We start from the raw sequence: 50,686 nt of genomic DNA on the forward strand, positions 1-50,686 counted from the left end.
AAAATGATCTTTAAAATTAACTCTTGCAGAAGGTGAGATCTCAAGCAAAGTCTACATTTTCATTGTCCCTTACTTACTATAACTTCTTTACCACACCTCTCGGGATCATACATTTTTAACACACATATTTCATACAGCTAGTGCTGTGTCTGGTCGATAAGGGATCTACAGATCATTTTATTCTTTACACTTAACAAATATACCAGAAATACTAAATGTCTTTCCCATGAATGAGAGACCACTATATGTAGTTTTGATCCTGTGGCTATCTATATACAAGAATAGATCAGTTTTCCATCACCAAGAAAAGTCCTCCAGGCCACATGCTGATAGATGGTCCTACTGCTTGTCACTCAATCCATGCAGACAACACAACAGGGTAAGGAGAAGAAATGCTGACAGTGAAAAGATGTCCAGGAGACGTGAATGGGACCAAGAAGAGATCATCATCTTGTCCAGACTAGGAACCATTAGGCCTTCATAGTTGCCATGGTTAATAGACTTAGTTATTTAATAAATAATGTTGTCATGACATGGGATCAGGAATTGCAGCGCAGGAATATAAAATGTCTATTACATTTTATTATAGTGCCAAATCACACGTCTCAAAACAGTTTACATAATAGAGCACCTAACGTTTCCCCCTTGAGAAAGCATTCACGACAGTGGCAAGGGAAAAAACGGAAGCAACTTTGAGCAGAACCAGACATTAGGGTGAGTGGCCATCTGCCTTGACTGTGTTGGCAACTTGGCATGGACAACAATAAATAACAGAATGGTATTCTATAATTACTTACAACAACAATAACAACAACAACATCAGCAGCTATAACAACAGTTTGCAGCCATGGAAATCCTCGATCCACAGCTGGGACATGAATGCATACAATGCAAACACAGATGGAGAGGGGGAGGAGAAGAGAGGATGGTGAAGGAGAGGAGGGGGAAATGGAGATGGAGAGGGAGAAGGGAGGGGGGAGGAGGAGAGGAGAAAGGAGGAGGAGAGACGATGGACAGGAAGAGGAGGAGAGAGAGGATGGAAATGGAGGGGGGGTGCTTGGTGATCCATGTGAAGTCCCACAGCAGTCTAAGCTAGCAGCTTGTTATATGCTTAATCAAAAAGGACTTTTTAGCCTAATCTTAAACGTAGAGAAGGAGTCTGCCTCACAGACCAAAACTGGGAGAAATGTCCACACTTGAGGAGCCTGATAGTTAAAGGCTCTGCCTCTCCATTCTATACAGATATTCTACAAAAAAACAAGTAAACCTACATACTGTGAGCACACTGGTGTTCTAGCAGGCTTATGAGCGCTTTAAGAGGGTGACCATGTTTATATAAGGCCTCTCACGTGCGTTTCATATAGAACTATGAGTCACAGCCTGTGACCTCATTTATTGCAAAGTTTCACTCCAATGCGCCTTAAGGCACAGATATTCACAGACAGGATAAATGTCATATTAAGAATAGAGAATAAATTGAATGAATAAATATAACTAAAATGTTACTGAAAAAAGGAAAAAGAATGACATATTATTGGAAAGGGAAGAAGAGAGAGGGTCAAGATACAAGGTTTGCAGGCATAAAAAATCTAAAGATTCAATCACAGAGAATCTTATCTTTTCTAACTTAAGAGAGAGAAAGAACAAAACCTAATATCTCTATAAGCCACATATAGATGGAGCCTTGATAGTGGGAGATTTCCATGAAAAATTAAATAAGGTTGGGCTGGGTTGTGTAAAAGCTAAATATGACTGATTGCGTAAAATGAATTAACCTGGGACAAATCACCTGAAACCCTAAATATATATATATACAGGGGCTCATCTGTAGGCCTATATCAAATCCCAGAACCTTTGACAATATAGCAAAAAAAAATCAGTCCATAAAAAAACATATGACTCTTACATTTGTAAGCATGATATCTTTCACATTTGTCTGCAGTTTTCAGATAGTTGAGATTTAGAAAAGTTAACTCTGTAATACCTTAAATGATATAAGGTCTAGCCTTGCACATATGGTGTACCTGATCGTAATCTGCACAGCTTCATCCACCAATGATGTATATATTCTAACCCAGTGGTTCTCAATCTTTTCAGGCCGTGACCCCCTAAAATATTCATATTTGAACTGATAGATCGGCTATTTTCAAAACAAAATCCTCTTTCTTATATTATTTGACAATTTGGCCAATGTTTGACCAGGTTTTTTTTTGTATTAAAAAGTCCTTAAATTGTCACTTCACTGTCATCTGAGAACCACTGTTCTACCCCTAGCTATACCGCTCCAAAGCAACCATAGTCAGAACTTTTATTTGCCAAGACTGACATCTAGTGGTTGAAACAAGTAAAGGTAAGTCACAGTCAATTTTAAGGTATATACACATTTGATACATTATACATTATAGCCTACATTTAATTTCCAATGTATACCAAATTGTAAAAGATAGGCTACTTTGTTACAAGTAAAGGTCCTGCATTTAAATCTATTAGCATCAAAATGTACTAATTCAAATAAATGCGTATTGCTTATTATGCAGAATTGCAATTTCAGAATCATATCATGAACCACTTAAGCCCTATTGTCATACTTAGTTTATTTGAAAATAGCCGATCTACAAGCTCTACAAGCTGGAGCACTCATCCAGTGTCATTTTGACTATATGCAATACACACGGTATTCTACTTCTCAAGTGTCACTAAAATCAAAACTACAGACCTCTCAAAACAAACCAATTAGACAACTACTATAGCTCAGTCCCAGGTCTCACCTAACCCCAGCTCCCTTTACTAGCCTGGGATGGCTCAAGGTAGAGGACAGAGTACAGCAACTTGCAAATCTGTCAAACTACTTCACTAGAGTGAGAGACACCCACGGACACCAGAGGGAGCTCCACTGATCTTGTACCAGCCACATTCGGCACAAACATGAGGATGAATGCGTTCTATATTCTGCCACCAAAATGTTTAACTCCCCACCACCAGTCATCAAACGGTGCAACTCCCAGGGACGTGCTGAGCCCCTAATTCAGCCTGGGAATCTCAGATAGAGAGGCCCTGATTTTTTGCAGTTTAACATGTAACCTGTGTAGCATGCAGTTTAACCTGTAACCTGTGTAGCATACAGTTTAACCTGTAACCTGTGTAGCATACAGTTTAACCTGTAACCTGTGTAGCATGCAGTTTAACATGTAACCTGTGTAGCATGCAGTTTAACCTGTAACCTGTGTAGCATACAGTTTAACCTGTAACCCGTTGTTTAACGTGACCTGTGTAGCATGCAGTTTAACATGTAACCTGTGTAGCATGCAGTTTAACCTGTAACCTGTGTAGCATACAGTTTAACGTGACCTGTGTAGCAGGCAGTTTAACATGTAACCTGTGTAGCATACAGTTTAACCTGTATAGCATGCAGTTTAACCTGTTACCTGCCTGTTTGCTTTCACAGGAGCAATTGCCCCTCTCTTATTTAAATATCGGTCTTGCTGAACCACAGTTGCTCTCCACCCTGCTCTCATTCAATACAATGTAGGTTAGGTCGCTTCGTTTGAAAACGCTGAAAACGTTTTAGTTGAGCATGGCAGTCTCCAAGTATAAAGGCACGAAAATAGCAAATAAAGTCGTCAGCACTTTTAAAAACACGCAGCAGAAGAAGGAAATGTAAACGTTTCTCAGACATAATATGTCTGAGAAACGTTTACATTTCCTGCTGCGTGTTGTGTGGGTGTTAAGTGTGGTTTACATTTAGACTATGCAAGGTTCTGTTGACGGGCTTTTTATTAGGGCTTATCTACAGTATGAATCATTATCGTTCATATTTGTAATTATACGAAGTATGTACACTTTTGCTAGACTGGTTTAACTTATGTTGCCTAAATTGCTACTGTCTTTCACACCAACACGGTCTCACAGGGTTGGGGGTATAGTTGGGTAGGTTTGTGAGCCTGGATGACGTATTTCCGCTTTTATGTAGATGGGTCTTCAACGTTAATCAGGTCAAGGACCCCCTAGCTGATAGAGAGATGAAGAAGGACCCCATACTGTGTATTCCTATTTTTTAGAATGCTTTCCATTCTGTCATACAGAAACGTGAATGGCGTGTGCATTGTGGCCATGCATAGAACTTTAAAATTCTGTTCAGCTCACAACCCAGACATCGTCATTGAAATGGTCAGCCAGCTCTGTGCAGTTTTGGAGAAGTAAAAACTCCTGACTAGACACATAGTACTTCAACATGCGTGAGAACACTGTTCCGTGTGAACCTCAAAATGGTGAAGTAGAGCAGGGGGTGTTCTTCACAGCTTCTTCACAGCTTTCATGACATCTGACAATTCAGCACTAATGTCTTTGGCAACGTTACGAGTGACTCCATACATGGGCAACTGGCGGCCCGGGGGCCACATGCAGCCCTCACCTTCACTTAATGTGGCCCGCAGGTTAATATCGGAATACTGATATATTATTGATTTCAGCTGTTACAATTCATGACCCGCTTTAATTACTTTAGTCTATTAGTAGCTTAATGACTAGTTTTACAATTCTAATTATCTTTTTTATGTCCAATGTATTTGTATTTAAGTTCATAAAACTACATGCATTTGAAATTAAATAAAATGTTACTTTTCAGGATTCCAGTTCAAAAATAGCAGATCTACAAGCTCAAAACGTGTCGCACTGCGACACGTTTTGAGCTTGTAGATCTGCTATTTTTGCTACTTTTGTGTGACATAGAAGGCCCGACAGTATATGCAATGTGACCGTCTGGAGTGAGTGTGGAAATATAGTGGCCCTCTCCATGATCAAAGTTGTTAACCTGTAACCTGTGTAGCATGCAGTTTAATATGGTAAACTGTGTAGCAGGCAGTTTAACATGTAACCTGTGTAGCATACAGTTTAACATGTAACCTGTGTAGCATGCAGTTTAACATGTAACCTGTGTGGCATGCAGTTTAACATGTAACCTGTATAGCAAGCAGTTTAACATGTAACCTGTGTAGCATACAGTTTAACATGTAACCTGTGTAGCAGGCAGTTTAACATGTAACCTGTGTAGCATACAATTTAACATAACCTGTGTAGCATACAGTTTAACATGTAACCTGTGTAGCATGCAGTTTAACATGTAACCTGTGTAGCATGCAGTTTAACATGTAACCTGTGTAGCATGCAGTTTAACATGTAACCTGTGTACAGGGCCCCTAATTCAGCCTGGGAATCTCAGATAGAGGCCCGGATTCTTTTTTAAACGGCCGGCCGGCCGGTTCTTAATTTCGGCCGTTTCTTTTTTAGCGGCCGGCCTGGTCGGCCTGGAATGGAGAGGCCTTTCTGGAATTGTCCCAAATTTCCCAGTGGCCAGCACGTCCCTGGCAACTCCCTATCTTCATTCAAAGCCACCATAAAAGAGCACCTGTCCACAATTCACAACAGCACCTATAGATATCTCTTCTAGCTTTCCATCAGAGAGTACTGTATTGTATTGTATGTTTCTTGTATGTCTTGATTATGAATTACATGAAATACATAGGACCACAATGGAAAAAGCCATCAATGTTTTTTTTGTGATTTTTAGCATTGCTTGCTTAATTGTACTTATGTACTTTATGTTAATATAAAGAGTTAATAAGTATTAATAAAGTATTCAATCAATCAATCAATCAATCAATCAATCAATCAATCAAACAAACGTGTGAAAAAAATATGTTTTTTTATTAATAATTATTACTAATCTAAATTTGCAAAGTAACTAAGAATCAAGGCTGTCAAATAAATGTAGTGGTGTAAAACATACAATCTTTGATTCTAAGATGTAGTGGAGTAGCGGTATAAAGTATCAATACTCAAGTAAAGTAAAAGTACCTTGAAATTGTACTTAAGCACAGAGTAAATGTACTTACTTGTCGTGACCAGTCTCAATTTCATTGTACGGCACTTTGGTCAACTTTTGTTGTTTTTAAATGCACTTTACAAACAAACAACAAACTTGAATTATTTCAACTATCACATTATGTGACATATCAAACCCCAATGTTGATGCTTATGTAATTGTATTTGCTATTACAGGAAATTGTGGAATAAGGTAGGATAATTGAAAGCGGAGACAACTTTTATTTCTCCTAGGGAGCAATATCGTCTTCAGTCTGACTGGACATGATAAACCATGTGTTTATGAACAGAGAGATCAATAGGTCACTTACTTGAGTTTACTGTAAATGAAGTAATGGAGTATTCCAGAAAATCAACCTAAATTGTTTTTCTAAACTCATAAATGTGATAAACGATTTAGAAATGATAACAAGCCTTTGTTATCCTTTCTATTCATTTATGCCAAAAGCATCAGGAAATAAGATAACAATTTTGATAACCTGTGAAAGCTACAAAGTTGTTGACATGGTGACACCCACATTAATGCTTCCTGCCATGATCTGCATGAGGTTGACTACCTTCTGATCAAAATGATAAAAATAACAAGGCAGATGAAACTGGTTAGGTTATAATTTCCTGTGGTCGTATGTGAAAGCAAGCGAGTATTCTTACAGGTTATGCAAAAAAGCGAACAAACAAAACAAAATACAGCTAGTGTGCCCAGGGCCATAGTGCAACACATAAAACAGTAGACTTAAAAAAAAAGAAGCAATAAAAACACATCATACAACAGTAAAAGCAGCAGGACTATTACTACTGCTATATAAGTCTAAAACTGTCAGGTGGGACGGTTCAGGAGTCCAACAGCCTGTGGAAAAGGCTGTTTTTGAACCTGGTGGATCTGGTTTTAATACTCCTCAGCCTTCTTAGAAGGCAGTGGGTCGAACAGTCCTAGAAAAGGGTGAGAGGAATCCTTCATGATGCCACAGGCTTTCCTTTTACACTTTTCTGTGTAGATGTCCTTGATGGCGGGGAAACTGGTCCAGTGATGTAGGCTACTGGGACATTTTCACAACCCGCTGCAGGGCCGTCCTATCTGCAGCAGGAACAATTGTAGCATTGTTTATTGCTGTATTTATTGTTCATTGTTGCCTTGTTGTTACTCTATTTTTTTTTACCTTTTACTCTTTGCTGCTGTAACAGCCTGAATCCCCCCTGGGGGATTAATAAAGTGTTTGATCTGTTGTTGATTTAATCTACAGTATGTGAAGTACTCTGAAATAATTTTGAAACTATATTACTAGTTCATTAGTTTATTAGCAGTAGTTATAGTTAAATTAGCTCTTATTCAGTATAAAGAATTGCCATGATGAATTTATCATTCAAGGCCATTGTAATAAAAAGCCTCGGAATATGGCATGTGTCAAGTTAAAATACAGAGAGCAGACATAGAGCTTTCTGTGGAATAATTACGTTCTCAGTGTGTGTCGAAAAAAGTAATATGAGAAACAGTTGTTCTTCAGGAACTAATGTCTTGCACAGACAAAATGTACTGAGACTACAGGAAATGTGCTTATCTGGCCTTGTGTGGTACAGGCACGCATGTGAGATGGTGAGTGAGGGAGAAGAAGAGAAATGGGAGAGAGGGAGGGGGAGAGGAAGGGAGAAATAGAGACAGAGAAGTAGATTGGATAGAGAAAAAAGACAGAGACAGAGGTCACTGATGGAGATCCGGAGTGGATATCTGTCATGGAGAGTAGGTGGGGTCACTGTGTATACATCACGGTAGCCCCCAGAGGTCAAACAGACACATTTCCTGTTATGTGAAGTCACACTGGATGCTTGTGTTCTGATATGAGTAACAGCAGGGCTGAAATACCAACTCTCTCTCTCTCTCTCTCTCTCTCTCTCTCTCTCTCTCTCTCTCTCTCTCTCTCTCTCTCTCTCTCTCACCCACCCACCCACCCCCACACACCCACCCCCACCCACACACACACACACACACACACACACACACACACACACACACACACACACACACACACACACACACACACACACACACTCTCTCTCTCTCTCTCTCTCTCTCTCTCTCTCTCTCTCTCTCTCTCTCTCTCTCTCTCTCTCTCTCTCTCTCTCTCTCTCTCTCTCTCTCTCTCTCTCTCTCTCACACACACACACACACACACACACACACACACCCACGTACACACATACACAACCACATCTGGGGTTCCATTTGCAGAGAAAAGAACCAACTGAGTTCTGAGCTGATTCAGTCTGTTGAAGTCGACTTGCTGAGCACATCGAGGAGACGAGGGAGAAGGAGCAAGCGTTGTCAACTGAACGTGGAGAGGATCTGAGTGAAGGCATCAGACTGAATCAAACTTTCACTCCTCCCTCACAGCTGACAGTGGTTAAAGGGGAACAGAGAGAGGATTCGTCCCGTGGCTGTAAACTGTAATCTGAGGTGAACTGCAGTTTACTTTCAGTTTGCAGTGTCTGTGTGGGAACAGCACTATGAGATTCCCCAGCAGCACCATGCGTCTGACTGGGCCTGTCTGGACCCTGTTCTTACTCGCCTTCCTGTCGGTTCTCTTCACTGGATGTTCATCCAACTCTACCGACGAGTGCTCAGGGATGGGTATCCGTGAGTTCAAATCCCTTGCTTTCTTGTCCTCACTGCTGATTTTATTTTGATGTACGGAAGCTATATATACATGTTTTCTGAATATATCTAAGAAAGCTTAAGAAAGAAAGAAAGAAAGAAAGAAAGAAAGAAAGAAAGAAAGAAAAAGCATACATTATTATGATTTTGTTTAGTCTACATGAGACAGGCCCTCTACTAGTCATGCCATTCATGTCAGAGAAATGTTCTCACAGTGTACATGAAAAGGCCTGCTATCTTCAAACTATTTCCCTCAATTATGTTGTTAGCACTAATGACTCTGATAATGTCCACTTAGCTGGAGGCAGAGTTCAGATGTATATAGCTAAAGCGTTAAGCATTGCCAGTTGCATCATTGGTTGAGTGTGTGTGTGTGTGTGTGTGTGTGTGTGTGCGTGTGTGTGTGTGTGTGCGTGCGTGCGTGCGTGCGTGTGTGTCAGTGTTTATGGGAGAACAGAACATAGACCCATGCTTATGCCACTAAATCATAGTAACTCAACAAAATTCTTGCTCCTACCGATGGTATTACAACAATATTTTGCCCATATTGATAATCTCACAAGTCACTGACCACTAAAGTACTGTGGAAATGCCTCATCAAGACTGACGAAATGCAGGTGACATATGGTCTGATGTAATGAGTTACATGCTGATGTAACATGTTTTCCTGTTTAGATTATTACCTCCATCAAGGAGGTAATGTTTTTGCGCCTGTCTATTGGTCTGTCTGTTAGCAAAATATGTTAGCCGTTATAAATGGATTTGCACACTTGGTGGAAAGGTTGCACTGATTACCTTTTCACACTGATTGACAAAAAGGGGATCGTGGAGTGGGCAATAGACACACTGCAACCTTGGCAGAGGTCTGTGCTCTGCTGAGCATAATAGTAATCTAGTGTCAAGTCGGATAATAAGGCATTTAGTAGTAGTACACACAATGGGATTGCTGTTTATGAGTACCGACAGTAGGTAGCACTGAGCACATGTTTCCATTCTTAAGGCTAAGTCCCACAACAATGTTGAGACATGGATGGGCGAGGTGATCTTCAGGAGAGACTACGGCTGTATTCTATGTTATAACATGGTTATAACACCTGGGTTCAAATAGTTCTATTCAAAAATGAGACTTCCAGTATTTGAGGGACGACAACTGCTATGATGAACAAAGCAAAACTCAATATGGAAATGTTATTAGCCATCATTGTAACTTTACAAATAAAATAGGTGCATTTTACACCCCCAAAAATAAATAAAACCCTTGCTTCGGGTTATAGATACTTATAAAAGTACTTATTGAAATTATTGCCAATTTATCATGATCTTCACACAGTAAAGATGTAAAGAGCTTTCAAGTGGTGTCTTTAACCCCATAGTGATGACAGCTGATGACCTTTTGAGAGAGCAAAGGTCATCCTAAAGGCCATTTTAAAGGCTCCTTTGGGGTCTAACCCGGGAGCAACAATTGATTTATTGTTGTTTTTTAACCAGATTTAAGCCACAATTCCCTTTTAAAGAGCAGAGCAAAAAAAGTTAAACATTATTGGACAACCAGCTTTTAGTGAGAATTGAAAAATGTCAAAGGAACTGGTCAACTTAATTGGATTAAGTTGCATTATCCACTACACAACATTGTTGATAGATTTTAGTTCAGCTTTTAATTGTATGCAGAAATAAGCTATACTTTGATTATACAGATACTCTGATTAAAAGACAGTGGATTATAGAGTTCCTCATAGATCGACCACAGAGAGTGAGGTGCAGTGGAACTACCTCTGATACAGTAAACAGGAACACCTCAGGGCTGTGTGCTTTAACCTGTTTTGTTTTCTGCGTATGTATATATATATATACTAACAAAACGCTAATTATGAATTAAACCTGCCAATTGTATAAATATGCTGATTACATGGTGCTGGTAGGTCAGAGGTGAAGAAAGTGTGCTTTCACCACAATGCCTGTCATCACTTTCCACCTGCATTGATTAATAATCAAGCAGCGAGATTATCCCTGGACAGACAGACAGACAGACAGACAGACAGACAGACAGACAGACAGACAGACAGACAGACAGACAGACAGACAGACAGACAGACAGACAGACAGACAGACAGACAGACAGACAGACAGACAGACAGACAGACAGGCAGACAGACAGACCCCACCTACTACAGAGCCACGGCGTAAACATTTTGTTTACATTCACCACGATACATAGATAAGAATATCGACCGATATATCAGTTTTGGAATTTCTTCCCGAATATCAATATCGGCATCGGGCCCCAAAATCCAGTAGCCTAGCTTTTGAGTCCCGAATTCTTGGCTCAACTAAACCATTCATTCCATCTTATCTATTCAACAGGTTTAAGGGCTTTCAAGCATATAACAAAGTGCAACTTCACCACCCTGAAAGAGAAGTCGCTGAAAGAGATCCAGGCACCCTCCACCAACCTCTACATCCCCATCCTCTACCTGATCGCCTTCACCATCGGCCTGCCGGCCAACCTGCTGGCTCTGTGGATTCTACTGTTCAGGACAAAGAAACTGCCGTCCACCACGCTGCTCATAAACCTCACGGCCACCGACCTCATGCTACTGCTTGTGCTCCCCTTTCGGATCGTGTACCACTTCAAGGGAAACAACTGGGAATTTGGTGAGCCTTTCTGTCGCATCGTCATGGCGCTGTTCTATGGGAACATGTATGGCTGCGTGCTGTGCCTCATGCTGGTGGCATTAGACCGCTACATAGCACTAGTGCACCCATTTGGTGCAAAGACTCTACGCAGCAAACGTACGTCTCTCTACATGAGCGTGGGGGTGTGGGTAGTGGTGATAGCCGCCATGCTGCCGCTGCTGATGTCTCAGCAATCGTACGTGTTGGACGAGCTGCAAATAACCACCTGCCATGATGCGCTGCCCGAGGAAGAGCAGGAGAACTACTTCCTGCCCTATTTTGTGACCATCTTTACTGTGTGCTTTCTGCTACCCTTCCTTGTCATCCTATTCTGCTACGGTTCCGTATTGCGCGCCCTGGCGGCCGGAGGCAAGCGCTACACCCATGCGGTGAGAGTGACAGTGTTGGTCTTGGTGGTGTTTATTGTGTGCTTGCTGCCATGCAATATCCTTCTTCTCCTCACCTACAACGACAGCTCCATGGAAGGTGATGGAGAGGATATCTACCTACCCTACATGGTTAGCTTAGCGGTTAGCACGTTCAACAGCTGCATCGATCCGTTTATCTTCTACTATGTGTCAGACGACTTCAGGGGAAAAGTGAGGAACGACTTGTGTTGCCGTGGTGACTCTAAGACTCTGTCGTCGTCGTCGTCATCAGGGAACCAGATGTATTCATCCTCTTCAGGGATGAGATCAAAGGTGACCTTGCTGTCCAAATCCAGCCGACAAGGGACTTTTGATAGTGATGCTGCTTAACCACTTAAACCCTAATGTCCCGAATTCTGGGGTGAACATTCTGCCAAAACAGCCAATCTACAAGCGTTGTGAGCTTGTAGATCGGCTATTTTCGGCTAAGATATTTTCCGTAGGGGAGGGGGGGGGCTATAGACCCCTGGGGGACTCCGGTCAACGAAGTATAAGGGTTTAGGAGGTTAAAGTCAATTCTCTGTAACTGGGGTCCACGGAGGGAAGATGATAAATGTGGACAGAGTGGACTTTGTTTCAAGCTAGAGTCTTATGTTAGGCTGGTTGTGGTTGGTAAAGCTTATGTGTGGGACTGTCTCATGTATACGTTTGCAAGACAGCTTACATTTATATGTTTGGACCTGTTTCAAGCCACCTCTCCAAATTCCTCCCCTTGTTTACATCCTATGTACACATCCAGTGTGTTCTGCATAATGTCCCTCTGGTGAAGCTGTTTGTCTCAGGACTGGAATGTCACACAGCAACATGCTGTTATGTGGATCTTGGAGGTTTCCATAAATAGCAATCATCATAGTCACTCCCAGTGATGTAGTGTGTTTTTGTGTGTAGTGAATGTTAATTGAAGATTTCAGTGTTACAGTAAATATTATGGCAACTTAGGTTGCTTAATTTGTAGCCTATACATTTGTATATGCAACCAGTTGACCACAAATGTCCTATTTAAGGTAAACAGTGATAATCCATTTGGACATGTTTGCGTCTCTTCAGTGTAATGGCTATCCACTTGGTTATGAAACAGATTGTGGAGACACAGTCTCAAAAGTTTTTGATGGATGACAAAAATTATAAACTAAAATAAACCTGTACACTTCCTTGCTGTTTATGCATGTTTCAACCACAGTTGAATGATAAACATTGCGAAAGTAACTTGAATGTTAGGTGAAGCTAGCTTTCCCCGTTAAGACAAAATATATATCTTGATTCAGTATTTTGTCAGGATTCTTTGTCTGCAAGATACAATGTATATTATATACTGTATGCTAGGATGTGTACTGAATGTCAAGACAAGGATCAAATGTACCCTTTTCTATTAAAACAAAAAGGTCAATAACTCAGTTTACTGTGTAGACTTGTTTTTGGAAAGACTTGATCGTCTAACATAATGTGAAAATGGTCAAATAAAGAAAGCAGAGGCTCATGTCCTCGAAATTTCATCTGACACTTTTTTTTCATCACACAGGAAAGTTACTCTAAAGGAGAGGGCCCGCACGCACGCACGCACGCACGCACGCACACACACACACACACACACACACACACACACACACACACACACACACACACACACACACACACACACACACACACACACACACACACACACACACACACACACACACACACACACACACACACACACACACACACACACACACAGACCACTCCCTGAATCAACACAAGCCATTACTATTAGAAAGCTTACATGCACAGTGATTCAATTACAGTAATTAATTAAATGACATTTCTCAAAACAACATTTCACCCAGGAAGGGCATATTCAACCTGTGTGAAACGTTGCTTGTTTGAACAGGGACTAATAAAGCAAGGGACCGCAATATACTGTGTGCTGTCATCACCTTTATTTGCTTTGAGTGTTTTTAGTCTTAACACAGGATCTGATCAAGAATTGAAGGAACGTCCATACCACCTCCTTACATCTTCCAAGCTGCAGTCCCAAGCCTTTTCTAGAGGGGGGGGGGGGGGTTCCCAACATTTTCTGGATCAGATTCAAGGCCCACTTGAAAAAGTGTTCGAGGCCCACCCATCTGACCACTTTTCAGAGCATGTTTAATAAACATTGTTTATTTTAATGATCAATCAATCGATCGACCGTGTTCCAGCTTGGATCAATAGAACTAATCTAGCACACTTAAGTTCCTATTTATCAGTGTCACAGGTTTTTAGGAAGAAATACCATGAGATATGTTTTACATTAATCTTTTAATATTAATGTTATATTATCATTAAAATGTTAGTGTTTTACCATTAATTTGGGGCCCCACTTGCAATATCCTCACGGCCCCCAGGCTGGGAATCGCTGTTCTAGACCTACTGAATGTAGCACTTTGATAAGAGCTATCATGGCACCACAGTACCATGGGGTCGAGAGATGAGTGACACCCATGACAACCCTTACTGTCTGCCTGTGTACGCCACAACAAGAACACATACGCTCCCGCTCAGTTACGAATAGTAGATTTCTTAAGGTAGGCTCTGTCTCATTTTCAGTAATACACTATACTATATCACACACATTCAGCAATGTCAAGTACATTGTGTAATTTATTTAATGTCATAATGTGACTGTGAGTAATACAACTGGTTTTGTGACATTTGCTGTGCCAAAAGTTGACTCATTAGATTTGTATGAAGTATTGTGTTACATTTTATGAAGCAATAACGACAAAACATCTCCTATGATTTCTGCTCAGAACAGACTGGCTTGAACATTAATACGTTGCATTTATCATAAAACAAACTACTGCTGTACACATTGATTTTAGCATAATTCTAATTGTGTTTAATACACAGAATGCACTTATTGACAAACCCCAAAGAGCATGCTTATACAATAGGCCTACAGCATAAGCACCTGTGACAACGTGCTTAATGACCTGTACATTTTCAATGCACGCACGCACGTACGCACGCATTAAACCCAGTGATCATGCTTTTCTTTTCTTTTTTCTTTAGTAGTGATATTTTCCAGTGAGTTTCTGGAAACTACCAGTGACATTACAAATTTGGAACCATGTTCAATCCATCCATTCATATACAGCATTAATATTTGAAAAGGCAGTTGGGCAACATATATCATGATAGCTGTGCGTACTATGTGACAGGCTAGGTATCTATGAGAAACTGGCTTTTGTCTGCCATCTAGTGGACATTAATTGTTACTACACAGCACTTAACACAGCTGGTACAGTGCCTGAGCTTCAGGGTTATTTTAGGTCAACAAGGAAGTAAGAACAACCTGTCAAGTGTCACTTTGAAAAATCTAAATGTTCATGACATAGCTTTATTGTCTCCACCGGAGGCGGAGAGTATGTTTTCGCTTCGTCCCGCTGTGTGTTCCCCCCCCCCCCCCTAGCCAAGCTAACATTGGTCAAGCTCCACGTGACACGTGACAATATGTTGACACTAATGCTTTTGATTGGCTAGAGGGACGCATGACGAAATAAAATCCTATAAATAGGTGTGTCACTTGTTTTTGAAGTGAGGTAAGACAGGATCAATCAGTCTTGATTGGAACAGTACCTTCCAGTACAAATCACCCGTCCGTGCGTGTGTGTGTCCCTCTGAGAACACCTAACATTGGTCAGTTTCACGTGACATCACAATATGTAATATAAATATATAAATAGCTTAGACAGGAGAGGCTGAGATCACACAATGAAACTCCCATTACGCAAACCGAAGAAGCAGCAAATCATCATCTGAAACCTGATGAAGAAGCAAAGGCGCAGAAGGCCAAAGCTAAGAAACAGAGAGAAAGAACACTAAACAGAGACAAAGAATCCCTAAATGACAAAAAACGAAGACGAGCCACAAATGCTGACAACATAACACAGTGCAAGACAAAATATGGTTTTTAGAACATTGTTTTGACAATAAATATTTCTTTAACATTCACCTTTTAACAAAGAACTTTTTTTGTTTAAGTAAAAGATATATCTTTTACCCTACAGTATCTCATTAGATACAGTAGATACATGTTCTATTTTAAGTAAGAATTAGAACATTCCTAGAGAACTATGGTTAAAGATAGGGTAAGTGATTTCATTTGATTAAAATAGCACGGGTCTGCTGGCGGAGACTTGTGCTCCGAGGGGCACATTTTCTAGTTTATTTTCTTGTCATTGCTTCAAAACATACGGCTCTACTCGTATGTGAAGCAAGATTTAATATTACTAATAGTAATAATTAATAATGAGTTAATTATAATTATAGTTTTACATTTATTCAGGTGCTTAACTCTCTTCTGTGGTGCAGGGATCCAAAGCCCGATAAGTAGGCTGCATCCAAATAGAAAAAAAAATTCCGCACACATTGGATCACCTTTGCATTGAATTGACGTTTCGATCACACAGGACCTTCCTCAAGATCATCCTGCTTGGGAGGTGTGGAGGAATAGTCTCAAGCAGAGTAACACAATGACAGACGTTTTGAATTAAACAGATGTTCTTAAAGAGCTGGTGCCATGTTTTTGCACTTTTTCTGTTTTTCATGTGTCTATGAGGTTGATAGAACTTCATAAAGCCCCCCGGTGGTGTTTTTATGGTGTTTTATGTCTTCTCTGACTATTTGGAGTTTCTTCCTGGAGGCTGAAACCTTGAGGGTCAAACGTGCCAATAGAGAAACAGCGCTTTAGTGACATCACAAAGCCATACCCTCCCCCTCATTATCATAACACAACAGGTGTGGGCATGAGGAGGAGGAGGGACTAGGACAGGTGGGTGGTGCTAAGGTGAAGGTGAGAACCAGGTATACTTAATGAACTGGAGGCGTGTCCACATAAAAACATAATTTTAACCATTTCTGTACACTTTTTTTTGTTGAAAAAAATCCTTACATAATAATAATACCTTATGATCAGGTTTTAGGGTTGAAAAATATCATGGCACCCCATCTTTAAAAATATTAAAATCTGCAGGTGATACTACAGCCACTGCATCTCCTATCTCGTCATCTTTGATGGAGCAATGGATCCACAGATATTGTCTCAGGGATCTGGTAAGAAAAATATATGAGCCAAAGTCAGAGTTCATCAAATGTTTGTGTGCTCTCTGAAAGCAGAGCTTCTAAAACTTTAGAAAATGTGGCTGAAATCATCGTTCACCTTTAGACTGAAAAAGTGTTTTAATTTAACATTACTTGAAATATTAACTTGTTCTTCATTAAATGAACATTGTAAAAGGAAACTTCCTCCCCTTTGTCTTGAAGTGACTTTTCTTTGTGCACATATCCAATAGTTCAAAGAGCATCATTTTCCCAGCTAAGCCCTAAGCAAAGTTGAACAGCTGTTCTTGATGCAGCGACAGGGTACCTGAATGTAAGCATAGTGAAATGACCTCCCTACTGATCTCATTCAGACTTCAACACCATGGCAGCTCTGCTCACCCTGCTGGCTGTGGTCAGCGCTACAGTGTGGTTCTACTCACGCCACGGCAGAGGTCGCAGAGAGACTTCAGAGACACAGGACTATGACAGAGAGCAGCCAGTGTTCAAAGTGCCCCAGAGCCCTGCTCCCAGGACGCTAAGACGTGTGGTAAAAGTGGTTCATAAAAGTATTTGTCAAGGATTTTTAAGTCAAATAGTAATGGTAGAAATATGTTTTAATGTAATCTCTTTCGAGGCAGATGGCTGGGGTTATGACACATAGGATGATTGGTGCCAGAAAGTTTAGACACGCATAGGGAATTATTTGAAAGTCAATTCCGTTTTCTATGATTGACAGATAACCTGACATTGAATGGATTGTGCTGAGCTGGCAAACCCAGGCCGTCTGGCACTCGAAAATCAAGCACGATTAGGAACGATCTACTGCAGAATATACCCCAAGATGAGGACAGGCTCTGTTGATTCAGTGATGTCAAGTCTTTTTTACTGATTCTCACACTGTGTTTCACCCTCTGTTTCCGCAGGAGAAAGAAGAGGAGGAGGAAGAGGAGGAAGGGGGGGAGCAAGAAGAGCAAGGGGGGAAGCAAGAGGCGCAAGAGGAGGAGCAAGAAGAGCATAGGGAGGAGCAAGGGGAAGGAGAAAACTAGATATATTATGCAATCTTTGATTTGTTCTATTATTTCATGCTAGGACTTGCAATGTCATGCTATTATTTTTATTTTGCAGTGCATTTATCTTTGAAAAAGTCTAATACCTTTGTAAATATATTTACCTTTTAGATAAGAAATGCAGCAAATGAAAAGAGTAATTTTATATTTTGCTGTTCTTTTCCACAATAGCTTTGTCAATTGGGAACAGACAACAAACAACAAACCAAACAAATTAGGGTGGATTCAGACTGGGTCCGATTGATTCGAACCGTTCCCGAGTACGATTGGCCTCTCCCAGCTGGCCAGCATTCACATTGGCCAATATTCTTCCATACCCGAGAACAGATCATTCAACAGTAATGGTAAATATGTGCCTCATGGGGGCGCTGTTGACTAGGGGGCTTTGGGAGATAGAGAATGTCATTCACAGAAGAAGAGTCACTTGTCAGAATTTAGAGTGAATATTAAAGTTTGACTGTGTTCCTGACGTTGTCTTGAGTTATAATAATAACTGAACAACAATACACAACCAAAGCAGTGTGTGCGTTGGTCTTCGAAACCTCAAAATGTAACGTCGTCTCTGTTATTATCAATATGATAGTGACGTCACTGACGCACCCTTGGTATTTTAGCAGTGACGTCACGGACTAATCCTTGGTATATTCATCCTAGAGGCAGCGTTACGCTACACATGTGTTTTTGTCTCCGCCAGTATGGTGGAGAGTATGTTTTCGTCTCCGTCCTTCCGTGTGTGTGTCCGTCTCAGCCAAGCTAACATTGGTCAAGCTTCACGTGACACGTGACAATATGTTGTCACCAATGCTTTCATTGGCTAGCGAGACGCATGATGAAATAAAAACCTATAAATAGGTGACGCACTTCAAAAAATCAAAATATTTTTTTAAGTGAGCTTCCATCAGCCAAGCTAAGGTCAAGTGACACAAGACAATATGTAATATAAATAGGTAAGACAGGATTAATCAGGAACAGTACTGGCGGAGACCTGTGCTCCGAGGAGCACATTTTCTAGTTTGTTTATGTTTTTTCACGGCTCGCGCTACTCAAACACTAGCGGGATTATTATTTCTTGTCAACATTCAAGTAGAACTATGAGAAGGTATAACCCAGCTAAAATAATGTGTCATTTTACAAATATATAAAGCATATATGATTAGAAGTCCACTTCCTTCTGTTGGTACGGATGGCTTCACATTGCATCGTTCCGTACCCGAGTACGCATGATACGGATCCGAGACTATCTCCGGAGGCGGTCTCGGGTGACCGGTGATCCGTTCCGGGGAACGATACGCAACGTTCACACCAACCCAAGTGGTCCGGGGTGCGCACTCGGGACCATAGTCTGAATCCGCCCTTAGTTACTTACAAATAACTATTTTCTTTGTCTTGAAGTGGAGAATTGTTTCTGTAATCATGTTTTTCAGCACTGACATCCATACAATGTGTGGGCCAATGTATAATGTATTCATTACCCTACTAACTACAGTACAAACATTTGAAAAACACACTGACTGCTGAAATAAATCGTCTCTAGAAAGGTCACAATTATATCTCTGAAATATGGTTGGAAACCATAAAAATTCCCCAAAAGGAGTTTTAAATACTGTAGCAGCAAGATATGAAAGAAGCAGGATTTTCTTTGTTGCTCAATGTGTCCCTCTGGTTCCAGTGCTGGACTCTGCCCCCGGAACAAGGGAGCTTAATGTCTTTCATGATGAAAAAAAAGAAAGAAAGAAAAAGAGAAATGCTTGGAGCAAGTCATTCGTTAATCAATGACTTGCCAGTGCCTTTTGAAAGAGAAAAGTTCTCTCTTTTTTTCTTTATATCTTTAATGTCCCAACTTACAGGACAAAAACTCAACAAACAAAAGTCCCCCTCTTTTTCCAGATAAATATTGTTAAATTCCACCTAATGCAGAAAATCTTTCCATTTCACGAATCTTAAAAGAAAAGTTGACGTCCCTTATTTTGAGGGCCAGTGGTGGCATGCATCGATATTGGGGTTGAGTACTTCCCCTCCTGGATCACAAGAGAAACTTGTGATCCAGTTCAGTTCAGTTCATTAGAACTGAACGGATTCTGTTCAGTTCTAATCAGAGGAATAAATCAATGCAGACTGTGGGTGCCCCACACAAAATGTAACTTACTATTGTACATTACCTGATGTTTAACATCCATATCACATTCAGTAAATTATAGCACATTTTACTTCCTTCTGAAATGGTTGTGTATTTTCCAAACCTGTGAAACTATTTTCTAAATTGCATCCAAATTTGTGCAGCAGCATGCATGCCTCAATGCTATGTGCAGAAAACGGCCTTCTTTCATAAAAGTATGATTCAGGGCAAAATTCTGAACATGGCAAAAAATTTTTTTTAAAGAAACCGCAATAGATATAGGAAAATTCCACAAACATTACTATACAAACCATAATTAAACTTTATTAGCTTCCAGTAAGAGTGATTGTGACACTGTGTAGTTTTTACTCTGTTGCAAGAGCAAGGACAAAATGGGCGGTGCCATTGACAAATTTAGTTCAGATAAAGTGGCAGGCATTGTGGTTAGACACACAGGCCATACGGAGCACTTTGATACACACATACATCACCTTCTGCAAGTGATATACATCCAGAACACCATGAAAACATGTCTTCTGCTGTTGGCTGCAGTCCTTGTAGGTAAGTAGGCCTACAGAATTTTGACCCATGGCAAAGGAATGTTGACGCAGTATTTTGAAGTGAGTTAGTGCTGGCAGTAGCTACCCTGGAACAGGGTTAACACCAAATATTCAGGGTTAGCCCTAGAAATAGCTGAAGACATATTTTAGCTCTTGTTAGCATCTGATAAAGGGAGAAAAAGGGTGAACAAAAACCTAATAATAAACAAAAGCCAAGATGATCAGCAAGGACAGTCTGAATGTTACATATCCCTGTGATAAGAGAACATAATATAATATCATGGTTTATATTAATAAATGTGTAAATGTGACAGTTTGTGACTTTTTGATCCCCTCACTATTTGTGTGTGTGTGTGTGTGTGTGTGTGTGTGTGTGTGTGTGTGTGTGTGTGTGTGTGTGTGTGTGTGTGTGTGTGTGTGTGTGTGTGTGTGTGTGTTAGCTGTGGCGCATGTGTGTGAGAGCGTGACGTTTGGCCCGCTGTGCAGTGGAAACCCCAGCAATACAAGGAGAACTTCAGACTCGTGGGGACAAGGGCAATACGGGGCATCTCGGTAAGGCAAACACAAACACTTTGTTTATACTGCATGGTTAAACTGGTGCATGAGTTCACCAGTTGAAGCATGCAGTATAAACAGAGCATGTTACTGTTATCAGTAAAACACACTGTGGATTTGCAAAGACAGGGTCAGGGTTTTGGGAATCTTGGGGTGTCAAACAAGTTGGTTAACGCACTACAGTGTCTTTATTTAAGCATATTCATCTGGGCATTACTGTACCTCATGGAATAGGATTGTGAGTATACTATAGGATCGTAACTATTACTACATCGTCTTCCTGATAGATGCAATAGTTATTACTACATTACACTGATTGTAATTCAATTGTGCTGTTACACTCTAGAGTCTAGAAATTACTTTACATTATTTGGAGGGGAGAATATCGTGCAGTACTTGCACGCTATTTAAGGCCACAAGTGAAGTGTCAATAGCATTTTCTTTTCCTCCATGCTCAGAGGGAGTCGAACACACAAGGGCCTGGACATTGTATGCCGTGATGGAGCGACCGTTTACGCTCCCTTTGACGTGACCCTCAATGGCAAAGTCATCGTTTACAACGACCCCAATAAAGCAGCAATTGATAGTGGAATCAACCTCAGGGGAGAAGGTTGGTCTGTTATAAATGCATTTATAAGCCACTAAGACATTGAGTACAGATTGTCCATTGTGCTTTCAGTCACATGTTGTTTGTAACCCAAACAATGATGCTATAACACAAGGCCTAATCCTTGAACAGATAACTGTAACATCTGTCTCTGGTTGGCTGACCTGGGACAGATGTCTGTCTGAGCAAGCTGATTCCTGGGCCATGCAGAGAGTGGAATCCAGTCACAATCATTTTAACTTCAATGTACTGGAATCTGGCTTAGTAACTTTTGTACTATAGCAACAACTTGCAGAGTTTCACTGTAACCTACATGGTGCAATGACAATTGCACATCACAGTGCCAAGGGACAGTGCAAGACATACAGGACTTGTGATGGTACATTGTAACAAAGGAATTTGTTATATAATAATAATAATAACCGTCCTAAATGGTTAATTATTGTACTAATTAACTATTGATGAATTGTTTTCATGGTTACTTTATTTTTCTTGTGCTCTAGGCCTGTGTTTCAAGCTGTTCTATGTGAGACCAGACAGAACCACTGGTAGTGTGAGGAAAGGGGAGAGGATTGGAACCATGTTGCCTATGCAGGACGTCTACAAAGGAATCACTTCTCACGTCCATGTTCAGATGTGTGATAAATCTGATCCCACCCGCTACTTCTAATGAGAAAGTCACCATTACTGACCTGATGAAGATCCTGTGAGATCGAAACGTTGTCGCAATAATAAAGTAAATCCTTTACCTGGAAAATTGTGTGCGGGCTCTACCTCCTTTTATATTAGTTCTATTGGCCCAGCACCCACCGTCAATGTGTGTGTAATAAGTATGCTTTAAAGTCACCATTGATCTCATAAAGTGTTCTCACAGTTGAGCCTGTATCATGTCTATTTGATGAAACATATTCTTATATACTACATTCTTGATTGGTTCCAATTTCATCAACTATCCTAATAATCACAAACTGTGGTAAAATAATAAAATATATGATGTCAAAAATGAAATCCCAAATAAATGATTACTAACCTGAAAACAGTGATTGGATGATCATGCACAACATGATTATGTTATATGGAGATGGAGCTATTTTAAAACCCTTGCCTACAATGAGAAACATATGAATAATCCATACATTTTTAAACATTGAGCAATGAATTTAAGGTAACAATAAATAATATTTGCAACCCATGTGACAATGGGTCACCATTCACAACACATGAACTTGGGCCGGCCGTAGCTTAGTGGATTTCTGGTAATCAGAAATTCACTAGTCTCGCGTGGCCAGACTGTTGCCTCCCACAATTTTCAAATGTTTCCGGTCATACAGTCTGGGACTCGGAAGCTCTGATCATGATTAGAATATAAACCGGATGTGAAGCCTCCTCCCCACTTCCGTTTCGTCTTTAGATGATTAATATAAATACAAATCATCTAAGTGTATTTAGCTTGCTGCTTAGCAGAAATGGAAATTAAAAAGTAAAATGTAAAGATATTTTATAATATATTTTCGTGAACGGAAGTGCCAGTTTCCTCTCTCGGATTTCGGGAGTTGTAGTTCCAGACTCTATATAGCATTCAGAGATTGTGGAATAGTTGTCTGGCTACGCGAGACAAGAAATTCACAGTTCAGTTTGCCGGCCCCAGTCTATATGTTGAAGTGTCCCACTCCCTGAGAAAGACTCAACTGAGTGCTCATCATAACCATCATAGCCATCAGCTGCCCATCTGGCACGCGACGTCATTTGACGTTGGTATTTGGTTGGATTTAGGTTGAGACGTTGGTCAACCAAAATCCAACGTCAGAACGACGTCTAATACTAACGTCATATTAACGTCATATTAACGTATTTATTTGACGTCAACTGACGTTGATATCTGGTTAGTTTTAGGTTGTGTCGGTAGGTAACCAATACTCAACGTCTGTTCAACGTATTATGCCAACGTCATATTGACGTAGAATACTGACATGCTATTGTCAGGTATTGTGACCAAAACACAAAGTCTGCTAAACGTTTTTATGCTAACGTCCACACAGTGTTAAATTCTAACATCATTAAACGTTGATATCTGGTTGGTTTTAAGTTGTGTTGATAAGTAACCTATACGCAACGTCAGTTCAACGTATCATGCTAACGTCGTACTGACGTAGAATACTGACATACTGTTGTCGGGTATCGTGACCAAAACACAACGTCTGCTAAACGTTATTATGCTAACGTCCACACAATGTTACATTCTAACATCATTAAACATTGATATCTGGTTAGTTTTAAGTTGTGTTGGTAAGTAGCCAATACCCAACGTCTGTTCAACGTATCATTCTAACGTCATACTGACGTAGAATACTGACATGCTGTTGTCGGGTATTGTGACCAAAACCCAACGTCTGCTTAACGTTATTATGCTAACGTCCACACTATGTTACATTCTAACATCATGAAACGTTGATATCTGGTTAGTTTTAAGTTGTGTTGGTAAGTAACCAATACCCAACGTCTTTTCAGCGTATTATGCTAATGTCGTATTGACGTAGAATACTGACGTGCTGTTTTCGGGTATTGTGACCAAAACCCAACATCTGCTAAATGTTATTATGCTAACATCCACACAATGTTAAATTCTAACATCATTAAACGTTGATATCTGGTTGGTTTTAAGTTGTGTTGGTAAGTAACCTATACCCAACGTCAGTTCAACATATCATGCTAACGTCGTACTGACGTAGAATACTGACATACTGTTGTCGGGTATCGTGACCAAAACACAACGTCTGCTAAACGTTATTATGCTAACGTCCACACAATGTTACATTCTAACATCATTAAACGTTGATATCTGGTTAGTTTTAAGTTGTGTTCGTAAGTAACCAATACCCAACGTCTGTTCAACGTATCATGCTAACGTCATACTGACGTAGAATACTGACATGCTGTTGTCGGGTATTGTGACCAGAACCCAACGTCTGCTTAACGTTATTATGCTAACGTCCACACTATGTTACATTCTAACATCATGAAACATTGATATCTGGTTAGTTTTAAGTTGTGTTGGTAAGTAACCAATACCCAACGTCTGTTCAGCGTATTATGCTAACGTATTATTGACGTAGAATACTGACATGCTGTTGTCGGGTATTGTGACCAAAACCCAACGTCTGCTAAATGTTATTATGCTAACGTCCACACAATGTTAAATTCTAACATCATTAAACGTTGATATCTGGTTGGTTTTAAGTTGTGTTGGTAAGTAGCCTATACCCAACGTCTATTCAACGTATCATGCTAACGTTGTACTCACGTAGAATACTGACATGCTGTTGTCCGGTATTGTGACCAAAACAGAACGTCTGCTTAACGTTATTATGCTAACGTCCACACAATGCTACATTCTAACATCAATAAATGTTGATATCTGGTTGGTTTTAAGTTGTGTTGGTAAGTAACCTATACCCAACGTCTGCTTAACGTTATTATGCTAACGTCCACACAATGTTAAATTCTAACATCATGAAACATTGTTTTTTTCTTGTTTTTAAGTTGTGTTGGTAAGTAACCAATACCCAACGTCTGTTCAACATATTATGCTAATATCATATTGACGTAGAATACTGACATGCTGTTGTCGGGTATTGTAACCTAAAAACAACGTCTGCTTAACGTTATTATGCTAACATCCACACAATTTTAAATTCTAACATCAGTAAACGTAGATCTTGTGTTGGTTTTAAGTTGTGTTGGTAAGTAACCAATACCCAACATCTGTTCAACGTTTATCATGCTAACTTCAAATTGACATAGAATATTGACATTCTGATGTCAGGTATTGTGACCAAAGCCCAATGTCTGCTTAACATATTAATGCTAACATCTACACAAAGTAAAATTCTAACATTATTAGACGTTGAAATTTGGTTGGTTTTCAATTGTGTAGTTAAGCAACTAACATCCAATGTCTTCTGAACGTCTCATTCTAACGTCATCTTTACGTAGAATACAGACATTGAGTTGGCGGTTATTGTGACCAAAGCCCAACGTCTCCTTAATGGCTTCTGCACTAAATACTCGGGTACAGCGGGTACTCTGAAAACGGGTATTGCATGACCTGAGGGGCATGTGTTCCGAACGGCCTAGTCTATGACACAAACATAAACTGCGTTCTCTCCAACAATTGAGATCGAGCCCCCAAATAGGAACATGCCAAGTTCAGGACATGTGTACGACCATCATCCGACGCCTACACAAACTGGCGGGATAGGCATGCATGGCAACTGCTTGTGCATGTGTGATGTCAGACAGGAGCTCTGGTCAGCCTTATATAAGGGAGTTTCACTTCATATAAATGTGAGTGTTTTTAGAGAGAGACAGGGATGTAGAGAACATTCAGAGCATACTTGCCAGAATTAGCCATAAATGGACACCACTGCAAGGTAGACCGTGGCAAGAAACCCATATAGCCCGGAAACCCATATAGGGGGATAAATGACCTATTCACAGGGGACTCCGAAGGCAGTTGCAAGGTACCTATTCAGTCCCGACCTTTAAGTGACCTATTCAATCTCAACCTCCCCATATATGGAGACAACCGACCTACACAAGTCGGACATCATAAACTTCTATATATGTAGATAACCAACATACCTAGCTCTGACATCAGAGAACCCCTCCTGGAGGCCCATATATGGAGACCACCGAAACATCCAAGACTGACATCATAGAACCTATCTTTGGGCATAACTGACAGCGCTTGATCCATATACGGATATGACTGACATCACCATGACACTAGCACCACGGCCAAACGTATAAAGGCAAAGGTATCCCCTGGCCGAGTTCAGTTCCATCAGCAACACTCAACCAACCTTTAACTCTCTCCAGCGGAATAAGAATCAATACAAGCACAATTAGCTGACCTTACAACACAGTTAAGCACGTACCACATCTTCAACCCCACTGAACCTCCTTCTCCTTGGCTTATATCGGTTCACCTCCTGCTTGATACCATCACTGTGGCTTTTGAGTCCGGTTTAACGAACCAGCCGATTATCTGCCTTTTAGAGAAACGAGGAGGTTGAACTTGACAGAGAGGACTGGACCGGGAGACCTGTGAGTGCACAGAAGCTAAAAGGACATATTGTTCACCCTCCAACATTCCAGCGTATTGACCTCTTCTGCCAAATCATAAGGATTGCTAAGATCCCCCCGCAGTCTTCCAGCAAATCAGAATCTCTGGAACCAGCCAGAAAGGGGACACAGACGAACCGAGATCTTACAGTCATCAACAGATTACCATGACTTCAACTCATCCGGAAGAAGTAAAAACACATCAGACAGGAGAGACAACCCACATCTGTAAAGAGTGTGACAAGAGTTTTGGGTGTTTCAGTTCTCTGAATAGACACCAGCTTTTCCACACAGGAGAAAAAGCTTTCCACTGTAAACAGTGTGACAAGAGTTTCAGTCGGTTTGATAACCTGAACAGACATCAGCGTGTCCATACCGGAGAAAAGCCTTTCCACTGTAAACAGTGTAACAAGATGTTCAGTGAATCAAGTGCGCTGGTGATACATCTGCGTATACACACCGGAGAAAAACCTTACCACTGTGAACAGTGTCGCAAGAGTTTCAGTCAGTTAAGTAGTCTGAAGACACATCAGCGTGTCCATACCGGAGAAAAACCTTTCCACTGTAAACGCTGTGACAAAAGTTTCAGTGTTTTAAAGCATTTGAAGACACATCAGCGTATCCACACCGGAGAAAAACCGTACCTCTGTAAACAGTGTGACAAGAGTTTCAGTGACTCAAGTACGCTGGTGAAACACCTGCGTATACACACCGGAGAACAACCTTACCACTGTGAACAGTGTCGCAAGAGTTTCAGTCAGTTAAGTAGTCTGAAGACACATCAGCGTGTCCATACCGGAGAAAAACCTTTCCACTGTAAACGCTGTGACAAAAATTTCAGTGTTTTAAAGCATTTGAAGACACACCAGCGTATCCACACCGGAGAAAAACCGTACCTCTGTAAACAGTGTGACAAGAGTTTCAGTGACTCAAGTACGCTGGTGAAACACCTGCGTATACACACCGGAGAAAAACCTTACCACTGTAAACAGTGTGGAAAGAGTTTCAGTGAAACAAGTACGCTGGTGAAACACCTGCGTATACACACAGGAGAAAAACCTTACTACTGTAAACTGTGTGACAAGAGTTTCACTCGGTTGGATAACCTGAACACACATCAGCGTGTCCATACCGGAGAAAAGCCTTTCCACTGTAAACAGTGTGACAAGAGTTTCAGTCGGTTACGTAGTCTGCAGATACACCAGCTTGTCCATATGGGAGAAAAACCTTACCTCTGTAAACACTGTGGCAAGAGTTTCAGTGAATCAAGAAGTTTGAAGAGACACCTGCTTGTCCATTCAGGAGGAAAGCCGGCTCACTGTTAACGGTGTGACAAGAGTTTCAGTGTGTCAGGTTATCTAAAGAAACACCAGCGTACTAATACGTTTTTTAAGCTTCTGCCAGGGTGTTATTCGATTTATCTAACCTTTTTAAGTAGTCACCAGTCGCGTAACGAGGCAACAGTATGCCCCGACGTGAGGCGGTCACAGCGGGCCCTCATGAACGCGCATGCACGCGCTCGCATGAACACATGCGCGCATGTGCACCCGGACTGAACGAAAATGTTGCGGTTATTAGTGGTTTATGATACTTTTTCCGCTGGTAGTCACAGAATATTTAGCTCCAGTATGATCGATCCCCTGATGGTTGCTAATCACGGAGGGTTTCACTGTGCTTCCGGAAACAAAAAAATGTCATCGCAACCCCCCGTTCGCTTTTTATACTCAGTTGAAAATTGCATGTTTCGCCAAAAATAATTTTTTTTTTTTTTTTTAAACTTAAATAACTAAAATACAAAGTCCCTTCAACGTCTCATGCTAACATCATATTGACGTAGAATACTAACATTTTGTTGTCGGGTATTGTGACCAAAGCCCAATGTCTGCTTAACGTTATTATGCTAACATACACACAACATTAAATTCTAACACCTTTAGACCTTGAGTTTTTGTTGGTTTTAAGTTATGTTGCTAAGCAACTAACATCCAATGTCTTCTGAACGTCTCATTCTAACGTCATCTTTACGTAGAATACCGACATTGAGTTGGCGGTTATTGTGACCAAAGCCCAATGTCTCCTTAACTTTATAATGTCAACGTCCACACAATGTAAAATTCTAACACAATTAGACGTTGAAATTTGGTTGGTTTTCAATTGTGTAGTTAAGCAACTAAAATACAACGTCTCATGCTAACATCACATTGACGTAGAATACTAACATTCTGTTGTCGGGTATTGTGACCAAAGCCCAATGTCTGCTTAACGTTAATTTGCTAATATCCACACAATGTTAAATTCTATCACCTTTAGATGTTGAGTTTTTCTTGGTTTTAAGTTATGTTGCTATGCAACTGAAATCCAATGTCTTCTGAACGTCTCATTCTAACGTCATCTTTACGTAGAATACTATTGAGTTGCCGGTTATTGTGACCAAAGCCCAACGTCTGCTTAACGTTATAATGTCAACGTAACACAATGTACAATTCTAACATCATTAGATGTAGATATTTGGTTTTCAATTGTGTAGTTAAGCAACTAAAATACAATTTCTCTTCAACGTCTCATGTCAACGTCACATTGACGTAGAATAACAACTTCAGTTGTTGGATATAGAGACCAAAGCCCAACGTCTGCTGAACCGTTTGATGTTAATGTCCACACAACGTTAAATCCTAAAGCTGTTTGATTTTTTGTTGGTTTTACTCAAATCCAACGCCTTCTCAACGTCTCCTTCTAATGTTCAACGTCTGTTCAACGTCTCATGCTAAAGTAAAATTAACATGGAATACTGACATTCTGTTGTTGGGTATTGTGACCAAAGCCCAACGTCTGCTTAACGTCAATATCAAAACCCAATGTCTGCTAAACTTCATAATGAAAAGATCCCCTCAGCGAAAGGGCCTACTCTGTGTGGAGTTTGCATGTTCTCCCCGTGTCTGCCAGGGTAGTTAATACCCTCACAAAAACATGTAGTAATCCTGGTCACTATACCGCCTCCCCCAAGGGAACTGGTTGGAATAACGTGTTCCTTCCACGCGCTACGTCCTACCAGGGAAACTCCCCCCTGTCAGGTGACAAGAAGGTCAGTTGGCTCTCATGCACTGAAGGAAGCATGAGCTCGGCCCTGGCCTCCCCAGGCTGTGGGGGACTGGTGTAGCGCTGGTGTAGGGCTGGTGTAGCGCCCAGGATCACTTAGGAAATTGGCACCGGGTGAAAAAAAATGGGTTACAAAAATCGCGGGATAAAAATTAAAAAAAAGAAAAAGAAAAGATCCCCTCAACATTCAAACCATGAGTTAGATATTTTGCTGGGTTAATGTGGCTGTTACTTAAACAAAATCCAACATAGTCTGGCTGTAGAATATGGACAATAATTACTGAAGGTTGTGACATAGAGTAATGATCTAGCATCTGTTTAACCTGCAAAAGTCCAACCAGAGCAATTTGTAGCTGTTTCATCTGTGGTTCAACTATATTCTTCCAGATGAGCTACAGGGCCACCCCATGGCCCAGAAAAGTGTTTGTGCAGTTCTATAACCCTCAGCCTTTTTCAGATAACTGAATTTGACTTTCAGACAAATACCATCAAGTTGCTCCTGGGGCACATGCCAGCAGCCCACCTACAGTATAGTGAACCTGGGGCTGTATGTGAGACTGATTAGCACAGGTTGGATGTGGATTTAGAGCCAAGGCAACATGGTTAAGGCCAGTTATACCTTTTCCCTTCCGCTTTAGCAGATGTTAGTTGTCGGTGATCAGCCAGCTGCATCTTAAAGGAATGCGACCGACAGTGAGGTAGGTAGACAGCCATGTCACCTCTTTATCGTCAATAATTTGCACTTAGTTTGCTTCAGGAGACCATCCTTAGTTCCAGAGGGCAAATTCAGTTTCAGCTTCACACAGCTTATGGCTGCTCAAATGTTTTATGTTGAGCGCTTGGGGTGGGTGGACTGTAGGGGTCCACCCCTACAGTGTCTTGCTCAGGACACTTCGCCCGTCCAGGGCCTTTGAGGCAAACCGGGGACCTTCTGATTATCTAACCAGTAAGCTATGCTGCCCTAAATAACAAACCCATATAGAAAAGAAATGCATCAAAACATTACAATGCATATACCTCAAAACCAGGGTCTTCCTTAGTTGTGACATATGGAGCAAGAGTGTGTGACACTTTTTTGTTATCCTTTCAGCCTAAATGCCTGACTGTACCTCATGCTGTTTAAATTTCTGACTAATAAAGTAATCAATCAATCACAAAAAGTCAAATAATTGTTTGCCCTGATATTTAGTGGAGTAAAATAATAAAGTATCAAAAGATAGAAACACACAAGTGAATTTAAAAATCACACGCTGTGTGAAGTGGGCGGTGTCTTGCTAGCTAATCACAATACTGAATGGAGTCAACCAATCATGTACAAAAAATAAATACATTTATTAAAACACTCTTTATGATGGAAGAAACCATAACTTAAAAAAAACTAATTTATGGTTTCTTATATAGGGCTATGCACATGTGTCATGTGACACTGGCCAATCACAGTCCTGAATAGACTGTGATTGGCCAATCACGGTGCAGGGTTAGGCGGGGTACATTTTTGGCCAATCACAGCGCAGGATTTGTTGTACAAATATCCAAACCTCACTTATAGGGGCGGTTTCACCGCCAAAAAAATACAATACTAAGTACAGTACTTTAGTAAAATGTACTGCTTTTCACCATTGCTCATGTTTCATAGCTGTTGCAGTTCTTTATTTTTGCATTATATTAATTGCTAATCAAATAAATGATTGAAGGAAATATTTCACTTTTTGCATTACAGCATTATGTCTTATTATGACACATACAATGTAAACTGACATTCCCACAACAATACATTTCAAACTGGATTGTCAAATGTCTCCTCAAATCACTGAGCAGTATAGCAACGTTCTGCTCTTTCATTGGACGACTCATTGGACTTGTGGGTGGGACCACAGTTGTATAACACCAGAGTGGGCGGGGCAACAGTAACTGCTGCAGCCATAGACATATAAAGGTAGACTTCTCCTCTGGCTCTGAAGCGTCTGTATGGCGGGCGCGCTTCCGCTTCCCAAGCTTCCTTGGGGGGCAGCTGGAAATTTCCGCGTGCGTCACAGAAGGGGGCGTTCAGTAGGCCAATGAGAGGCAGGTGGGGGCGGGACAACTAGATTCTGACAAGTCCTGGAAAAGACGCGCTGTGATTAAATAACATTAAATATGCAGTATCATAAATAAATCTTTGGTGTTTACAACACACCAAACCGTTTGAAAATCGGATGAAAATTGAGCACGCTATGGTTATTTCAAAGTATATGCACCATAGACATAATGTTATGAATGACCGTCCCAAAATGGCCGCCATGTGGCAACGTCGTACTCCATTGGCCAGCAGCGCGGGTGAGTCATCTAGCCTTTATATATATCTATGGCTGCAGCAGCCTGCAGTTTGAATTAGGAGGGAGAGAAGACAGGAAGAGATTCTTGTTTGTGCATGGAGATGTTTTTTTGAGCATCCCAGGACTTCTAGAATCACAATCTTTTGCACAGGTGAGTTAATAATGAATTTCCTTCTAACTTGAAATGAAATATTTGACTGTTTGTTTTTTAAATTAAGTTCTACATTCTGTTTATGACCGAGTGAGGTGATTTTTTTCATATTGCAAATCAGTCATGCTTTGTTTTTTTATTTTTATTTTCCTTTTCTTTGTACCTGCCTTTTGTGGCAAAACAGTGGAAACCAGAAAGAGGCTATATTGCATTAACTAGATGGACTGATCCCCATTGCTTTGTGTTGGTGGCTTGGTGCTGCTGAGTTAAACATTTAAATTGCAGCTTTTAAAGCTAATGTCTTATTTTAGGTGAAGTTCTGTTGTTCATGATTCATGTTTCAGTTGGGAATGTGTGTTATTGGGTAAATAAGGGTAAAGCTCACATGCCTCACAGCTATTTTTGTGTGAGACAGTGCAGTGTAACTAAAAATCAGGCATAAGGGTTGGTTGCATTTGAATACTCTTTTTACTGTGTAGCCTTTATCATAGTTTTGATTATATTAGCTTGTAAGACATAATTTTCAGTCTAATATCGGTCAAGCCTGCCTAACAGTAAAGCCCACCTAAAAAAATAACATAATAGAGGAATGTAAACACTATGTTGAAGATTGATTGGTAAGTAACCAATCCCCAACGTCTGTTCAACGTATCATGCTAATGTCATATTGACATAAAATACTGACCTGCTGTTGTCAGGTATTGTAACCAAAACCCAACGTCTGCTTAGCGTCATTATGCTAACGTTCACACAATGTCAAATTCTAACATCATTAAATGTTGTTTTTTGTTGGATTTTAGTTGTGTTGGTAAGTAACCAATACCCAACGTCTGTTCAATGTATCATGCTAACGTCATATTGACATAGAATACTGACATGCTGTTGTCAGGTATTGTAACCAAAACTCAACATCTGCTTAACGTCATTATGCTAACGTCCACACAATGTTAAATTCTAACATCATTAAACGTTGTTTTTTTGTTGGATTTAAGTTGTGTTGGTAAGTAACCAATACCCAACGTCTGTTCAACGTATCATGCTAACGTCTTATTGACGTAGAATACTGACCTGCTGTTGTCGGGTATTGTAACCAAAACCCAACGTCTGCTTAACGTCTTAATGCTAACGTCCACACAATGTTAAGTTCTAACATCATTAAACGTTGATTTTTGTTGGTTTTAAGTTGTGTTGGTAAGTAGCCAATGCCCAACATCTGTTCAACGTAGCATGCTAACGTCAAATTGACAAAGAATACCGACATTCTGTTGTCGGGTATTGTGACCAAAGCCCAATGTCTGCTTAACGTCATGATGTTAACGTCTACACAACGTTAAATTCTAACGCCATTAGACGTTGATATTTTGTTGGTTTTAATTTGTGCTGTTAAGCAACTATAATTCAATGTTTTCTCAAAGTTTTTTTCATTTCTTAGGAATGTAAACACTATGTTGAGATCTATTGGTAAGCCATCTTAAGTTGAAATATTGAAGTAGGTCCTGTGCAGTTGAATGGCCCAAGAACAGAGTGAAAAACAGTTAGTATTTTGCCATAACCGATACTTGATATACAGTAGCTGATAATGAAGTAGGTGTAGGTTTGATAGCTGTGTGAACTTCTTATTTCTCTTTGATATGCATCGGTTTGTAAAGTAACACTAATCATCCAGCTTGCATCATGTACTGTGTGTTATGCTGTGTGTGTGTGTGTGTGTGTGTGTGTGTGTATATGTGTATGTGTATGTGTATGTGTATGTGTATGTGTATGTGTATGTGTGTGTGTGTGTGTGTGTGACACACACGCGTGTGCTACTTCAGCTTCCAAACACCTGTGATCCAGACTTGGTGAGCCTCCACCAAGTCCGAAGTAAGTATAACATCAGGGCGTTAATTTGAGGGGTATTATGTCCTTAAATTGGTTGGAATTTAAAACAAAATATTGAATTAGATGATTCAGGTTTCCCACGGTAATGACTTTCCTGGAACATTTTTAATTGAGTTATAAATTCCCACAGGGCTGTGGGCACCCTGATGATAGTTTTTTACACAGTTAAACATAATAGGCACAGATAAACTAGTAAACATTAGTCTACAGTCAGCAGTGTAATGTAAAAGCAGTCTTATAGTGTTACTATTGAAAGGGTAGGGATGTGAAGTTTCACTCAACCAATGATTTGATATAATTCACCATACTGGGTTCACAATACAATTTCTTCTTGGGTTTTCTCTGAAGTAGTTGTGCCATGGCATGAGGCCATTGTGAGAGGAAGTCTCTATCTTGCGTCAAGTATATTTTTCATTCATAATGTATTTCTTATTTTCATGCTAGATGGGAGACATCAAGAGGTGGAAGGTCCTCTCAAGTAGAATACATCGGGTGAGTACCTCCACACTGAACTTCACTATTATTTGACAATAAAGCAACATAATTATGATTTAAAACAAGTTTGATTTTCACCGCTATTAAAGGCATCAGGCAAACGGCTATAAAAATGAGGCATCATCTATAGTATATGAATAGTTTTGGTGCGATAGCATCAATATATTCTAAAGAAGTATTTGTATAATTTATTCGTCATGTCCCTGGTGTTTAAAGACCTTAAGAGGTGTAACGATAGAATAATATCTTAGCTGTTCACTTAATATGGCATTTTCCTTCCTGTGACTTTTACCATACTCTCAGGTGGTCATGGTTGGAGACACAGGAGGTAATTCATTGGATGATGTACCCAGAAGAATGATGCCGTTCCTCATGTCACATGAATTGACACTCCAGTACAACCTTTGTTGACATCATGGCAAGAATAAGTCCCCGGGGCCTGTGTCTTTTTGACGTTGCATATGGTTAAACATTTTAATTGCCCAATGTAACTTTTCCTTGACCTTTCCGTTATCTTTCTAATTTTAATTTTACAAGGAGTGCTACAAAATGTTAATTATTTTTATATACGTTGGCAGTTATGCCTAAGTTCAAGGGTTTGGAATCACTGTGAAAATTAAGTAAGTACAGCCAAGACATTGATGATAATAATAATAATAATAATAATAATAATAATATAATAACTTATATTCTTCAACATTTCTGTTTATTAAATAATCCACCAAGTGCAGCAATATCTTTAAAGACCTTAGGCATTCTAGATGTCATATTCTCTAGATATCCAGGTCAAATTTCACCCCATATTTTCAATAGAATTTGCCGTACTTTGAGACTGGTTTGTATAAAACTTCTCATGAACCTTACGGTATAGCTGTTCCCAACATAGGATTTAAATCAAGCAATTGTGATGGCCATTCCATCAGAGACAGTACTCATATCTGCAAACTCAGTTAATTTCAAAAGCATAATTGTCTCCGCCAGGCCGAAAGGCATGGCGAGAGAGTATGTTTTACCCCCTGTCCGTCCGTCCGTGTGTCCGTCCGTGTGTCCGTCATTCTGTCTGTGGACAGCTAATCTCCGGCACCGTTGGCTTGCTCGCCGTGAGTCGCTGTGAAACTGTGCACACACACTCCCTGGATGCCACAGCAGAACCTCTTTTTTTTGTATAGCGCCATCAGGAGGCCGATTTGTGCAAAACTTTTTTTTTGACAGTACTCCTACAGATTTTGTACAAAAATCCCGCAAATCGGTACACAGTATCTCTATAGTCATTAAACGAAACGGGTCTTTCACATTTTTCATATTCCATCCTGATTGGCTAAAAATGTCTTCCAAAGTTTGTAGGAGTGCTCCGTTTTGAACAAAATGCCTCAAATCATGAACACAGCATGCAATTTCCTTGAAATTTTCCACACATATTTCCACTATGCCCAGGAAGAAATGCCACTTGAGCATTTTCAAATCAGCCTCATGGTGGCGCTATAACAGGCCGATTCATGTTTTTACCTATAACTGCACCGATCTGTGTAAAACTTGTAAGAGGTCAAGGAAAAGGTCTCATTCTCTGTCTTTTTGATGTTTTTGCCCTTGGTACATATGTTATAGACATGCCTCAAAGAATGCACTTCATTGTTTTTATTGATTTGCATTGTTTAATTATTTTTAAGTTTCACAAATGGAATAGTTTTCCTACAAAGGCACTTCGGGCTCTGAACCTATTCACCAAACCTGTAACTGTTTGGACAACAATATGACGAGTACTTTCTGTTTGTTTATACTACTTCTTCAAATGTGCCAATTACAAGTTTAAAAAATATTTAATAATGTTGTTTTATTAAACTTTGTCAAATAATATTGTCTGATATATATTGTATTTTCACCTTGGTAAAACTTGACACTGAAACAAGACGTAATTTGTTGTTGTTTGTCTGACGTCGTGATGACGAGATATCGACGTCAAAATGACGTCTAGAAGATGTCCTGTTCCCACCGCACACTCAGTGGGTACAGGACGTTATTTTAACGTTGATATCTTGTTGTGACAAGATATCAACATTAAAATGACGTCCTGTGCTCACTGGGTAACTCTGGAGGTTGACGTCATGCTAATGTTGGATTGCCATTTTATTCTCAACTAAAATACAACGTGATTCCAACGTTAGAAATATGTCATATTTTGATTGTACTCTAACGTTAGAGTTGACGTTGAGCCAATGTTGTACTATGACGTCAACACGATTAAAAATTTCAGCTAAAATACAACTTGTATCCAACGTTGGAGCCCAACGTTAGATACAAGTTGTATTTTAGTTGAAAATGAAAATCTGATTGATGTCATAACCCAATGTTTGTTTGATGTCAAACTCTGATGTTATTTAGCCATTGAATTTAAGTTGGGCTGTAACGTTGGATACAAGTTGTATTTGAGTTGAAAATGAAAATCTGATTGACGTAATAACCCAACGTTGGTTTGCTGTCAAACTCTGATGCTATTTAGCCATTGAATTTAAGTTGGGCTGTAACGTTGGATACAAGTTGTATTTTAGTTGAAAATGAAAATCTCATTGACGTCAAAACGCGACGTTGGTTTGACGTCAAACTCTGATGTTAGTTAGACATTGAATTAATGTTGGCCTCTAACGTTGGATGACTGTTGTGGGTTAGTTGACAATGAAAGTTTGATTGACGTCAAAACCCGACGTTGGTTTGACGTCAAACTCTGATGTTAGTTAGACATTGAATTAATGTTGGCCTCTAACGTTGGATGACTGTTGTGGGTTAGTTGACAATGAAAGTTTGATTGACGTCAAAACCCGACGTTGGTTTGACATCAAACTCTGATGTTAGTTAGACATTGAATTAATGTTGGCCTCTAACGTTGGATGACTGTTGTGGGTTAGTTGACAATGAAAGTTTGATTGACGTCAAAACCCGACGTTGGTTTGACGTCAAACTCTGATGTTAGTTAGACATTGAATTAATGTTGGCCTCTAACGTTGGATGACGGTTGTGGGTTAGTTGAAAATGAAAGTTTGATTGACGTCAAACCAACGTTGGGTAATGACGTCAACCAAACTTTCATTTTCAACTAACCCACAACAATCATCCAACGTTAGAGGCCAACGTTGATCTAACGTCATATTGACGTCCTGTGCCAGCTGGGTGGGTGAAGCTGAAACTGAATTTCTCCCATGGGATTATAAAGGCTATCCAACTTCAACTTAACACTTAATCAAACTTGACCATTACATCCTGCAGAGTGCAGACATACACAGACGTTACATAGTTACACAAGCTTTTGATGTGTGTAACATAAACAAAACAAAACGAAAAAATCATGGTCACTGTGGAAACCAGCCAAGTCGCTCTCTGTTGGCCATGAGACAGAATGCAGATTTCAGTAATGTCTGCATTGGCTTAATTGTTTTGACCCGGGAACTAAATCCTGCTTGATCACCTGACAATGTGATGATTAACGCTTGTGACTACTTCCCCCCATCTTTCTGGTCTCTCTTTCAGCAAAGAACTATGACAACTGCTGTGTGTGTCTGACTTATCTTGTAGTAAACCTATATCTTAGAAATACTCAGACTCTGTTTGCCTCAACACCTTGATTGCTACAGAATTCTTTGACACCAGGTGAGCATTGACTAATTTGATGATTTGTGTTATTATACTATAAAAAGGACAACACTGACCCTTTGTGACATGCCTCTACTGCTACTCATACTAAATTACAGTAATTAGTAAATTACAACATTCTGTTTCAATGATCAGAAACTCATTATGGTATATGGCAGGTGTATATTTACTTTAAGATTATTATTTTTTCAATGGTAGGCTACTGAACGTACATGAAATGTCATGCAAACATTGACAATGTTGGTGCGGAGATTTACATACCTCGCTGACATTATCTGAATTGTTTCACTGTGGTAACCTGTATAACCTGTACCAAAACAAAAACATAGTTTGCAGCAACACTTTCACCCATGCCTACTGGAAATACAGTACAGCTTTTGTTTATGAATTCAAATGGGAAGTGGAGGAACAATGCCATTGTTGATAAAGTGTCATGTATCACTGAAAGAGGAAGATGGCTGCTGTTGTGGTGAGGGGAATTCATAAGCACCACACTAGACATCAGTTCTCATGTTTGGTTGGAGGACATCCTCTTGACTCACACAAAAGAGCGAGTTGTATTCAAGGATTAAGGGCCAAAGACAACAAGCATAAAGTAAATATGGAACCTGTTCAGACTTCAGAGAGATGAAAATCACTGTTTCATCAGCTAAGAGAGCTACAACTGTCTAGGCAGAGGGTAGCATAGAAACAACAGTATTGTGATATTGTTGGTTCCCAAGGCTTCTGTGTTTCCATAGCTAATCTTGCAAACCACTGGGCTGATCAGCACCAAATGCCTTATGCACACTGCCAGTACTGTAGGCCAAGGAAGTAAATTAAATATATATTAAAAAAAAAAACATTTTGTGAATTCATAATCATTCCAACTCCATTTTCACGATCTATAGTGCACATGGTCTAAAATGGGTGCAAAGCTCGGCGCTAGGGCAAAGGGGTTGTAACTTTTTAAGTTTCTGAATTCATCATGGGTGTGTTTTGGGCATAACATAAATCAATCCAATCAATGCGTCTTCTCCCATTCCATTTAAGAGAAGGTGGACTTAAATGGTAAATGGTACATTTATATAGCTCCTTTAGCCAAAGCGCGCCGCTTTCTAATGTACATTACATTCACTCATCAACGGCAAGACACCATCTTGCACATCGGGAGCAGTTGGGGGTTCAGTGTCTTGCTCAAGATCAACCAGGGGAAGCCGGGGATTGAACAGGGAACCTTGTGACTTCCAATCATCCGCTCTATCTCCTGAGCCACTGCCGCCCACTTCACTTTAGCTAGGTGCATTGCTATTTAAATGATGGATTGGAGGAGATGTAAAAAAATGTCTGCTGAGGAACAGTAAAAGTGTGAGACTATCTAGCAGTATTAATGAGATAAGATTTCAGGAGATGTGTGAAATTGGCATTTTGGGCATACAAAGAGAAACACCTTCCTCCAGCAATGTCTCTTCATTTATGTCAAAGACACATCCATGATATCTTGACATAACTTAATAATCAGACACTCATTCTCAGATATTCTTTATTTAAAATGTAAAAGCATGACAGAGGTGCTACGTCCTGTGCATCCTTCTGTCAGAGCTCTAAAATGGATATTGACGATTGTTACTGCTGTCCATTAAGCAGATTTAAAGAAAGAAAGCAAGCAAGAAATGGGTTCACAAAATTCTGACAGGATAAGAGGTATTTGAATATATTCTTTCAGCATTAAAGTGTAGGCTACCAATTGAAATAAATGCAAACCTTTTCGTCTCCATTTCTCCCTCCCTCTCTCCTCACTACTTGTCTCCTTGCAAAGAAAACTGGCACAACCCAAAGGGAGTCCCTCAAAAATATCATCTACCATGTTGAACATGAGTGTTATTGAATTTTGATGGATTTTGATTGAAACAGTTGGACCAGGTGGCAGTGCAGCTGGTCAGAATTCCTGTAGCCTAATTATCTCATGTAGACGAGATATGCAATATCTTGACATATCAACTTCATAGTCATATGCTCATTCTATGTTAGGTTCTTTTTTTAAACCAATTATAAAATCATGACGGACGGCTGTGCATTGGGAGTGCCCCTAATTTGATGGTGACATGTTACTGAGTTGAGCGTTGAGCTCTGAAAATAGTAGGGAAACACCTGCGCTGGACGCAAGACCAGCTTAAGGCTGGTCTAAGGAGCTTTGTCCCTAAAATGAATGTTACACAGTATGACTTTAATGGTGATCTGTAAGAAATAAACAAACTAAACCAAACCAAACATTACATCTGAGGCTGAAAGCGAGGATTCAGAACATGGTTTGGCCACCAAGGAGACTGGGTTTGATTCCTCCATGGTGACTCTGGCTTGCGCTCCAATGAACAATTTGCTGTTTGTGGTTGGGATGCCAATTGTGTTCTTTGTCGCTGTACAAGCAACAATTCCTAATGGGTCTGGGTGCCTGTTCAGCAGAACTGGGAGGGATAGCATGTTCCTCTGCATGCTATGCCCTCCCACTGAAACTCCTCTCAATTTAACTTTCTTGTCAAATTAGTTACCACTTTTGCACATTATACAAGTAGCTTAAAACATTGACTGCCAGGAATTAATTAATCCGCCACAGCCAGCGTTTTTACTATCTTCCGAGACCCACAGATATGTTTTTTTCAAAGAAGATGTAAACAACAGATGTATGGGGGGGAGGGGGGGGGGGGGCGATATTCCGTTTTTTAGTTATCGGCAGTTGAATATAGCTTGTTTTCACCAAAAATGCAATCTGGGAAAAGAAATCAGAGATAAATGTATTTTTATAAATCTGATAACGTTAGACCGGACGGGCTGGAATTTGTTTAGATCACGTGATTTCCGGGTGTAATCTTCTTCGGGAGTCCCAGGATCAGTCACAGGTTGCGGAAGAGCGCCCTCTATCGTAATCACTGAAAACACCAAATGACGTCCATGGAAGTCAATGGCAGTCAAGCATTGGATTTGAAATGACTTCTAGACGTCAATGGTAGTCAATATGTTAATAAGCAGAATAATATATAGTGACTCTGTGTGGAGTTTGCATGTTCTCCCCATGTCTCCTAGGGTAGTTAACACCCTCACAAAAACATGTTGTGCTGCCTTTGAAATGGCAGAATGATAAGATTCAAAGTTTAAAAAAGTCAATAAGTTAAAAAGTGATGTTCATTGTAACAGATCATAGTGTTTGTACTGCCATCTAGTGGTGGAGGTAAAAAAGTATAAAAACGAAAATGAAAGTAAACTGCACTCAGTAAAGCCAGCATTTCTGCAGTGAACAGTGAGCTGTGCATTTTTGCCTTGGACATAATTTGTCTGTAAGTACATTAAGTTGTAGCTAGTCGGTGTAATGATTGCATTTCATGTAAGATTTGATGTTTGCAACTTTCCTGTGTAGACTAGGCTTGTTTGTTTGATAGTTGTGTAAGCACATGTGCTCTGCCACTGCATTCCATTTTAGCTTACTGCTGCAGTGGCTGTATTCTGTGTTTGTAGCATTGTGTAACTGGTTCAAATGCAAATACTTACCATGTATGCATACTTTTATTTTTCAATAGTATGTTTATTGATTTTCAAAGACAAAACAAGACAAAACAAGACAAAACAGACAAACAGCTCAGCTCAGACACATTATAAAAGGAAAAGGACACGGATACAAATATGGATTCCTCATACTTACAATGGACCAAAACAAATAACACAATATATATATACATGATTTGGTGCTTGACATTACATAGATGGGTGAGTAACTACCCCAAGAACAAAAAAGAAATACAGATCACAGTACATACATCCAACAGAAAAGATGAAAAACTAAAACTAAAACTAAAAATGAGAAACAAGATAAACAAGCAAGGATTTAGACATTATACATAAAGGTCAGCGGTATCACTCCTGTTAAGGAACCCTATCGTTAAAGTGTCAGCTAGTTGAGGGCCAATAAAATGTAGATATGGGTCCCATATTTTATAGAAGGCATCGGTTGTGGAACGTAGGAGGCAGGTTAAAAATTCCAACGGCATGCACATGATTATTTTGTGCCAGTCTCTCTTTGTTGGTGGTTTCTCATTAATCCAAGACAACAGAATATTTTTCCTCGCAGCATAGGTTAGAAGATTAAACAAACGTCTATGAAACTTGTTAATAATCTTTTTATCAGGAAGTCCCAGAATCAAACACATGGGGTCAGGTTCAAACTCCATATTGAAGATCTCATTCAACTGTTGCACAACACCCAACCAATAATGTCCGATCTTATGACATGACCATATACAGTGAATATAGTCTCCCTCTTCAATCTTACATTTAAGACAGAAATGTGATAGATTAGGGTTCATTTTATGGCGAAGGCTAGGAGAGATCTGTAATCGGTGTATGGTTCTTAGCTGAATCGACCAGGCTCTATTGCACACAGAAAGTTTCTTTGCATTTTCAAATATTTCATATCAAACTTCGTCTGCAATTTCAACCCCGAGATCTCTCTCCCATTTCCTCTTAGTATCCAGGGTGTTAACAGTCGCATTGGATCTTAACAGGCCATAGAGAATGCTAATAAAACCCCTTGTAAAATCCATTGTCAATGCTCTTTCAATTGGAGAGGTGCCTATGTTAGTTGATAGAGTTGTTGCGCCTGAGAATGAAATCCCTCACCTGTCAAAATCTGAAAAAATTGCTGCGAGATAGACCATATTTTTGTATCTTGATTTTTGATCATATCTGATCAAATGACATGAGTATAGGACCCTCAAACAAATTCCCTAGTGTTGTTATACCACCATCTTTCCAAGAATTAAACCCAGGGTCATTAAGGCCAGGAGGGAAGTCTGGGTTCCCCTGAATTGAGGTGAGAGGTGATGTTATTTTGGCTCGGCCCTCCAGGAGCCTCGCCACCTTCCATGCCCTAAGCGTGTTGGAAACAATTGGGTAATGTATGCATACTTATGTGTGTACTAATTCATATGTATGTGTATTTCTGTCTATTTCTGTACTGTTTCAGACAGTTTTACAAAACCCTGCAGAGACTTCAGCAAATTACCAAGAAAAGTCAAGCCTTGTTTGTTTATTGGAGGATCCCAGGATTGTTAACTAGCTGTCTAGCTTCACATAGGCACGTGTTGCAAGGGCAGTATACATGTAGTAATTTGATCCAATGAAATTTGATCCAATGAATTTGATCCAATGAAACCCAATGAAACTGGTCAGATGAAATCCAATGAAATCGACAGGAAGTGGAAAACACACAGCCTAGGAAACAGGTGAACACCACCTCCCCCATGACAGCCGGGGCACCTGATGGAGGGGAAGGGAACTGGTTGGAATAACGTGTTGCTTCCACGCGCTACGTCCAACCAGGGAAACTCCCCCCTGTCAGGTGACAAGAAGGTCAGTTGGCTCTCATGCATTGAAGGAGGCATGAGCTCGGCCCTGGGCTCCCTAGGCTGGTGGTGGGAGTGTAGCGACCAGGATCACTTAGAAAATTGGCACCGGGTGAAAAAAAAGGGTTACAAAATCACGGGATAAAAATTTGAAAAAAAAAAAAGAATAATATATAGTGAGCCAGTCATTATTGGTATTAATAATTACCACCGTACTAGAGATGCGCGGATCGCGGTTTTAGCCGCGGTTGCCGCAGTTAACCGCGGTTTTGGGTGGATTCGGGTCAATCAAATATAATTATTAATTAATATCGGATAAACCGCGGGTGACATATTGCGGTAAATAAATTAAAGGTAGGGTAAGTGATTTGCGTTGGTTAAAATAATTGTTAAATAGCTCTATATTCTGATAGTACTCATTGCTATAGAGTGTTTGTTCAGTATTAGGAGTCTCCTTGTCTCTCCACCTCTTTATTAAACAGAAAATGCATTTTCGTTTCAGTTTCAGTTTCATTTCCAATTTTATCCAACCAGGATAGAGAACTCAATCAGGATACAGATTAAACAAGTGAAATTGGAAGTGATGACACTAAGAAATGAGCAGACAAAATTGGAACTGGAACACTATACAAATTAAGCTTAAAAATTGGTACTTTCTCCTGATTGGCTGAGATTTTGACACCTACCGAAAAATGTATTTTCTGTTTATTAAAGAGCTGGAGAGACAGGGAGACATCTGTTACTGAAAAAACACTCTATAGCAATCATTACTATCAGAATATAGTATTTTAACCTTTTAACAAAATACTTTTTGTTTTAACCAAAAGATATAACTTACCCTACCTTTAATGACATCTAATATATATATCCATAAAATAGCTAAATCTCTGCGTGCTTGTGTCTGTGTGAGTGTGTAGAGCAGCCTCTGTGCGATGCGATCACAAAATGCATTGATTTAGCCTATGGAATGTCGGTGCGTCTTTTTTCTTTTTTTTAAAACCGGTGCTGCTGTGCTGCGCTGAAGAGCAGTGCGCTCTGTATGTTGGATGCCGCATGTATGTTGGATGCCTGTATGTTGGATGCCGCACAGAGTCTGTATGTTCAGCGCAGCAGAGCAGTGTGCTCTGTATGTTCAGCGCAGCACCGGTTTAAAAAAAATAAAAAAGACGCACTGACATTCCATAGGCTAAATCAATGCATTTTGTGATCGCATCGCACAACTAATACTAAAACTAACGGGGAATACCAGAAAATAATAATATTTTGACATACGGGAAAAACGGTTGGTGCGGATGCGGATATTTAAATTGGATAATATAATTATTGCGGTTGGATAACGGGCGGATAATAAATTTGTACATGCGGATTCGGGTGACGTGAGAGGCCATCCGCGCATCTCTACACCGTACTGTACATTAGCTGTTGCTGTCATGACTCAAGGTAGGACCAAATCGCAGGAACTTATGTAGCCAAAACCTATAGACCAATTATTTGTTTACCAACATTGAGACTGGATGCACAGGTGATTGTTTCATGCAATCAATTATCAACCTGTTGTTTCGGGTTACGCTGGTTTCAGCGCACCCCGACCCCCTCTTGTGTGTTGGCTAGTGCTGCGCGCCCTAGCGAGACCTGACAGAATGGGTTTCATTTGCAACCAGTATGACGCTTGCAATCAGTGTGACGTCGTCTGTTAAGGGGTCTATACTCATGAGACAAGGAATAAACTTGACAAAGACATTACAAACACTTTTAACAAGAACACACTCACATAACTCTTGGTTGCTTGTTTTTGCAGATAATGCACTAAAGACTTCTGGTGATTAGTAGTTTTCGTTCCCTACCTATGTTGAATGCACTTATTGTAAGTCGCTTTGGATAAAAGCGTCTGCTAAATGACTGTAATGTAATAACTCCGACTTACTCAAACACTAATACACTGCCTGCAACAGACAACCTGACACTCCAAGATTCAATAGCCTGGAATCCAGACTAACTCGCTCCATTCAGCATATGTTTTTTTCACGCTGAACATAGTAAGTCAGTCTGATTCCAGGCAGAAGCCACGCCTTAGCTTCATGACGCAAAGGAAAAGCATGAAACACTCATTTACATACAGGCAATAGATTGAAACTTGTAGCTAGGCTCCAAGCTACAGTAAGTAATTTGAGAGGGATTTAAAGATCCAGCACGAAATCAACGGTGAACAGAGGTTTAAGTAGTCACAGGAGCTCATTAGCCTGAACAGTCTCAGCTGGGAACACCCAGATGAGTCCACTCAGGGCGATCGGGGCACAGGGGCGAAGGGAGTAGTAGAGTGGCAGAGGGAAATGGAGTACCAAAGTCTGATGTAAAAAACAACGCCCCCTGGGCCATGGAAGTGTTTTTCTCATTCAAAATCCCAACTTTTGAAAATTGGTATTGACAATTAGAAATATATTATTTTGTTATAAGTATCCACAGGTTGACAAACTAGACATAGACGTTCTGGACACTTTATTTTATATTGTGACGATAACGTCCATAGACATTCTACCCGGAAATGCCCGTTTAAATACTGTGATCAGGAGAGGAGAATGGGAGCGGCAGTTGCATGTTAACATAAAACTTGCATGCACTGTCCCTGATCACATACTGTAATTCTGTAGTTAAAGACACACATGTTAATTTAGATCAAACAGCCGTAAGTACAAATTGCAAAGAATAGAACATCCTAGATACAGTATCACCGCAAACAAGAAACATAAATCTATGACCTTCCCAGAAGCACAAAGCTAGTAGAATAGGCCCATGTAGGGACTGACCATCCGTTCTTTGTGTACCTTTGAACTAGTATAAAGATGTGTGACATTGGTATTGAGAGGCTTGAGGGAGACACTATCTCTCCCAATGTTATGATGGCGTCTACAATAAAGATGGATACTGATTCTTGACATTGAGTCCTGCGTTCTCGTCCTGACCTCTGAAACCAACTTAGTAACATCAAAAACTTCCATTACAGAGGCGACCGTACACACCTGGGGGTGGATGTAGAGTGTAAGGATGGTGCTACTGTCCTTGCTCCTTTTGATGCCGTGCTCAACGGCCGGTCTTTCCCATACAGTGACCCCAAGAAAGCAGCCATCAACGATGGGATCAACATCAGCATAGAGGGTGTGGAGGTTTTACTCATGTCAGAGTTCACAAACATTGCCTCAATATAAAAGAAACACAAACTAATTATTTGTGTGGTCCACCCCCCCCCCCCTGCAGGTTTGTCTTTTAAGCTGTGGTATTTGAAGCCAGACAAGACCTCTGGAATGGTGAAGAAAGGGGAGAGGCTTGGAACCATGTTGCCTATGCAAAGTGTCTACCCAGGAATCACCTCTCACATTCATGTTCAGATGTTTGATAAGTCTGATCCCACTCAATACATCAAATGAGAAAGTCGACAATGAATGTTAAAGTCGAGATGAAATGAAAATGCATTTTTAACCCCATTAGATCACGTCAAAGCAGTTTCATAAAAATAGATGAAAGAAAAGGTGTTTCATCTGGACTTTAAGTTCCCGGTAAGAGCTATGTCCTCAGTGGACCTCTTTATTTCCCTGTTAAAGATTCACTTGTTCAAACATTCTTTTACACAGCTCTTTGTGATTACAGCTCTTTGTGATGTGACAGGTCCTGTATTGTGATGTCCAGCATTTTGATTTCCCTTATCTCATTGGTTGATAAGTTAAATGGCTTTTGAATTTGTATTAAAAATACAGTATGTTCTTCTGCTTTTAAACTTGTGAAGCACTTTGTGACTGTCAATGTTTGTGAAAGGTGCTCTACAAATACATTTACTGACTTACTTACATACTTAACAGATGGTACAGTATGGGAACCATAGAGCAAAGTAAATATAAAAGTCTATAAATAAGGTATTAATTAGTATAATATGTTTCACTCTACATACAGTATATTCAGTGTACTTTGTACAGTACTCTAAATCTCTGCACTGTACATTTCAGGCTGTATTTCTTTCTGAGTAGCGTTCTTTTCTTCTTGGTGTGTAAGAAAATTGTATTTGCCCCCTGGAATAAAATTATAGATTTGTTTTTAGTTTAGTTTACAAGGTGCAGTACACACACGCACGCACACGCACACACACGCACACGCACACGCACACACACACACACAATGTTCTGAACAGTTTGGTCTGTAGTCTGTGCTGTAGTTTTCTTTTGTAACAAAAAAAAAAGCCTGGGTTTCCGAGGCTAGTGCTGTAGCTATTGATCCCCTCTCTGGTCTTATCAACTTATGTTTGTCTTTATAGATGTTATGGTGATTTATAATGTGTTTTCACTGAAAACATTGTCTTTCCCTTAAGGAACAACAAATTGAGGAAGAGAACTGAACAGAATTGAAAGAAAATAATAATAAAGGTCCACAAACACAGATTTGATCTTCTATTTAAACAGACAATAGTCCTAACACACACTGGAAGAGATGGACGAGGCCCCAGATAATTCTCGGAGGCCAGATCCAATCAATGCACATGAATTTACAAGAAATACAGAAACAATTCTGCAGTCTCAGCAGGACTGCAGCAAAACAAGCAGTGAGCAAAATGCACTGCTATCGTACATAGTTCATTTTATGTTGCTCTACTCGGGAGAATGTAATTAAAATACTAGAGGGATGCAGCTGAAAACGCTGCAGTCAACAGGCAATTCTGATCAGCAAAGTTACTTGTGGCAAAACTGTGGTCACTCTATCCTGCGCTGTCATCAACTTGATATAATTATTTTAACATATTGTACTTAGTCATTGGTGGACTGGTGATGTTCATAGTAAACACTACCAGTCATGATTACAGTAAGCCTCTGTAAAATCTATGGTTCATGATGCTAAACAGCATAGGCAACAGTGGGGGGCAGCAGAGTCCAGTATATGAGGACTCTGGGAGCTACTCTCTGTATGTGATGAAACTGCAATAATGTTGAACTACTACAATGATAAATAGGTGATGAGAGAGATGAAGATATGAATGCTAATGACCACACAAACTTGATTCACAAACACCCTTTCATATTGTCTCTGTTATCTGATAAAACTGAATGCACAAAATATGAGGTCTGCCTACTATGCATGCCATAGAACTGACCAGGTGAATCCAGATGAAAATATTGATTTCACACATTATGTACAGTATATTCAAGAAAGGGAGATTGGCTACTGCCACAATAGGGGAGGGGGGGGGGGGGGGGTGGATTGAACAGAAGCTTGAAAGACTTCAGACAGTTGAGGAGACATGGATTCAGATTGTGCAAAGTGGGTGTGCAACTGGATATTAGCACTGTGTTCGAAACGTTTTGTCAATTCCTAACATTTTGCTGTGCTGTGCATGTTTTCGGCAAATGTAATCCAGCTGCTTTTGACATTGCACAGGAGACATTTAACAGTGAGCATTGTCTTACCTCTGTTTCAGCTATCCAGCAAGGATCTATTGATTTGCTCAGGCACTTCCGAAATGACCACTGTTAGCATGTTCTGTAACAATGTGCATGAATAATGCGTTGTTTGGAGCAAATACACTATGTGTCCATGTATACAGCAGCAATATTATCGACCTGTCTGTCTTTCTGCCTGCATGTCTGTCAACTGACTTAATAGGCAATAGCATGTGAAGGCTGTCTGGAGACACATGTCCTTATTGGATGCTTCAGTTTCTGGCAATATTATTAGAATGTCTGTCCCTGATCATTTAACAATGAAAGTGGATGAATGAGTATTGTGTTGTTTGTCCACTCTTGTGTACTGCAAACTGAATTGCTCTTGGGATGATGAATGCTTCTGTGACTATGTTGAGCCCAGCAAAGAAGGAGGATGCAAGATACAGCCTGAGAACGGGGATTGATTGAGGAGTGATAGAAAGGATTGTGAGGGAAAGGGATTAAAGAGAACAAAAGGAAATGAGGGAGAAAAACTATATTTTAAGCATCCTAATGTAAGTGGTATCCTCCTCACAATGCCATATTCATTTGTAAATGATTATTCCATGGTCATTTTTTTCACATGGCTTTGATATCTTGCACTCCCAAATATTAGTCAATTATATTGAGAATGTAAGAATTTAAGCTTGCTCATCTGTGAAATGTGAAACTGTAGATGAACGTCAGAATTACAAAATGTTGTAAGATTACAGAAAAGGGAAAAGCACAGACAACAGGTGCAGGATGAGATCACGGAGATCAAGAAGATTGGGACAGAATGAGTTAATGCCAGCCAACCTAATAAGTTTATGGAGTGCTAGTGAGCTTGTTAAAGGGACCAGCTATTTATGTTCCTCCATCCACATGAGATAAATGTTTTTTTCTCCAAAACCAATTCAACAGAGAAGAAGCTGTGTGAAGAAGAAGAAGAAGAAGAAGAAAAAAAGAAACAACATCAATTGGATTTTCAGTCCCTCAGTGGCCAGATCTGTACTCAAAAGACTATAAACCTTAGTGACAGTGGAAAATGTGTGGTCGTACTGACCGGCTGTGCAATTGACTCTTACAAGAAACATTTATTAGCTCCTAAGATTCTCTGTCATTGATCCTAGAGTAGACCACATGCATGTGTCTGCCCGTGTTGTGTGTAAGTCCTTCCATCCCAGCTAAGGGCCCTGAATCTTGGGGTGTTCATATTTTTCAGCTTTGCACCTTAATTCTACCTCTATTCAGTGTATTGCCCTTAATCACACTTAAGGTGTCAAATACATTGCTCTCCAAAGGACATTTATGCATTTCAATTAGAGAATCTGTCGACAATGCATTATTACATTACAGATGTGTTGCGTTGCCTGTGTTGAATTTTGTTTCACTTATGCAGACACTGCACGTCTACCAGCCGTTTCTTGAAAGCTCCCTGTTGTTTTGAGGAGATAATATTTCATCCGTGAGTCAACGTTGCGACAGGATCCATGCACTAAAACAATAGCCATTGTCCCTGCATGATCAATGTCCTCTGAAAATATTTAGGCTGAGTTACCTCGCGTGGGACCT

At 40.1% G+C, this 50,686-nt stretch overlaps 3 protein-coding genes and 2 long non-coding RNA genes across 6 annotated transcripts; all 5 read left to right on the top strand.

Annotated features, from left to right (window-relative positions):
- Positions 1–8,112: 8,112 nt before the first annotated feature.
- Positions 8,113–13,114, top strand: LOC308075792 (proteinase-activated receptor 4). The gene is made up of 2 exons (XM_080415751.1): positions 8,113–8,509; positions 10,889–13,114. The coding sequence occupies exons 1-2, from the start codon at positions 8,380–8,382 to the stop codon at positions 11,956–11,958; spliced, it is 1,200 nt and encodes a 399-aa protein (XP_080271877.1). The 5' UTR covers positions 8,113–8,379; the 3' UTR covers positions 11,959–13,114.
- Positions 13,115–14,064: 950 nt separating this feature from the next.
- Positions 14,065–18,613, top strand: LOC308075380 (uncharacterized protein). The gene is made up of 4 exons (XM_080415234.1): positions 14,065–14,174; positions 16,625–16,704; positions 17,064–17,239; positions 17,616–18,613. The coding sequence occupies exons 2-4, from the start codon at positions 16,674–16,676 to the stop codon at positions 17,736–17,738; spliced, it is 330 nt and encodes a 109-aa protein (XP_080271360.1). The 5' UTR covers positions 14,065–14,174; positions 16,625–16,673; the 3' UTR covers positions 17,739–18,613.
- Positions 18,614–20,211: 1,598 nt separating this feature from the next.
- On the top strand, positions 20,212–22,437 carry LOC308075797 (leukocyte cell-derived chemotaxin-2-like). The gene is made up of 4 exons (XM_080415756.1): positions 20,212–20,436; positions 20,876–20,987; positions 21,449–21,600; positions 22,101–22,437. Exons 1-4 carry the CDS (start codon positions 20,268–20,270, stop codon positions 22,265–22,267), a joined length of 600 nt encoding a protein of 199 aa, XP_080271882.1. The 5' UTR covers positions 20,212–20,267; the 3' UTR covers positions 22,268–22,437.
- Positions 22,438–32,164: 9,727 nt separating this feature from the next.
- On the top strand, positions 32,165–35,118 carry LOC308075800. Its single transcript, XR_013932221.1, has 4 exons — positions 32,165–32,283; positions 34,098–34,146; positions 34,609–34,656; positions 34,963–35,118. It is a non-coding gene; the product is annotated as an uncharacterized lncRNA (long non-coding RNA).
- A 3,059-nt stretch (positions 35,119–38,177) lies between these two features.
- On the top strand, positions 38,178–47,754 carry LOC308076311. 2 transcript variants are annotated; one of them, XR_013932278.1, is made up of 3 exons: positions 38,178–38,298; positions 46,675–46,826; positions 46,926–47,754. It is a non-coding gene; the product is annotated as an uncharacterized lncRNA (long non-coding RNA). The 2 variants fall into 2 exon arrangements; XR_013932279.1 differs by lacking the exon at positions 38,178–38,298 and adding an exon at positions 41,560–41,612.
- The last annotated feature ends 2,932 nt before the right edge of the window (positions 47,755–50,686 follow it).

This window comes from Gymnoscopelus braueri (genome assembly GCF_963280865.1).
Source record: "Gymnoscopelus braueri genome assembly, chromosome: 20".
In the NCBI taxonomy this organism is placed as follows: Eukaryota; Metazoa; Chordata; class Actinopteri; order Myctophiformes; family Myctophidae; genus Gymnoscopelus; species Gymnoscopelus braueri.

Excerpts from the sequence above, each read along its gene's own strand:
- LOC308075792 (XM_080415751.1), top strand. The coding sequence starts at position 8,380 with ATGAGATTCCCCAGCAGCACCATGCGTCTGACTGGGCCTGTCTGGACC. Across the intron at positions 8,510-10,888 it reads GTGCTCAGGGATGGGTATCC|GTTTAAGGGCTTTCAAGCAT; the intron begins GTGAGTTCAAAT and ends TCTATTCAACAG.
- LOC308075380 (XM_080415234.1), top strand. The coding sequence starts at position 16,674 with ATGGATCCACAGATATTGTCTCAGGGATCTG. Across the intron at positions 16,705-17,063 it reads GATATTGTCTCAGGGATCTG|ACTTCAACACCATGGCAGCT; the intron begins GTAAGAAAAATA and ends GATCTCATTCAG. Across the intron at positions 17,240-17,615 it reads CCAGGACGCTAAGACGTGTG|GAGAAAGAAGAGGAGGAGGA; the intron begins GTAAAAGTGGTT and ends CTGTTTCCGCAG.
- LOC308075797 (XM_080415756.1), top strand. The coding sequence starts at position 20,268 with ATGGGCGGTGCCATTGACAAATTTAGTTCAGATAAAGTGGCAGGCATT. Across the intron at positions 20,437-20,875 it reads GTTGGCTGCAGTCCTTGTAG|CTGTGGCGCATGTGTGTGAG; the intron begins GTAAGTAGGCCT and ends TGTGTGTGTTAG. Across the intron at positions 20,988-21,448 it reads GGGCAATACGGGGCATCTCG|AGGGAGTCGAACACACAAGG; the intron begins GTAAGGCAAACA and ends CTCCATGCTCAG.